Below are 72,089 nucleotides of genomic sequence, written 5' to 3'. Positions count from 1 at the left end.
CACACTGTGAGTTAGTGTGTATTTGGGATCAGTGTGAGAGAATCATTTGATAAAATCATGTATTTGTTGACAGATAACTGTTTTAAAATCTGTCATGTTGTGAAGTTTTAGTAGCATTAGAATCCAGTCTTTGCTTATGCGTTGATTAAATTAGTCAGGCATTGACATTAAAGTGTAGTCGTGAAATATGTAGATTGTATGCAGTATCTTTACCACTTCTACTGTAGTGAATGAGTTTTGGTAAACTCCTAGGGATAGTGTTGTTTGTCTAGAATCACACTGTGAGTCTGTGTGCATTTGGGAACCACTGTGAGAGAAGTGTTTGATAAGATTGTGTATTTGCTGACAGATAAGTGTTGTAAAACATGTCATGTTGTCAAGTTTTAGTAGTATTAGAAGACAGTTATGGCTTATGTTTTCATTATATGAGTCAGGCATCAACAGTAAATTGCAGTTGTGAAATATGTAGATTGTGTGCAGTTTTCTTACCACTTGCATTGTAGTGAATGCGTTTTGGTAAACTCATAGGGATAGTGGTGCTTGTCTAGAATCACACTGTGAGTTAGTGTGTATTTGGGATCACTGTGAGAGAAGCATTTGGTAACACCATGTATTTGCTGACAGATAACTGTTTTAAAACCTGTCATGTTGTGAAGTTTTAGTAGCATTAGAATCCAGTCTTTGCTTATATGTTGATTAAATGAGTCATGCCTTGACACTGATGTGCTGTACTTAAATATGTAGATTGTGTGCAGTACCATTAACTCTTCCAGAGTAGTGAATGAGTTTTGGTAAACTCATAGGGATAATGCTGCTTGTCTAGAATCACACTGTGAGTCTGTGTGCATGTGGGAACCACTGTGAGAGAATCATTTGGTAACATCATGTATTTGTTGACAGATAACTGTTTTAAAATCTGTCATGTTGTGAAGTTTTAGTAGCATTAGAATCCAGTCTTTGCTTATATGTTGATTAAATGAGTCATGCCTTGACACTGATGTGCTGTACTTAAATATGTAGATTGTGTGCAGTCCCCTTACCCCTCCCACAGTAGTGAATGAGTTTTGGTAAAGTCCTAGGATAGTGTTGATTGTCTAAAATGACACTGTGAGTCTGTGTGCATTTGGGTAAGGATTGTGAGAGAAGCATTTGGTAACATCGTTTATTTACTGACAGATAACTGTTTTAAAACCTGTCATGTTGTCAAGTTTTAGTAGCATTAGAAGCCAGTCTTTGTTTATGCGTTGATTAAATTAGTCAGGCATTGACATTAAAGTGTAGTCGTGAAATATGTAGATTGTGTGCAGTTCCTTTACCACTTCCACTGTAGTGAATGAGTTTTGGTAAACTCCTAGGGATAGTGTTGTTTGTCTAGAATCACACTGTGAGTCTGTGTGCATTTGGGAACCACTGTGAGAGAAGTGTTTGGTAACATCGTGTATTTGCTGACAGATAAGTGTTGTAAAACATGTTATGTTATCAAGCTTTAGTAGCATTAGAAGACAGTTATGGCTTATGCGTTCATTATATGAGTCAGGCATTGACAGTAAATTGCAGTTGTGAAATATGTAGATTGTGTGCAGTTCCCTTACCACTTGTACTACAGTGAATGAGTTTTGGTAAACTCATAAGGATAGTGGTGCTTGTCTAGAATCACACTGTGAGTTAGTGTGTATTTGGGATCACTGTGAGAGAAGCATTTGGTAACATCATGTATTTGCTGACAGATAACTGTTTTAAAACCTGTCATGTTGTGAAGTTTTAGTAGGATTAGAATCCAGTCTTTGCTTATGCGTTGATTAAATGAGTCATGGTTTGACACTGATGTGGTGTACTTAAATATGTAGATTGTGTGCAGTACCATTAACTCTTCTAGAGTAGTGAATGAGTTTTGGTAAACTCCTAGGATAGTGTTGCTTGTCTAAAATCACACTGTGAGTCTGTGTGCATTTGGGTAAGGATTGTGAGAGAAGCATTTGGTAACATCGTGTATTTGCTGACATATACCTGTTTTAAAACCGGTCATGTTGTGAAGTTTTAGTAGCATTAGAAGCCAGTCTTTGCTTATGCTTTGATTATATGAGTCAGGCTTTGACATAAAAGTGCAGTCCTGAAATATGAAGATTGTGTTCAGTTCACTTACCACTTCCACAGTAGTGAATGATTTTTGGTAAACGTCTAGGTATAGTGGTTGTTGTGTAGAATCACACTGTGAGTCTGTGTGCATTTGAGAACCACTGTGAGAGAGGCATTTGGTAACATCGTGTATTTGCTGACAGATAACTAATTTAAAACCTCTCATGTTGTCAAGTTTTAGTAGCATTAGAAGCTAGTCTTTGCTTATGCATTGATAAAATGAGTCAGGGTTTGACACTAAGGTGCAGTACCATGTACTATTCTGTTCACTGTGGCAGAACTGAAAATTTAAAAGTTTTACCTAAGCACTGTCCTAGAAGTAGTCTGATTATTTAGTCAGTTTCTAATTACCAATTAGACTGCTTCAAATGTCTATGCAGTATGCATGTACTGTTCTAACATACTATACACTTGTCTTTTACACCTTCAATTCCCTAGTCAGTATCCATACACTTCCAGGATATATCCTGTCACTTCCTTTGCAGTCCTCTAGAGACCCATTCAACAGCATGTACTAATCCATTCACTGTGCCAAAACCCAAACACTTATACATTCACCAAGACACTCTCTTTCCAGTACTCTAATGATTCAGTCACTGCCTAAGTATTCATGCACAGAGCCAGGTCTTTGCCTATGGACGTCTTCAAACCCCTATCCACTATGCCTGCAGTCCTCTAAGCACCTACACACTTGTCTTTCACTCCTTCAATTCCCCAGTCAGTATCCGTTCACTTCCAGCAAACACCCTGTCACTCCATTTGCACTCCTCTAGTGACCCATTCAGCATAATGTACTAATCCATTCACTGCGCCAAACCCTAATAAATTCACCCAGGCACTCTCCTTGCAGTACTCTAATCATTCAGTCAGTACCCAAGTACTCATCCAGTGACCCAGGCCTTAGTATATGGACTGCTTCAAACCCTTATCCACTATGCATGCAGTCCTCTAACCATCTACACAATTGTCTTTCTCACCATCAATTCCCTAGTCAGTATCCATACACTTTCCGGAAATACCCTGTCACTCCCTTTGCAGTCCTCTAGTGACCCATTCAGCACCATGTACTAATCCATTCACTGTGCTAAAACCCAAACACTTATAAATTCACCAAGATACTATCTTTGCAGTACTCTAATCATTCAGTCAGTGCCTAAGTATTCATACACTGAGCCAGGCCTTAGCACATGGACTGCTTCAAACTCCTATGCACTATGCATGCAGTCTTCTAACCACCTAGATACTTGTCTTTCACACTTTCAATTTCCTAGTCAGTATCCATACAGTCCAGCACTTGTGACTGCCTTTGCACTCCTCTAGTGACTCATTCAGTACCAAGTACTAATCCATTCCCTGTGCGAAAAGCCTAGCACTAATAAATTCACCTAGGCACTCTCCTTGCTGTACTCTAATCATTCAGTCAGTACCCAAGTAGTCATGCAGTGAGCCAGGCCTTAGCACATGGACTGCTTTAAATGCCTATGCAGTATTGATGCAGTCCTCTTATCACCTACACAGTTGTGTTTCACACCTTCAATTCCCTAGTTAGTATTCATACTCTTCTAGCAAACACCCTGTGACTCACCTAGTGTGTCTCCTTATGGTACTGTAATCATTTAGTCAGTTAGCATGTAGTCTTTTAGGGCCATATGTAGGTAGCATCACATTTACTGATTCATAAATACCGAATTTTACCGATTCGGTATTTATGAATCGGTAAATGTGATGTAGGTAATAATTCGGTAAATTTTACCGAATCGGAAAAATTCGGTAATTATGAATCGGTATTTACCGATTCGGTAATGAGGCATACCTTCCCATTGATTCCTATGGGCCTGGAGGCCCATAGGAATCAATGGGAAGGTATGCCTCATTACCGATTCGGTAAATACCGATTCGGTAATGGGGGGAGCATATTCAAGGGTGGCAGGGTGTCACATTGACACCCTGTTGCACCCCTGAATCTTGCATGTGTGCACAAGTGGCGCACATACATGCCCTAAGGGCATGTATGTCTGCCACATGGCACTCTTAAATCTGCAAAATATTACTTTTTGCAAGCTATTCGTTATATATCACCAACCTGTATTTGGCGGTAAATAACGAATTCTTAATACTAATTTTTCACTCTTCAGAGTGCTCCCTACATATAATTTCAGGATTCAGTATTTACCGAATCGGTATTTTACCGATTCAGTAATTTACCGAATCCTGAAATATGCCTCCTACATCTCAAATAGCTAAATATCGGTCGGTAACGGGATATTTACCGAATTTCGGCCGTTACCGACCGGTATTTAGCTACCTACATGAGGCCCTTAGTGAGGTAGGCTTTAGGGCATGAACTGCTTCAAAGTAGTATGCACTATGCATGTAGTGTTTTAACGATCGTCACACTTGTGGTTCAGGGCTATAGTTTCTTAGTCAGTTTTTATATAAAATGTGTTTGTACAGTAATGGAATAGTATACATTTGAAAGTTATTAATATACATCTATTTGTGATTCTTTTTTACAGATACAGAACAGGAGTGTCTCTCATCTGTTTGCACTCTTCTCGTGCAAGATTGTTTGGATGAAGGGTCCTTAGGTGGTTCATCATACTTGCTGTGCCGCACAAGTATTTTTTGTTAGGATCCCCTCGTAACAGAACTCTTTGGCAAATCTTGCGAATGAAGAAGGTTGCATTGGTCTTTGTTTGCCCCTTGGAAAAAGTTAAAAATTTCTTCAATACTGAAGAAAAACGTTGTGGGCGTGGTGCCTTCTGCAAAATAATTCCTCAGATTCGGTAAATATTTTAAAGCGGCAACATTTACAGTTTTAGTAAGTTAAACTTATAAAATTTTTTTAGCTGCATACATTTTATATATCTGTGATTTGTTTCTTGTGGTATTTTGTTAAGAATACCATGTTGATTTTTTTTAACAATCTTTCTGATTTTCCAGGTCTGTCGCCGACATCCGTGGTTCCCACAGGAGTGTTCCACCTTGTTGTTTTGTAATATTGTTTTTACATTTTGTTTATTAGTTTATTGTTTATATTTATGTTAATTAAAAAATAAAGTTTGAAAATAGTTTATCGTTTATATATTTATTATTATAAAAACTAAAGTTTGAAAAAAAAATTTATAATGTTTTTGGTTGTTCTCTTAACTGCTGTGTCACTCTTTCTTGTTCTTATTACTGTTATTTGATGGAGTCCACCATGGTGTTAAATTTTGGGGCACTTATCGCTGGAATACTAGTGATATCTGCAGTTTGCACCAACTTCTGAATAGTGTGTTAGATTTATCTCAACTTTACTTCTGTTAAAGTGCTGATAATGAAATAGAGAGTAGCCGTTCCTGTGCAAAAAGACATGAGGTGCACCTTTGCGATTTATTCTAAATACTAAAATCCTGTATTGTATTGCACTGAGGTATTGGCTGCACTTACAGTGGTGTACACACGAAATCTATTAAGAAATCTCATTGTATTTATATTGATTGGGAATAGTGCGTCAGGTGCTGGATCTTGACGAGATACACTGCTTAGTTCGTATATTGTTCTGCACACGAAAAAAATCACATCACAACTTTCACAACAATTGCAATGCGAAACAAATTCCGGCGATAAGACACATTAGCACCAGGGATTTTACACCTGCTTTCTGCTGGTGTTAAGCCAGACAACTACCTGCACCATGAAAGGGAACACAGCCAAGAGCCACACCAGAACACCCACAGGTGCCATAGAGTCAATGAGCATGATACAGGGATACCCATGAGGGCCAGAAGACTCATCGCAACAACTCCAGGACCGCCAATGCCCCCCAAACCCATATCTTAGTAAGTGTGTCCCTGTGGTCATTGTCTTAGCATGATAGGCACGAGCCCTGCAACATCATAGTATGCTGTCACCTCAGCGTTGGCAGTGAGCCAGGATGTGTAGCTACGTACGCATCCTCCTGCATGCACAACTGGTGTGTGCTGGTCTGGGGTTCACAGGTCAGTGCAGGGGTGTGCCTATCCGGCAAGGGGAACAGGGTGTCTCGGACATGTCCATGTACAGGAAGTACGGTAAGTGTGTCTCTGTGTTCTGCTGTGGCCTGTTGCAAGAGCCGCAGCAGTCGATGTTGTAAAGTGGCATGCACCACCTCCAAACGGCACTTTGATGTTGTAGTTGCAATGTAGCAGGACATGCGCAGCCGTTTGGCAACATAACACACAGTGAACTCGACCATGTGCCACATGCTGGGCATCTCATCCATGATGACCACGGTTGCAGACATCCCACAACACCAACGACTGGCCTTTGTACACATCTTGTATGAATGCAGCGTGGTTTTCACTTCTATGCTCGTTCAGTGGTGTGATGTTGGCGGGTTGTGTGACTTGTCCTTCTTGTTGGTGTGTTTCATTTTGGTAATTGTTAGTCTATATGTGTGTTGTACTTAAATGTGCATGTGTGCCATTCTGCCCATCTCCCCCCCTCTCCCCACTCCCTGCTTCTTCCTCTTTCTAGTGCTGTTGTGTCTATAATTTTGTTGCTGCACACATAAATACATGTAAGGAATAAATTAGAATAGTTCCTTGATTCTTTTAGGTTTCAAAACTTCTCTATTGGTTTCTTATTAATTTTCCATATGAACCGTTTTTTAAATATTCAACAACACATAGAAGTCAGAAGTGCAACGTATTCTATCAACACACTTTCTAGAACATTCTACAACACGTGCAGGTTAAAAGTAAAACTTAACGATATTTTTTTGTAACATTTTCTGGAAAATTTAACGACACGTGCAGGTTAAAAGTTGACGATTGTTTTAAGTTCGAACAGTGCCTTCCAAATACTAGTAGCAGGTGTGGTTGATCTGAGCAAATTTTATCCTTTTTGATATGTACTCCACATTGAAACTGCTTTTTCTTAACCAATCACAAAGATGCTTTTCCACAAAACTAATGTGCACCCTACTTTTAAAAAAGAATGCTTTTCATGATATCTTTAGAGATAAGTTATAGATAGGAATTAGCATTTAAAAAACCTTTGAAATTCACTGAAAAAACCATAGGTTTCAGGGGCGTTATAGTTAGGAATTGGCATTTAAAAAACCTTAGAAATTCACTGAAAACACCATAGGTTTCAGGGGTGTTATAGTTAGCTGGACATTTCCCTCGTACAAAACCCTAGAAATTCCCCTGTTATAGTTAGTTCAGCTAACTATAACTCGCGCCCCCGCAATGCACTGCTGATGATGTCACATATTACATCACTCATGACATGGTCAGTGACATCACTGATGACATCACTGATAACATCTCAAATGACATCACTGATGACGTCATCCATGTGATAAATTACCGCATCTTCTCACACCCTAATATAACCTTTGATACACCGACTCAAAATTTCAGAGTTCCATTCTCCAAACCATAGATACTCCAATACCAATAACTACATACCCACTTATTAACCCTTAGGTCTACATACACCTCCACTCATTCACCTGTACAGTCACTCATACTTACAGTCACTCCATACAAGACTATTATATGCATTTATACACCTATATAGACACTCACACACCACCAATCATTCATAGAGGTACTCTCACACCTAGTCAGTCATGCAAATAATCACACTCCCATTTACTCACCTATGCAGTTATACACACTCAAGTTCACTTACTCATAAAAATAGTACCACATTCTTATGCTCTTATACAATCATTAATACAAGCACACACTCATCCATACAGTCACTCTCACAATCACACACTCTCACATATACCCACTTATATACTCTTACACGCATCTATACTGCCTTTCACATATGTAGTTAGTCACAAATGTACCACTGAGATATACATTCAATCCCTAACACACCCATACATACACTCACTCAACCATACAGTTCATCACAGATGCACTCTTAAAACCATGCACCCACTGAATCACCCACTCACACATCTAGTCACAGAGTCACACACACCCTACCCACACAAACACTCAGGCACCCATACAGATACTCAGACAACCAATCAATAACCCATATAGACACTCATATAGCTATTCACAAAACCATGCAGCCCCTTATACACCAACACACAGACACATACAGACATTCACACAGTTTAGTCACTAGTCTGCAGTAAGATACATTTAATGACTCACTTATAGAGTCAGTTACGCACCTAGAAAATCATCCATTCACACACTTGTACACCCACTTATTCTTCAACAGACCTTTCCCTATATATATTAAACATATTAAAACTGTTCAGAAACACATACTACGGGTTTTGTACGAGGGAAATGTCCAGCTAACTATAACACCCCTGAAACCTATGTTTTTTTCAGTGAATATATATATATATATATATATATTCACTGAAAAAACCATAGGTTTCAGGGACGTTATAGTTATTTGGACATTTCACTTGTACAAAACCATAGAAATTCCCCTGTTATAGTTAGTTCAGCTAACTATAACTCGCGGGCCCGCAATTCACTGCTGATGACGTCACATATTACATCACTCATGACATGGTCAGTGACATCACTCATGACATCACTGATGACATCTCAAATGACATCACTGATAACATCACTGATGACATCATCCTTGTGATAGAGTGGCAGACCTCCTCTCACCATAATATAACCTTTGATACACACACTCAAAAATACAAACTAACATTTTCAAAACAATGGACATACCAATACCAGTTACAATACACCTATTCAGTAATTCCAAGATCTACACCCACATCCACTCATTCACCAACAGTCCCTATACAGTCATTCATACATGTACTCACTCATCATATATACTCATACACCTATACATCCTGTTACACACCACCACTTATCCATAGAGTTACTCACACACATAGTCACACACGCAAACAAAGTATCAAACATCCATTTACTTGCATATACAGTTATACACACACTACCACACTTACTTCTACAAAAACTTACACATACTTACTCTCTTAAACAATCACTTATAGAAACACCTACTTATTTGTACAGGAACTCTTCCAATCTCTCACTCTCACATATACTCACTTATATACACCAATCCTCACATATACTAGTTTAAAACATATGTAGTTACTCATAAAGACACTATTGAGACAGTCATTCACTCACTAACACACCCATACACACACTCATCCACCTATACAGTCCTGCACCCATGCTGTCTTCAACACATACAAACAGTGAGTCACTCATTCATGCATCTATGCACTAAGTAATATGCCCACCGAACCATACAGATACTCAGACATTCATACTGATACTCAAAAAACAACTAATAACCCATATAGACAATCATGTAGCTACTCACCAACCCATGCAGCCACTTATACACAAACTGAGAGACTGATACAGATATTTACATATTTAAACATTACTCACTAACCCATGTATTCACTAAGATACACTTAATCAGTCAGTTATACAATCAATTTTACAAAAACAAATCATCCATTTAGACACTTATATACCCATTTATTCTTCCATCGACCTTGAGATATACATATATAAATCATATTTAATCTTAAGAAAAACACACATTCACTGGATGATGTCATCAGTGATGTAATTTGAGATGTCATCAGTGATGTCATCAGTGATGTCACTGACCAAGTCATGAGTGATGTAATATGTGACATCATCAGCAGTGCATTGCGGGAGCGCGAGTTATAGTTAGCTGAACTAACTATAACGGGGGAATTTCTATGGTTTTGTACGAGTGAAATGTCCAACTAACTATAACGCTCCTGAAACTATGTTTTTTTTCTGTGAACTTCTAAGGTTTTTTAAATGCTAATTTCTAACTATAACGTGCCTGAAACCTATGGTTTTTTCAGTGAATATATATATATTTATTATACTATGTATACATGTGAAAATGTCTCGGTCCGCCTGTTTGCCTCGGTGGCACAGAAAAAATGGGTGGAACTGATGTCAGCACGCCAACGAGGTCCTGTTATGGCTCCGATGACGTAATACGGTGTCGCGAGCGGAACCGTGCTATTATGACGTCCTCGTTGACGTGGGAGACCAAGGAAAGAATTTCCGTGGAATGCTGGTGCAGGGATATTCACCTAAGTGTTCAGGCTAGTCCTTTGGGAGCAACTGTTTATGTTGCCAATCCAGAAACCGAAACCAGTGATCTGATGGCAGAGGCCCTGCAGATGGCACACGAGATGGGGTGCCCAGTCGTGTGCACCAACGGGGCAGCAAAGTGACAAGCACCACAATCCACAAAAAAGGTAACGAGGGCACTGAATAACTCAGAATCTTCTCTTTGTATCTGGCAGGAACAACAAAGTTAAAATGCCCTAGTACCAAAATGTAGAATTAGTACTACAACGGTCTTCAAGAGCACCTGCGATGCCGCTTCTGCGTCCCATACCCTGGAGGTGGCACATGGGTCACGCGGTACGGTCATACTGCGGTGGGACGCACACTTGTTGACCTCTCCTGGCACTGCTCACCACTTCAGGGAGGATGCTTTCCATTAGCTATGTTTTCTGATGACATGTCACGCCAGCCCCGTCCAACAACAGAACTCCTTTAGCTCCAAACAGACTCTTCCACTTTCTCACCGGAAGCGAAAACAGGCCACGCAGACACTTTCACAATACAACAGCTGGGAATGTACTTTTCGGTAAAAAAAACACATTCATTCCTCCTAATTAATCAAATAAACGTCTCACTGAAGAACAGGGGCCTGATTCGATCGGTAAACAGCCGTTACAATGACTATTTTACTTCGCGATACCATTACAACGCATGCTTTGTACATCGCAAAGTCATTACTACACATGTTTTTTAGAATGCATGGTCATTTACCATGCATGCCTTTACAACAAATTTTGTTGGAAAGGTATGTATGGTAAATGACCATGCGTTCTAAAAAACATGTAGACGATCCACGTTGTTGGAAGGAAACAGAGGCTGTTCTGTTTCCTCACGACGTGCACCGCCCCTCAGAGACGACGTGAAGCAGGAACCATGAGGAGAGAGGAACCACGAGGAGTGAGAGGTAAGGGGGGATTGGGCATGGGGTGTTTTTTTGTTCTAGGGTTTAAGGTCATGCAGTGGTATTTGGACAGTGTAGAGGTCGTGCTGGGGGTAGTGTTTTAGAGTTTAGGGTAGTGCAGTGGTGTTTGGGTAGTGTAGGGGGTCATGCTGGGGTAGTGTTTTAGGGTTTAGGGTAGTGCAGTAGTGTAGGGGGTCATGCTGGGGGTAGTGTTTTAGGGTTTAGGGTAGTGCAGTGGCGTATGGGTAGTGTAGGGGGTCATGCTGGGGTAGTGCTTTAGGGTTTAGGGTAGTGCAGTGGTGTTTGAGTAGTGTAGGGGGTCATGCTGGTGGTAGTGTTTTAGGGTTTAGGGTAGTGCAGTAGTGTTTGTGTAGTGTAGGGGGTCGTGCTGGGGGTAGTGTTTTATGGTTTAGGGTAGTGCAGTGGTGTTTGGGTTGTGTAGGGGTCATGCTGGGGGTAGATTTAGGGTTTAGGGTAGTGCAGTGGTGTTTGGGTAGTGTAGGGAGTCGTGCTGGGAGTAGTGTTTTAGGGTTTAGGGTAGTGCAGGGGTGTTTGTGTAGTGTAGGGGGTTGTGCTGGGGGTAGTGTTTTAGGGTTTATGCTAGTGCAGTGGTGTTTGGGTATTGTAGGGGGTAGTGCTGAGGTAGTGTTTTAGGGTTTAGGGTAGTGCAGTGGTGTTTGTGTAGTGTAGGGGGTAGTGTTTTAGGGTTTAGGGTAGTGCAGTGGTATTTGTGTACTATAGGGGGTCGTGCTGGGTTCTAGTGTTTTAGGGTTTAGGTTAGTGCAGTGGTGTTTGTGGAGTGTAGGGGATCATGTTTTAGGGTTTAGGGTCGTGCAGTGGTGTTTGTGTAGTGAAGGGGTCGTGCTGGGGGTAGTGTTTTAGGGTTTAGGGTAGTGCAGTTGTGTTTAGGTAGTGAAGGGGGTCGTGCTGAGGATAGTGTTTTAGGATTTAGGGTAGTACAGTGGTGTTTGTGTAGTGTAGGGGGTCATGCTGGGGTTAGATGTAGTGTTTAGGGTAGTGCAGTGGTGTTTGTGTAGTGTAGGGGGTCGTGCTGGGGTAGTGTTTTAGGGTTTAAGGCAGTGCAGTGGTGTTTGTGTTGTGAAAGGGTCGTGCTGGGGGTAGTGTTTTAGGGTTTAGGGTAGTGCAGTGGTGTTTGTGTAGTGTAGGGGGTTGTGCTGGGGGTAGATTTAGGGTAGTGCAGTAGAGTTTGGGTAGTGTAGGGAGCATTCTGGTGGTAGTGTTTTAGGGTTTAGGGTAGTGCAGTTATGTTTGGGTAGTGTAGGGTGTCGTGCTGGTGGTGGTGTTCTAGGGTTTAGGGTAGTGCAGTGGTGTTTGGGTAGTGGAGGGGGTAGTGTTTTAGGGTTTAGGGTAGTGCACCCAACCAGCCACAATATCCGTGGACAAAGGGGATCCTGACTCTTTTGAACGCTCCGCCAATTGAATAATTTGGGTCAAGGGCCCTACCACGTCCAAGACCTATCAATTTCTTTCTTGGGATCCCTCATATACTTGGAGAAAAAGGTACATAGTTTCTCATCAATTTCAGGGCCTGGGACACTCTCCCCTAATCCTATTCCTGACCTCCCTTTCAAGGGGTTGATGGATTTTCCCCACCACATACTCTGCCACTTTGGTGTCAGGGGTCCACTCCGCCGACCTAGGATGGTAAATTTGGGTAGGCTCGAACATGTCCGAGTGGACCCCGTCCCCAACCCGGGACTAAGAAGAGTGGGACTCTGGATGCCAGGGACGCCCCGAGTCCTTATCCTCATCGGAGGAGAAATTGTCTTCTGCTACACCCTCTCCCTCTCAGAAAAACCCGTCGTCGCGCTCTACAATAGTGGTGACAGCGTCACAATTTTCTCTGGACTCCTCCTCCTCCTGGCAGGGTGCATGTTTTAGTGTTCGCGCATTCTTGAGGAAGGTCTCTGTAAGTTTATCAAATCCTTCCAAGTGCCCCGCGTTATGCTTAACGGTCCTTTTATTCCCCATCTGGGAGCTACTGGGACCCGCCACCACCAGATTTGGCTCACTGAACACCCCAGGGATGCTTTTCGCCAGCTTATCAACCTGATCCATAAGAGGAGCCAGCGCCCTAGAAATAGCCAGAGAGAGGTCCACTGCTGGAGGGAGAAGTTGGGGGGCCACTCCTCCTCTACTTCCTGGTAGGAGGAGTAAAAATGGTCTTCTGGAGAAGACATGATAGCAGAGGGTGTGAGCACAGAACAAATGTCCTTGTAATCCTTAAGGCAGCCCCCTCGCCAGTGCTCCAACAGCTGGGCTTTCCCCGAAGCTGTTATAAGAATAGACTGAGGCGCAATACTAATTACCACCACCAGGCGGCGCTGGTCACTAACGTGGCCATGTGGGGAAATCACCGTGTAGCGGTGTCAAAATTAGGCGAGGGTTGGACGGGAATCAAGCGGACACTAAAGGAGTGACTGGATTCCCAAACGCGCATAAAGACCAGCGGGAGCACTTGACGGAGCTGCCTCGCTCGGACCAGGCGCTCCTGGCAGGATCTCACTGCGTGCAGAGCGCACAGCGGGAGAAACTGCGAGGGGGAGAGCACTCTCAGGAAAGAGCCTGCTGTGCAGGGAATATGAAACAATACCAAGGCAATAATGCTAATAACGTGCACAAGAAACAGCTATACAAACAGCAACAACGTCAGATTAAGCCAAGAATGTAAGGAATGCAGTTAACTGACAAGCAGTGAAGAAAGAGGAAGCAGAAGGAATGTCACGATATTATATACGATGGACTGTGATATGATTGGACTATAGTTGCCTTGGAGACTACCCCCCTAATGGTTCATGGGTTGTGGGGGCTTTTGTTTAATGATTGTTGTGTTATGTTTTCTTTGAACTGATATGCAAATAGAGTAAGGAAAGATATGCATAATCCTCGCCTCCATCCTGCCATAGAATTTATTAAACTTAATTCGATCTGATTTAGAAACATAGATCATAAAAGTGTACATAAAAACAGTAAATCCTATTTCCTAATACAATACAGTGAGAATTAATTAAAACCAGTAGGTAAAAATGGGTGTTACAAAGCCTGGTTACAAAGCAACTTCAGGTTAACAGAATCGTAAAGTTCAATGTTTCGCAAGATCAATCTCATGTACTTTGTGCAAAATACGCAATAAGGGGTCCAAGTAAGATGTAACGCTCCAATACCTGACCAGTCTGCACTGTATAAAACTGCAGAAAAAATAAAAAGTGTTTTGCACACTTATGTCATTGGGCTGTATGTGGGCTACATCTGGGTGATATTTGTGTACATTTGTGCTCTTTTTTCTCTGGTGGCCTTCTTGGGAGACCTATTTGTTATGAAGTTTCCTAATTTCCTCATTTACTGCAGCCTCCTCAGTAGGAAATGCTTTCAGTTTTTTACTTTGATTCCATCAAGAAGGCATTCATATGTGTCACACATTTGCCATATATTCAGAATGTTAGCACTCTAGTTGTTCATTAAATCACTGTAGTAAAGCTACTGCTCACCAGGGAGTTAACTGGAAGTCTACTGCTGGTATTGAAAGGGATTGTTTCAGTCTGAATCTCAGAATTTTCTAATGAAATAGAAGAGGATTTGAGATCTCACTTAAGGCATGCCCTAAAGTTTCTTTCTGCAGCACTAACCATAATTTCTATGGCAAAATGAACCCCCTCATTTTGTTTCTTTTTAAATTAAATGTTTTAAGGGTTACCAGTCTATTCCGATTAAGATTGCTTCAGGTGTGCCATAATTTTGTCATAAGTAAGACTGTTAGCTCTCTAGTTGTTCTTTAGAACACTCTGGGCAGCTGGAGTAGAACACAAAGGCATCAACTGACAGGCTGCTCCTGTTGAAATATAACAGGAAGATATTTGAGATCTCACTTAAAACATGTCCTAATTTTTCTTTCTACAGCACTAACCATAATTTCTATGGCAAAATAAACCCCCTCATTTTGTTCCTTTTTAAATAAATGTTTTAAGTGTTACCAGTTTATTCCAATCAAGATGGCTTCAGGTGTGCTGTAATTTTGTCATAAGTAAGACTGTTAGCTCTCTAGTTGTTCTTTAGAACACTCTGGGAAGCTGCAGTAGAACACAAAGGCATTAACTGACAGGCTGCTCCTGTTGAAATACACCAGGAAGATATTTGAGATCTCACTTAAAACATGTCCTAATTTTTCTTTCTACAGCACTAACCATAATTTCTATGACAAAATGAACCCCCTCATTTTGTTCCTTTTTAAATTAAATGTTTTAAGTGTTACCAGATTATTCCAATCAAGATGGCTTCAGATGTGCCATACTTTTGTCATAAGTAAGGCTGTTAGTGCTCTAGTTGTTCTTTAGAACACTCTAGGAAGCTGCAGTAGAACACAAAGGAATCAACTGACAGTCTCTGCCCTTGTTGGATGTACATGATGTACTGAGAATGACAGACTTCATTCTCACATGACTGAGAAAGATAATGGGAATTTACCGAAAATATGCTCTCATTTTAGCTTCAGTTTTCTCTCAAAAATGATTCATGATATCCCAGCAGAAGGTTTTTCACAGGGTAAAGTCACCTTAGAACACACCACAATTCCTGAAATTAGTATGGTACCATCAACAAATGAATTCTAATGTAACTAAAGTCTGTTATCACCCTTTATAGTTCTCCTTTTGGTAACCCTCAAAATCTTCTATTCACTACAATGCATTTCAATGGGGTACTATCATGTATATTGGTCCCAAGATGGCTGCCAGCAATCCCAGGATGAATTGCTGACAGCCAATCAGATGTCACGATGAGATGTGTCGCTGTGCTCTGCCCATATATTGAAACGTTTTCTTTTTCTAATTTCTCATGAACTACTGAATGGATTTATACCATTTAACAGAAAGGGATCTTTCGCCAAATTTGGTATAATTCCGTTCAACAGTTCAGCCTGTAGCCGTGTCTAAAGTTTCCGATGGGAATTAACATGGAGAAAACACGTTTTGGGACCCCCTTTTTTCTTGGCCCTGCTTGCTGAATCACCCCGAAACTTTTAAGATAGGAGCTGACCGGAGTGCCCCATGAGTTTTGAAAATTTCGCGAAGATTCATCAACCGACGGCAACGTTATTGGGAAAAGAATGTTACGATTTTCCAATGGATAATAGGTCCTAACTATAACTACCTCCTGGCGACTGCCAGTAGGTAATATATATATATATATATATATATTTATGTATATATATATATATATATAAATGTATCTCTCTCTATATATATATATATATATTCACTTAAAAAACCATAGGTTTCACACATGTTATAGTTAGCTGGGCATTTTCCTCATGAAAAACCAATGAAATTCCCCCGTTATAGTTAGTGCAGGCAACTATAACTCACGCGACCGTAATCCGCTGCTGATGACGTCAGATATTACATATTTACACATTTATATACCCATGTCTTCTTCCTTTTTTTTTAGCTATACATATATATTTTTTTTTTTCAGAAAGACACATATGTCATCAGTGATGGAATATCTGACGTCATCAGCAGCGGATTACGGTCGCGTGAGTTATAGTTGCCTGCACTAACTATAACGGGGGAATTTCATTGTTTTTTCATGAGGAAAATGTCCAGCTAACTATAACATGTGTGAAACCTATGGTTTTTTAAGTGAATTTGCAAGGTTTTTTAAATGCTAATTCCTAACTATAACGTGTGTGAAACCTATGGTTTTTTCAGTGAATTTGTACGTTTTTTTAAATGCTAAGTTACTTTACGCCGTTCGTGCCGTGCGCGCACGGTGCGCTTTGCGCACGGTGCGCGCACGGTGCGCACGCGGTGCGCTTTGCGCACCACGCGCCCACTTCACGCAGTTTGTTCCGTGCGCGCACGGTGAGCTCGCCCACTTTACGCAGTTAGTGCCGTGCACGCACGGTGCACTTTGCACACCGTGCACGCACGGTGGGCGCGCAGTGCGCTACGCGCACCGCGCGCCCACGTTATGCTTAATGGGCCATGTACGCACGGTGCGCTTCGCGCACCGTCCGCACAAGGAGGACACATGATAGGCTATGTTGTTAAGGGTTTTGGCAAAAATTGTTGGTCTGAAATGTGCCATGCACGCCCACTGCCCTGCGGGAAGCGTGCGCACACGGGGGGATTGACAGTGTGATTTTTTTTTTAAGGATTGATACCGTGCGCGCACGCTGCGCGAACCTCGTGGAATTTTTTTCATTGCTATAGTGCGCGCACGCTTCGCGCACTCGGCGATTTACCGAACAAAAATTAAATTTTTTTACTTGCCCTTGGGGGACCTCCGGGACCCCTTGACCCCTGCTAGGGGGTCAGGAATTGTCCAGCGTGCCCCCTTTACATGTTTTTCTCCTTTGTGTTTCACCCCCCTCTCAGTGCGAGAGACAAAATGGCGGCCGACACTTCCTGGTTTCGACCGATTCGAATGTTTACTAAGATGTAACAACCAATCAGAAGTGCGCTCGCGGACGGCCGAGTGCGCGCACCCTGCGCGCACGCTGCGCGCACCCTGCGCGCACGCTGCGCGCGTATAGATATATATATTGATTTAAATGCTATTTTCTCAGAAAATAATGAACAGATTTACACCAAACCTGCAAAAGGCACCAAACGGACCTTATGGCTACCTCTCTGCCAAATTTCACGTAAATTCTGTTCAGCCGTTCGGGCTGTAGCTGCGACTAAAGTCCCTATGGAAAAATCCATGGGGAAAACGTGTTTTGGGACCCCCCTTTTTCTCGGCCCCCGCTTGACGAATCACCCCGAGACTTTCAGGGTAGGAGCGGAGCGGAGCGCCCCATTAGTTTTGAAAATTTCGCGAAGATTCGTCAATCGGCGCCAAAGTTATTCAAAATAGAATTTTGAGATTTCCTATGGAAACTCGGTCCTAACTATAACTATCTACTGGCGACCGCCAGTAGATAATATATATATATATATATATATATATATATATATATATATATATATAGATATATATTACCTATGGCAGTCGCCAGTAGGTAGTTATAGTTAGGACCTCGTTTCTATTCAAAAAGTTTTTTTTCTTTTCCCAATAACTTTGGCGTCGTTTGATGAATCTTCGTGAAATTTTACAAACTAGTGGGGCCCTCCGGTCAGCTCCTGTCTTAAAAGTTCCAGGGTGATTCGTAACGCAGGGGCTGAGAAAAAAAGAGATTTCCCCATGTAATTTTCCATAGGAAACTTTAGACAAAGCTACAGCTCGAACTGCTGAATGGAATTACACCAAATTTGGCAAAAAGGTAGGTCTTGGTTCAGAAAGAGCTCTTTTTGTTACATGGTGTAAATTCGTTCAGTAGTTACTGAGAAATTTAAAATTTTAAAAATGTTTCGAAATCTGAGCACCAAGGAGGGTTTGCGGAACCTCGCGGGCACAAGCTTCACTCTGATTGGGTGCCAACACTCCAATCCAGGAAGTGTTGGCAGCCATCTTGTGAATCAGTAGAACTGAGTCACAAGAAAACAGTGAAAAAGAGGGTAAAAAAGAAGAAAAAGGGCCAGGGTAGAAACACCCTGACCCCCTAGGCCTGCTCAGGGGGTCCCACAAGGACCCCCAGGTCCAAAAAAAGCATTTTTTAAAAATAATTTCAGCTGAATTTGCATAGGGGTCGCAAATCCCACTGTAATTTTAAAAAAAATGAAGCGCGACCTCCGGTGCCTCATTTTAATGAGGACCCCGGGTGGGCCAGGTCCCGGGGGCAATGTGTATTTAATGTGTGGGGGCCCCCACAGCCTCGGGGACTGCCACCACCACGGGGCTATAGTACTTATATGCGGGGAGGCACGCCCCCCCGCAGCCCCGGGGACCGCCAACTCCCCGGGGCTTTGAAACCTGCTCTCGCTTCAAGGAAGCAAAGCAGAATTGCTTTTGAGCAAGGGGAGCTGCATGTCAGCAGCTCCCCTTGCTCAAAATCAATGCCAGCTCCCACAGGAGGCAGGGAGCCGGCGGGACCGTGGGGGCATTGGGGCTCACCCCACGGTCCCTAACGGAAAGGACTGACCCTGGGGGATGGAGTCCTCTGGGTGAGAAGTGGCCCGGGAGAGGGGCCGTGCGGCCCCCCTCCATCATTAAAATATATACATTTTTTTAAATAGAGGCCTCAGGTGGGGGACCCTACTTAAAAAATTATTATAAAATTAAAAATTAAATATGTGACCATGCCCTGGGGATGGGGACCCCGGGCCGAAATTGGCCTCGGGAGGGGGAGCTGCATGGCCCCCTTCCTGTGTTTTTTTACTGTAAAAAAACAGGTCAGGCCCTGGGGGATGGGGCCCCCAGGGCCTCAAATATTCTAAAAAAATTAATTTAAAAAATGCTGGCATCGCACCGGAGCCCCCGCCCCCTCCCTGCAGCATGCAGCAAATGCGCCCCCTGGTGCGTTGTGAGTTGGGAAATTAATTCCCCTTAAATACTGAGGGTCCCTGGGGGGGTAACTAGCCCACCAGGTACCTCCAGTATACGCCACAGAGCTGCGTTGCAGAAGTGTTCCGAGGCCACGCCCCTTTGTACACCTCTTTGCAACGCAGTTCTGTGGGGCTTACTGGAGGTACCTGGTGGGCTAGTTGGCCCCCAGGGACCCTCAGGACTCAAGGGGAATTAATCCCCCAATTTACAAAGTGCCAGGGGGCGCGTTTGCTCAGTAGTGCAGGGAGTGGAAGGGGCCTAACAAAACAAGTGTGCAAATGTGCCCCTTCACACATTGTAAATTGGGGGATTAATTTCCCTTAAATCATGAGGGTCCCTGGGGGCCAACTAGCCAACCAGGTACCTCCAGTCTGCACCACAGTGCTGCGTTGCAGAGAGGTGTTCCGAGGCCATGCCCCTTTTTACACCTCTCTGCAACGCAGGTCTCTGGCACTTACTGAAGGTACCTGGTGGGCTAGTTGACCCCCAGGGACCCTCAGGACTCAAGGGGAATTAACCCCCCAATTTACAACACGCCAGGGGCGCGTTTGCCCAGTGGTACAGGGAATGGGCGGGGCCTGTATAACAAGTTAGCAATATTGCTGTGTGGGACTTACTGGAGGTAATAAAAGGGGTAGTTGGCCCCCAAGGTTGACATCGGGGGCTAACTACCCCTCCTGTTACCTTCAGTAAATTCCACACAGTGGGATTGCTAAAAGGTGTTTGGAGGCCACACTCACCTTTCTCCACCACTCTGAAAACGAGACTGCTATGTTATAGTTAGGAATTAGCATTTAAAAAACCTTTGAAATTAAATGCAAAAACCATAGGTTTCAGGGACGTTATAGTTAGAAATTACCAGAAAAAAACCCCATAGAAATTCACTGAAAAAACCATAGGTTTTAGGCACGTTATAGTTGGAAATTAGCATAAAAAAAGTGAAAAGTCCAACTAACTATAACATTCCTTAAACCTATGGTTTTTTCAGTGAATTTCTAAGGTTTTTTTTAATGCTAATTTCTAACTATAACTTGCCTGAAACCTATGGTTTTTTCAGTGAATATCTCTATCTATCTATCTCTCTATCTATCTATCTATCTATCTATCTATCTATCTATCTATCTATCTATCTATCTATCTATCTATCTATCTATCTATCTATCTATCTATCTATCTATCTATCTATCTATCTATCTATCTATCTATCTATCTATCTATCTATCTATCTATCTATCTATCTATCTATCTATCTATATTCACTGAAAAAAAACACAGCTTTCAGGGACCTTATAGTTAGTTGGACATTTCACTCAAACAAAACCAGAGAATCTCCCCCTTTATAGTTAGTTCAGCCAACATAACTCACGCCCCCGCAATGCACTGCTGATGGTGTCACATATGACATCATTCATGACATGGTCATTGACATCACTGATGACATCTCAAATGATATCACTGATGACATCACTGATGACATCATCCAGTGAGTGTGTTTTTCTTTAAAGTTTAAATATGTATTATATATATGCCAAGGTGTATTGAAGAATGAGTGGGTGTTTAAGTGTCTGAATGGAGGATTTAGTAGGTGCATGACTGACTGTTCAAGTGAGTGATTAAACGTGTCTTACTAAATGCATGGGTTAGTGACTAAACTGCGTGAATGTCTATATCAGTCTGTCTGTTGTTGTATACGCTGCTGCATGGGTTGGTCAGTAGCTATATGAGTGTCCATATGGGTTATTGATTGGTTGCCTGAGTATTTTTATGGGTGCCTGGGTGTATCTGTGGTTGGGTGGGAGGTATGTGAGTTTGTGCATAGATGTTTGAGTGGTTGATTCACTGTGTGTATGGGTTCAAGAATGCACGTGGAAACAGCTGTATGGGTGGGTAAGTATGTGTATGGGTGTGTTGGTGAGTGAATGGATGTCTCAATGGTGCATGTCCAAGTAACTACATATATAAAAGGCAGTGTATGTGAAAGTTGAAGTATATAAATGATTATACGTGAGAGTCAGTGATTGGGAGAGTGGCTGTATGGATGAGTGTGTACTTGTATCAGTGATTGTAGAAGAGAATAAGTATGCATTTGTTTCTGTTTGAATAAGTGATGTGGTGTGTGTATAACTGTATAGGTCAGTAAATGGAAGTGTGATTGATTCTTTGCATGACGGACTAGGTGTGAGAGTAACTCTGGATGAGTGGTGTTGTGTGAGTGTCTGTATAGGTTTATGAGCGAATATGATAGTGTTCTATTGATGAGTGACTGCATGTATGAGAGATTGTATGGGTGAATGAGAGGATATGTTTGGAGACCTAGGAATCAGTGAGTGTATATGTAGTAACTGGTATTGGTGTCTCGATGGTTTCAAAAATGGTAGTCTGTATTTTACAGTGGGTGTATCAAAGGTTATATTAGAGTGTGAGGAGGTGGATCAGATTTTCACGTGGATGATGTCATCAGCGATGTCATCAGTGATGTCATCAGTGATGTAACTGACCATGTCATGAATGATGTATTATGTGACCTCATATAATGTTCATTAAAGCTATGGTTTTTTCAGTAATTTTGAAAAAAATAATAGTGATATTTTGTAACTTTAATATCCCAAAAATAGTTTTTGCATTTTTTTGTTTGTTATTAAAATAATACAATGTCTTCTGTTTTCTTAAATATTATTTTTGGGAGAAAAAGTGGAGTCGCGCACCCATCGTGTACCTATTTCGCTGGGTGTGCGGATTCAAACCGCCATATTGGTAAAGTCGTGAAGGATGTGCGTTTCAGCCAGCCCACTCTGCTTACGCTTACAGGGAGGGAACTACAACACTACATGTCTCAGGTCTTCCGTGTAGTGATCTGTTGATCACAGGTCTAGTTGTCAGCATGCCACAGCCACTCCCTCACGGCTGCTTTACACCCACACCACACCAATGCAGCACAGGCATCACAGGACATATGACCCTGCCAATAAAAAGGGCCGGGCGCACGTGCTTGACAACATTTCCACTCTCTATCTGGGTGTATCCCTGTGCTTATTATGTTGGTGGCAGCCGAGGCACTTTGACCAAAACGGGCCTTCCGCAACATCGCGATGAGTTGAGGTGCACAGAGATGGTGGCAGCCGAAGCACTTTGCTGGACACTGGCCTCCTGCCACATGATGATGACTTGAGGTGCACAGAGTTGGTGGCAGCCAAGGCATTTTGGCCGACATGGGCCTCCCGCCACGTGGCGATGACTTGAGCTGCACTGAGTTAGTGCCACCAGAGCTGAGCGGGTTTGCAGCCTGCGATGATACGTGGCCTCGATACGCTATCCTGGCAATCAAGACCAGATTTGAATTGTGAGCTCGGCTGGACCGCGTGTACGCCAAAGGCTGCTGGCTGTACAGACATGACTCCTCGGCACGGTGCAGCAAGATGCACTGGGGGCCTGTGCTGTGGAATCCAGCGACGGCTGAGGAGGTTGCTCCGGCACGTGGTGGGCCCTCTTGGAGACACCCTGGTGGCGGAAGGTGAGCATTGAGGTCTGAGTGCGTAGGGTCGGGCAGTCATCACTGGGCGGCGGACTGGTCTGGGGACCAGGGCTGGGATGCTTGCGAAATATGTAAGAATCATGCACACTGCCTGAGAAGTTTGTGACGACATTAGTGTACAGGCCCTGGTGGTCCAGTTTTACCTGCACATTGTTAGAATGCATGTGGTTTCTATTGCGGTGATTGGGTGCAGTGTCGGCAGGGGGCACAAATAGTACATGTGTGCAGTCAGTTGCTTCAACACGTGCAGGAAGGCTGCTATGGCATGGTTCCCTTGCTTAGTCTCCAGTTGTTTCTGCGCAGTTTAGGTGACGTGAACATGCATGTGTATCAAGCTGAAACGAACCCTGATGCTTACAGGTGTGATAAATCCTGCATAATGAGACCGTAACAGAAGTTTGTGTGGTTGTAATGTTCCTTTTCGTTCCAACAAAGGTTACGACCACACAACCTTCTGTTACGGTCTTTTTGTGCAGGATTAATCATACCTGTAAGTATTCGAGTTTGTCTAAGTGCAATACATTGTACCATATTACGTTTGTGACCATACTAACGTTTGACCATTATCTTCAATTATGCAAAAGGTTTCTGAATACGGACTTTGGGGATTCCCAGGACGATCTACAGTTATTTCAATCCACAAGTTGATGTTCCCCGTTGGCAATGTCACTCGTTGTTTGATGTTTTTGTGTTGTTAATTTATGTTATTCTAATAAAGTACTGTTTTTCTACTACAGTTGACTACTAGACTTCATGACCTGGCACACCACCATTTCAGTGACTACAATCTTGGATCTGGAGCACAGAGGCGTCAAGCAACGGCTGGGGTTGATTGTGCAGGAATACTACAAATTGGGACGAGTGGGTGGTGCAGGGGCCCTAAGTTGGTTTTGTAGACATGCGTCCAAGACGTGTGAGGAAGTTTAACAGGGCTGGCTGTGAGACCCCTCTGACTCTCACAGTTGTTAGTTGGAAGACACCAGAGGCCAGCAGGTGCCGCACAGCCAGCAGCTTTGTCTGCGTAACGATGTTAATTGTCTGCTGTATTGGTACAGTCAGCCTGTGGGCACTCTGGCAGTGTGAACCAACTTGAGAATGGGGCGATAATTCTTTCGCCCCTTTTGCTGCGCTAAACTGCCGATAACTCGGCGATGAGTCCCAACTGTTGGGTTATTGGGTTATAGGGTAACTCTAAAAAGAGCCCTGGTGTTTATTAGGACTTTGTTGTAGCTACATGCGAATCACAAGAAAAAAGATGAAAAAACAAGAAAAATGGTCAGGGTACACACACCCTGACTCCCTAGGCCTGCTCAGGGGATCCCACAAAAAACCCGAGGGCCAAAAAAATATTACTATATTTTTTTTTTAAGCGGCTGGGTGCACGAAATCGGACGAAAACATTAAAAAAAACTATGGGGTGTATTCTCAAGAACTTATTGTTGAGTTATCAGCATTTTACCGCAGCAAAAGAATCATCCCATTCTCAACCTGGTGAAAACTGCCGATATCACCAGGTTTCCAGCGATAGCCACCAATGAGAGCGACAACTAACGCTAATGATATGCAGAATAAGCGTTTCCGTACAAAAGAAAACCATGAAACACCACTTCCCGATATTTTCAACAACCAGCAAAATCTGCGATGCCATCCAAAAACAGGCAATAAGCCGCGTTAGCAGTAGGAATTTAACACCTGCCTTTTACTGGTGTAGAGCAGGACGACTACCTACAGTATGAAAGGGAGCCCAGCCCAGAACCACATCTGAATGCCAACACATGTCATAGAGCTACTGACCATAAAGCTCCCTGTTAGAGTCGGGGATCTCTGGTTGGTGCAAGGTTGCCCTTGTGTCAAGCAGGAACCCTCTCCTCCACGTCAGGGCGCAGGATAACCCCTCGCGAATGACCCTTGCTCACCCTCTAGGTGCGTGGCGTGAGCAGCCAAGGCGATTCCTCAGGCGTTGTTGGTTAAGCACTTACAATCATACACACAGTAAATACATCAATCCCCCCAGAAACGGACACCAGGCTTGGATATATATAAAAATACGCTTCTTTATGTAAAAATACGGTATATATATCTCAACAGACTTATCACAAGACCAATAACGTTTTCGCTAGGCCACCAGGTTATACAGCAGGCAAATGTTCTTGGTTCGTTGTTTCAAATGGATACTTTGTAGTCTCTTTACTTGTAGTTCCAGTACTCACAGGGATCGACTCCTGGGAACGGGGAAATAAGGCGTTGCGGGCCCCGAGCCCGATACTGGAACTTCTTTCGTGATGTGGAGAGTCGGCACAGGTCGGTGCGACTCTCAGCTTGGGAAGTGTTCTTGGGTCCTCAATCAGCAGGTGTGGGCAAGTAGGCAGGCGCGGCCCGCGACCCTTTAGCACGGCGGTGCCGGAGGGTCTCCACAGCGGGGGCGGCGCGGCCTGAGATGTCCGAGGATAGCGAAGCGGGGCCACAGGGCACAGTCAGTGCAGCTGGGTGACCCGGCGTAGATCACAGTCGTCGGACGGCTTCCGGCAGGAGGGGTGATAGCGCGGTCAGCGCGCTCCAGTAGCAGGCGGTGACAGGGATGCAGGCGGCCTGGCCCGGGGACAGAGAGCGGCTCGGGACGGAGCGGGGCTCTCACGGGTTGGAGGCAGGCGAGCTTCTGAGTGTCACGGCCCTAGGAGGGGCGATGAGGGGCGCAGTCTCTTTTTCAGCGGGATGCACACACGGCTCGAATTGGAGGACGAGCAAGAAGCACAGAGAACCCACTGTTCCTGGGGTTCAGTTCAGGGGGCAAGCTCAGATCAAGCCCTTGGAGAATGTTCAAGCACAAAGTAGCAAAGTCTTTTCAGTAAGTCTCTTCCTCTCCTCTCTCAGCAAGGCAAGCAGCAGGCCAGCTCCTCCGGCGTCTTCTTCTCCTTCTAGTCGGGCAGAGGTCCTTTGTGGTAAACAGGATTCTGATTTCTTAGGAGCCAGGCTCCTACTTTTATACCATGATTCTTTTGTTCTTTAGCGCCAGGGGGCCTAGGCCTGGCTCAGTCCAGTTCTGGAGCACTTTGTTATGGTGACTCTGCTCTTTCCTTTCAGCAGCAGGGCAGAGACATCAGCCGCCCCACAGGGGGTGGCGCCGGCTTTGTGGTGGCAGAGCACAGGTCTATTCAAGAGTCAAGGTGTACTCCTCCCACCCATCCAGGTGTAATCTCTCTACCCACCACCTGGCAGCCAACCTGTCTCTGGGGATTCCCCAACCCTGCTCCTTACTGTTGCTGGGCAGAACACACACACATACAGCAGAGGCGGACTGAGATGGTCAGGTCAGTAAATACTAACTTTCTAAAAGTAGTATTTACAAACCCATAATACTAAAATAAACTTGACTACAAGAAGTATTTTATTATTCTGAGTTCAGGCATACCAAACTTGACACTCTACCATGCTCTCTGAGTCCACTGGGGTCACAGCGTTGGCGTGACTCCGGCAGCCCATTCTGGCCTATGGAGAGCAGGTAGCCTTCAATAGTGAAAAACGACAAGGCTGTAATTCACTACTAAGACATGCCACACACATCAGGGCATGTCCTACCTTATGCCTACAATGCACCCTGCCCTCGGGCCTACCAGAGGGGTGGCTAATATGTAGGTAAGGGAAGGTTTAGGGACTGGCAAGTGGGGGCACTTGCGCAGTCAGCGCGACGGTCCCGGACCGCGCACAGGGTCTGCGGTGGCAGACCCTAGACACACTTTACAAGGCCGCTTCCGTGGGTGGCGCAACCAGCGCTGCAAGCCCACCAGCAGCATTGGCATTCACAAGCCCTGGCACCCCTGGTGCACTTTACTGGGGACTGACAGTGAATCCAATAAACCAATCATGGACATCCATTACAGGTACACTTTATCTAGGGAGCACTTGCACTGCGGCACGGATTAGCCGTGGCGCAGTGCCCTGAGCGGACAACACCAGCAAAACAATCGAGGCACACCATCAAAAAGTGGAAGGGAAGCTCACGCCAAGGTGCCAGGTCTAACACGTGTCCCCTCCAGCTGAAATGTGGGGAGAACTACCCTTGCCCAGGGGGTTCCTCGTCACTAAGGCGGAAATACCTGGACAGACCGTCAGCGTTGGCGTGATCTGTACCAGGACGGTGTTCCACCGTAAAGTCCATACCCTGTAGGGAGATGGACCACCTCAACAGCTTCGGGTTTTCACCCCTCATTTGCATCAACCATCTGAGGGGCCTGTGGTCCGTCTGAACCCGGAAGTGAGACCCAAACAAGTAGGGTCTTAGCTTCTTCAGCGCCCAGACCACAGTAAATGCTTCTCGCTCAATTGCACTCCACCTACTTTCCCGTGGAAGTAACCTCCTACTGATGAAGGCTACGGGTTGGTCCCAGCCCTCCTCAGTCATCTGTGAGAGAACAGCCCCTACACCATGCTCTGAAGCGTCTGTCTGGACTAGGAATTCCTTGGAGAAGTCGGGGGCCAAGAGCACGGGCGCCGTGCACATGGCAGTCTTCAGGGTGTCGAAAGCTTTCTGACAGGTGTCAGTCCAAATCACGTTCCTGGGCTGCTTCTTCGAAGTCAGCTCTGTCAAGGGGGCAACGATCGTTCCATAGCCCTTGACAAACCTCCTGTAGTACCCAGTGAGCCCCAGGAAGGCCCTCACTGCGGTCTGCGTCTTGGGGGGTTCCCAAGCCAGGATGGTTTCGATTTTGGGTTGCAAGGGTGCCACCTTGCCACTCCCCACTTGGTGTCCCAAGTACACCACGGAACCCTGCCCGATCTGGCACTTGCTTGCCTTGATCGTGAGGCCTGCTCGGCGCAGCGCCATCAACACTTCCCAGAGGTGGCGCAGGTGTTCAGGCCAGGTGGCACTGAACACTGCGATGTCATCCAGGTAGGCGGCACTGAACGCATCCAGCCCAACCAGTACCTGGTTGACCAACCTCTGAAAGGTGGCAGGGGCATTCTTCATCCCAAATGGCATGACTCGGAACTGGAAGTGCCCATCTGGTGTAGAGAATGCTGACCTCTCTTTGGCCCCATCGGTCAAGGCGATCTGCCAGTACCCAGACGTTAAATCAAACGTGCTGAGGAACCGGGCAGCCCCAAGCCGATCAATGAGCTCATCAGCTCTGGGGATGGGGTGCGCGTCAGTCTTCGTGACTGAATTGAGTCCTCTGTAGTCCACACAGAACCGGAGTTCAGGTGTGGCTCCCGGCGCAGCAGCCTTTGGGACCAAGACCACGGGGCTGGACCAAGGACTGCTGGAGGACTCAACCACCCCTAGCGCAAGCATTTTGGAGACCTCCTCCTTGATGCAAGCTCTGACCCTGTCAGTTACCCTGTAAGCCTTGTGCTTCACAGGTAAGCTGTCTCCTGTGTCCACATCATGGACGCACCAATCTGTGACACCAGGAACCAGGGAGAACCTATCGGGAAACTGCCCCAGCAAGTGGCGGCAATCTTCCTGTTGTTCGGGCGTCAGGGTGGGGGAGAGGTTAACTCCATCCACTGACCCATCTTTCTCCGAGGCCACTAAGAGGTCAGGAAGAGGCTCGGTCTCCTCTTCCATTCCATCATCAGTGGCCAGCAGCATGCCCACTTCGGTCCTCTCTAAGTGGGGCTTAAGGCGGTTAACATGTAGGACCCTCAAAGGGTTCCTGGGAGACCGCATGTCCACCAAGTAGGTGATAGGACTTTTGCGCTCCACAACCTCAAATGGACCTGTCCACTTATCCTGAAGTGCACACGGCTCCACTGGGGCCAAGACCCACACCTTTTGTCCAGGTTGAAGCTCTACCAGAGTGGCATTCCGGTCGTACCACCGCTTCATCTCCTCCTGGCTGGCTTCCAGATTTGCCTCAGCAAGTTGCCTGAAACGCCGAGTCTGGTTTCGGAAGGCCAGCATGTAACTATATACATTCTGGGGAGGTTTCCTGGGAGATTGCTCCCAGCCTTCCTTTACCAAACTCAGAGGTCCTCTTACCGGGTGACCATACAGAAGCTCAAAGGGGCTGAATCCTAGAGACTTCTGTGGCACCTCTCGGTAAGCGAAGAGCAGGCATGGCAAGAGGACGTCCCACTTACGCCTCATTGGACCGTCCAGGCCCATGATCATGCCTTTGAGGGTTCGGTTGAATCTCTCAACCAACCCATTTCCTTGGGGATGGTAAGGAGTGGTGAACTTGTACGTTACCCCACACTCCTTCCACAGGGATTTCATATATGTGGATATGAAATTGGTCCCCCTGTCGCTCACCACCTCTAGAGGGAATCCCACTCGGGAGAAAATTCCCATCAGTGCCCGTCCCACCACGGGGGCCGTCACTGTCCTCAGAGGGATGGCTTCAGGGTACCGGGTGGCATGGTCCACCAAGACCAGGATGAACCTGTTGCCCAGGGCTGTCTTGGGGTCCAGAGGCCCCACAATGTCAATACCCACTCGTTGGAATGGCGTACCGACCACAGGGAAAGGTTGCAGAGGAGCCTTATGCTTCCCTCCGCTCTTACCACTTGCCTGGCAAGTCTGACAGGTTCTGCAGTAGGAATCGGAATTCTTGTGCATTTGGGGCCAGTAAAAGTGGGTGACAAGCCTGTCATAGGTCTTGTCCATCCCCAAATGTCCTGCTAAAGGCACATCGTGAGCCAGCCCCAGTAGGAAGGTTCTGAACTTCTGGGGTACCACCAGCACACGGGCTGACCCAGGTTCAGCAGCCTTAGGCTCGGAATACAGGAGGTCACTCTCCCAGTACACGTAGTGTGTTTTGGCCTGAACACCATTGGCCTGGTCTGCAGCCTGTTGCCGCATACCCACGAGAGAAGGGCATTCTTTCTGCTCCCTGCAGAATTCCTCCCTGGAGGGACCTCCTTCTTGCTGCCAATGGGTCAGCTCAGGCAGATCTCCCAGCTCGGCAATCTGTTCCCCGGTAGGCTCCAGAGTATCCCCCTCAGGGTCTACTTCCTCCTGGGCCGTGGGAACTTCGGGGGCCGGTTTCCCGCGCCTCCTGCGCCTTCTCCCTAAGGCCGGTTCCTGGACCTCTCCCTCAGGCTCCAGGACCCTCTCAACACCCCTACTGGCTGCCATGGACCGGGTGGTCACGCACGCCCAGTCGGGTAGACCCACCATCCTCAGATGCGTGGTCTTCTCCACCTTTTCCCAAGGGGAACTCTCCAGGTCGTTCCCTAGCAGACAGTCTACAGGCATGTCAGTTCTCACAGCGACTTGTAGAGTACCAGAGACCTCCCCCCACTCAAAGGGAACTTGAGCCATTGGACAACGACTCTCTACGTTGTCAGCATTGACAACCCTACAGTAGGCATTGGGTACAATTTGCTCTTGAGACACCAGGTGTTGCCTCACCGAGGTCACGCTGGCTCCTGTATCTCTAAGAGCCTCAACCTTCTTTCCATTGATGGTCACCACTTGCCCATATTTCTTAGTGTTAGAGGGCAGGTAGGTTACAGGGACCATCTCACTGTCTCCTAGCGAGACTAGGGTCATCTGCCCGGGACCCCCACCCTCCTGGACTGCTACTTCCTCCCCAAAGTTAACACTAGCTACTTGCCGGGGTGGAGCACCAGTGGGTGCGGTCTTACCAAACAGGCGACACTTAGGATCAGAGGCAATGTGACCCGGATCACCACACTTATAACAATTGAAGGGCCCCTTTGGAACAGGTCTACCTGTCGGGGCCCCGTTCTGCGGCGGGGGTGGGGGAGGCTGAGAACCCTTCTGCTGGTTCCCTTGGGAATTACTTTGGGGGCCTTTTTGGAACCCCTTCTGTTTACCCTTGTCCCCCCCACTCTTCTGCTGGGGACCCTGCCCACCTTTGGCGGAGTCTCCCACTTGACCCTTGTGGACCCTGGTGCTGAGCCAGCGGTCCGCCTCCTCAGCAAGCTTCCTCGGGTTGGACAGCTTGCTATCTATCAGGTGCTGGCGTAGCTCAGGAAAACATTCACTGGACAAGTGCTCCCATGCAATTAAATCAAGCAGCCCTTGATAATCATTCACTTTGCTACCCTTCACCCAACCATCCAGCGCTCTGCAGAAAAAGGTCACATATTCCACATACGTACTCTCAGGGATCTTCTTCGTCTCCCTGAACCGCTGTCTATATAGCTCCGGAGTTAACCCATACCTGGTCATTAAAGCTTCCTTCATATGGGGGTATGAGGTTTGGAGATCTAAGGGTAAATCTAACAGGGTGTCACGCCCTTCCGCAAGGAACCTTCCCCACAACCCCGCTCCCCAGTCTTTCTCAGGGACCCGGTGTGAGGACATGGCCACTTCGTAGGCCCTAAACCACTGCCCTATGTCATCCTTTCTGAAATACTCCTTTACTACATCTTTGGGGATGTACACCTTGGACTCTACCTGCGCTGGTGGAGTGCTGCCACCAGAAGGAGCGGTGTCCAAACTTTTCGCCTTCAGCTCCAACTCCTTCAATCTGATATCATGATCCATTTGGCGTTGTTGTGCCTCCAGGGCCAACTTCTGCTTTTCCATTTCCATCTGTCCTGCCAACTTTGCCATCTCCATTGCATGCGCCCTGTCTGCTGCCCTGTCTGCCAGCTCCTCTGGCGACCGGACTCTGCTGGGCTCCTCAAGGTTGTCGGGTGGAACGATGTCCCCCGCATTCCGTAGGTCTCGTGACTCCTTCCAGGCTCTCAACGCCTTGGTGTACTGGGGCTTCCTCTTGCATCCAGCATGGGGGACTCTGAATTGTACACTGTAGCCTTTCAATTGCTCCATCGTGTAGCCTTCCAGTCTCTCCCAATCCACCTCATCGATTCCAGAAATCACAGAGAGTGCTCTCCCAGCGGAGTGTGAGCCAGGCATGGTTGCAGTAATGGCAGATGTCTCAACAAAGTTAAACCTGTGGCTGCGTTATTTGGTCTGCTCTCACTATCTGGTGATTAATAATTCACTGTATGCAAATTACAAGTGCAAATCCGAAATCCCACCGCTGCCACCAATGTTAGAGTCGGGGATCTCTGGTTGGCGCAAGGTTGCCCTTGTGTCAAGCAGGAACCCTCTCCTCCACGTCAGGGCGCAGGATAACCCCTCGCGAATGACCCTTGCTCACCCTCTAGGTGCGTGGCGTGAGCAGCCAAGGCGATTCCTCAGGCGTTGTTGGTTAAGCACTTACAATCATACACACAGTAAATACATCAATCCCCCCAGAAACGGACACCAGGCTTGGATATATATAAAAATACGCTTCTTTATGTAAAAATACGGTATATATATCTCAACAGACTTATCACAAGACCAATAACGTTTTCGCTAGGCCACCAGGTTATACAGCAGGCAAATGTTCTTGGTTCGTTGTTTCAAATGGATACTTTGTAGTCTCTTTACTTGTAGTTCCAGTACTCACAGGGATCGACTCCTGGGAACGGGGAAATAAGGCGTTGCGGGCCCCGAGCCCGATACTGGAACTTCTTTCGTGATGTGGAGAGTCGGCACAGGTCGGTGCGACTCTCAGCTTGGGAAGTGTTCTTGGGTCCTCAATCAGCAGGTGTGGGCAAGTAGGCAGGCGCGGCCCGCGACCCTTTAGCACGGCGGTGCCGGAGGGTCTCCACAGCGGGGGCGGCGCGGCCTGAGATGTCCGAGGATAGCGAAGCGGGGCCACAGGGCACAGTCAGTGCAGCTGGGTGACCCGGCGTAGATCACAGTCGTCGGACGGCTTCCGGCAGGAGGGGTGATAGCGCGGTCAGCGCGCTCCAGTAGCAGGCGGTGACAGGGATGCAGGCGGCCTGGCCCGGGGACAGAGAGCGGCTCGGGACGGAGCGGGGCTCTCACGGGTTGGAGGCAGGCGAGCTTCTGAGTGTCACGGCCCTAGGAGGGGCGATGAGGGGCGCAGTCTCTTTTCCAGCGGGATGCACACACGGCTCGAATTGGAGGACGAGCAAGAAGCACAGAGAACCCACTGTTCCTGGGGTTCAGTTCAGGGGGCAAGCTCAGATCAAGCCCTTGGAGAATGTTCAAGCACAAAGTAGCAAAGTCTTTTCAGTAAGTCTCTTCCTCTCCTCTCTCAGCAAGGCAAGCAGCAGGCCAGCTCCTCCGGCGTCTTCTTCTCCTTCTAGTCGGGCAGAGGTCCTTTGTGGTAAACAGGATTCTGATTTCTTAGGAGCCAGGCTCCTACTTTTATACCATGATTCTTTTGTTCTTTAGCGCCAGGGGGCCTAGGCCTGGCTCAGTCCAGTTCTGGAGCACTTTGTTATGGTGACTCTGCTCTTTCCTTTCAGCAGCAGGGCAGAGACATCAGCCGCCCCACAGGGGGTGGCGCCGGCTTTGTGGTGGCAGAGCACAGGTCTATTCAAGAGTCAAGGTGTACTCCTCCCACCCATCCAGGTGTAATCTCTCTACCCACCACCTGGCAGCCAACCTGTCTCTGGGGATTCCCCAACCTGCTCCTTACTGTTGCTGGGCAGAACACACACACATACAGCAGAGGCGGACTGAGATGGTCAGGTCAGTAAATACTAACTTTCTAAAAGTAGTATTTACAAACCCAGGATACTAAAATAAACTTGACTACAAGAAGTATTTTATTATTCTGAGTTCAGGCATACCAAACTTGACACTCTACCATGCTCTCTGAGTCCACTGGGGTCACAGCGTTGGCGTGACTCCGGCAGCCCATTCTGGCCTATGGAGAGCAGGTAGCCTTCAATAGTGAAAAACGACAAGGCTGTAATTCACTACTAAGACATGCCACACACATCAGGGCATGTCCTACCTTATGCCTACAATGCACCCTGCCCTCGGGCCTACCAGAGGGGTGGCTAATATGTAGGTAAGGGAAGGTTTAGGGACTGGCAAGTGGGGGCACTTGCGCAGTCAGCGCGACGGTCCCGGACCGCGCACAGGGTCTGCGGTGGCAGACCCTAGACACACTTTACAAGGCCGCTTCCGTGGGTGGCGCAACCAGCGCTGCAAGCCCACCAGCAGCATTGGCATTCACAAGCCCTGGCACCCCTGGTGCACTTTACTGGGGACTGACAGTGAATCCAATAAACCAATCATGGACATCCATTACAGGTACACTTTATCTAGGGAGCACTTGCACTGCGGCACGGATTAGCCGTGGCGCAGTGCCCTGAGCGGACAACACCAGCAAAACAATCGAGGCACACCATCAAAAAGTGGAAGGGAAGCTCACGCCAAGGTGCCAGGTCTAACACTCCCACACCCAAGAAGGCCACAACCCCCACCACCACCGCCTCCAGGACCTTCCCCTCGGAACAGCATCCCCCCTCATACTACCACCGAAGTAGCGCAGAACAGAACAGCAGACCTTTCCAAAACGGCATGGCTCCTAAGCCGAACAATAGCTGAATATTGGGAGATGTGGGAACCAAGGATGTGTGAAGGAGGCAAGTCACCCATCAATAACAATGCACACAATGCCAAGTGTAGCGGTAATATGCTGGACAGACCTTACTATGCAGAACACTGACCTCTCCATGTGTACATATACTGCTGGGTCATGTAGCTGCGTCTTCCCCCCCTGTAAGCGGAACCAGAAGCGGAGTGGGCTGGTCCAACGTATGCCACTCCAGCGTGAAGTGTGAATAAATTGGCCAGGGCTCTGGGTGTGGTTCACTTCTGGGAAGGCCAACGTGTCTGCCAGAGCGGCAGCCCTCAACCTGCCATGAACCGCCACCGTGACCGCTGGCCTCCTCGACACAGGCCCCCAGCGAACCCAGCATCACAGCACCGCAGAGTTATGTCTGTACAGACTACTGCCTTTGATGTACACTTTAGACAGCAGGGCTCACAATTCAGATTGAGTTGCGATCATCGCCACGTAGCCTTATTAAGACAGAATTAATTAGGCAAAAGACATTGCTACCAGTGCGGCCCACCCGGACCGCGCATCATCGCTGGCTGCGCACATGCTGAGTGCTTCAGGTACCACTAACTCTGTGCAGCTCAAGTGAACGGCATATGGCTGTTGGCCCTTGCTGAGCGCTACCTCCGGCCTACACTTTAGTTAGCAGGGCTGACAATTCATATAGAGTCGCGATTGCAGATGACGCAGTCCAGTAGGCAACAGACATTGCATCCAGTGCGGCCCACCCGGACCACGCATCATTGCAGGCTGCGCGCACGCCGAATGCTTCAGGTGCCACTAACTCAGTGCACCATAAGTCATTGCCACGTAGCCTTATTAAGGCAGTATTCATTAGGCAAAAGACATTGCTACCAGGGGGGCCCGCCCTGACCACTCATCGTCGCTGACTGCGCACACGCTGAGTGCTTCAGGTGCCACTATCTCACTGCACCACAAGTCATCGCCATGCAGCATTATTAAGGCAGAATTCATTAGGAAAAAGACATTGCTCCCAGTGCGGCCCACCCGGACCATGCATCATTGCTGGCTGGGCACATGCTGTGTGCTTCAGGTGCCACTATCTCACTGCACCACAAGTCATCGCCATGCAGCATTATTAAGGCAGAATTCATTAGGTAAAAATCATTGCAACCAGTGCGGTCCACCCAGACCACACATCATTGCTGGCTGCTCACACGCTGAGTGCTTCAGGTGCCACTATCTCACTGCACCATAAGTCATTGCCACGTAGCCTTATTAAGGCAGAATTCATTAGGCAAAAGACATTGCTACCAGTGGGGCCCGCCCGGACCACGCATCATGGCTGGCTGTGCACACGCTGAGTGCTTCAGGTACCACTAACTCTGTGCAGCTCAAGTGAACGCCACGTGGCTGTTGGCCCTTGCTGACCACTGCCTCCGGCCTACACTGCGGTTAGCAGGGCTGACAATTCAGATAGAGCCGCAATTATAGATGACGCAGTCCAGTAGGCAAAAGACATTGCTCCCAGTGCCGCCCGCCCGGACCACGCATCATCAGTGGCTGCGCACATGCTGAGTGCTTCAGGTACCAATAACTCTGTGTAGCTCAAGTCAACACCACGTGGCTGTGGGCCTTTGCTGACCACTGCCTCTGGCCTACACTGCGCTCAGCAGGGCTCACAATTCAAGATTAGTGCCAATTCAAATTGTGTAAGAAAGTATAATCGGTTAAGAAGACCAAATGCTCCCAACCGGTGCATCTCCAATAGAAATCCCAACACCGCCTGAATCTCACAAGCAGAAGGCGAACAATGATTATCCCCACACCACACCTGAAACTTATTCCACTGCCGTACATAGCCAGAAAAGGGTAGATAGACGCCTAGACTTCTGAAAGGCATCCGCCAAATGATCAGAGATCCCTTTACTCCTTAACCCCCCCCGTTCAATGTCCAAGCTGAAAGAGATAGATGAGCTAGAGGTAAGACCCCTGAAACACCAGAGGAGGAGAAAACAGAGGAATTTTCCAGTGAGGCAGGAGAGACATGTTCTTGTGTATTGTCCGACCCCATGTGTATGACACCATCAGAGAGAGAGAAGAAAATGCTCCAACAAATTCCCGATCTTCGTTGCCACCAGATTGAGAGAGGAGAACCCCGACCCTTCCTGCCTATTGATATAAGCCATAGTCACACGGTTGTCCATCCTCACCAACACATGACTATTTAGTAAATGGGGTAGGAAGAATCACAGGGCTAACCATATAGCAGAGAGTTCCCTCCAATTGGATGACTGATGCCTCTGAACATGTTACCAAAGGCCTTGAGTCAAGACTACCCCCAGATGCGCACCCCATCCCCAAAGATGAGCAGCGTTCATCAGAATGAGAGGTGGAACAGGAGCCAGAGGAAACTCCCTGAGAAGGGACACTGCCTACAGCCACCAATGAAGTTGGTCCTCTCCTGGAATGGAACCAGCTGACATTTTTCTATGTTGAGGAGAGGACCATGAGCACGAAGACAGTTCACAAGCAGATCCAATCCAACCAAGGCCTCCTGCACTGAATTCCCCACCTCAACCAGTAATCTAGATATGGGAAGATAGTCAAACTCTGTTAATGGAGAGCAGCCTCCAAAGTATCATTCATCTTGGTAAGCACCCTTGGGGCAGATTTGATGCTAAAGCGCAATACCTGGAACTGATAATGGATGCCAAAAACACAAAATCTCAGAAATCTCTGATGTTCCAGTGTCACCAGGATATGGAAATAAGCATCCATCAGGTTTATGGTCACGTGGAAAGACAGAGGAGAGATCAAGGGAATATTCTTCTACAATTTCTCCATGTTGAAATGGATGTTCATTATCCATTTGTTCACATTCTTGAGGTCTGAGATCAGGCGGAATCCCCCTGTGACTTTCAGAACCAGAAACATCCGGGAGTAGGTTCCTTGTCCTTTTTGTGCCAGTGGAACATGCGTTATCGCCCCCTTCCGAAGAAGAGTGAGACCAGCAACCCTCAATGCCTTCAATTTGCTTTTGTGACAGGTTCTTGAGTAGCAATGGTCCTGAGTCTGGAGGATTGGAGAGACACTATATTTTGTAACCTGACTCCACCACCTGGAGGACCCAAGAATCTGAGGTAGAGAGTACCCATGCATCCCGGTAATGAGCAAAACGACCTCCCACTGGCCAATCTAGGTCAATTTCTGCATAGCCGGACCTTCTGCTTGAAGAGGCCCAATGGAGACCGACTGTTCCCACAATCCTGTGGTCTGAAGGGCTTCCCTCTCTGACCCTTTTAACTTTGTGTATACTGGCGTCAGGAAGGCTGGCGAAAGGAATTTGATGGTTTGGCGTGTAGATGGAAAGATGAAGCTGATAAAGACTGCCAGAAAGAGGAAGAATGTTTCTTCTCCTTAAACATTCTATGCAATTTTTCATACATCTCTTATCCAAAAAAGGTTTTGCTGCCTCAAATGGCACGCGAAGCCAAACAGCCGCATTTTTATTTTTGCAGAATCAGTATTCCAGTCTCTAAGAAAGACCTTCTGTCTAGCTGCAATAGTAGCTCCCTCAGCAAGAGAAGCGACAGGCACCACAGCGAACAAAATGTCAGATAAGAATTTCGCTTGCTTCTCAAGGCATTCAATAAGGCTGGAACTCTTGTGGCTCTCCTAAATGGCCTTAAACAGTTCTTTAAAGTCCTCAAGTGCATCATCCTCCTGAGGAGACCTTGTCCTTCTAGAGCACTTCTGATGAGGAGAACTGGACTTAGAGGAGGAATCACTACTGGAAGAGGAGGTCAGGTGTCTACTCTACTGAGAGTGTTTTCCCATAACAACAGCAGCACACAAAACACAGGTTTGAAATGCGGTAAACAACTAAGCAGCGACCAGCAAACCACCTTGCCTGCTGCCGGCATGTCCGTTAAATAAAAAGAAAAAATCATAAGCATGCACAAAGCCCTAAACAGGCATACACATACTCAGAGCCTGAACACCACTCCCGTCACGCATGGCCCTCATCACCAACTGGGTATGAAAATAAAAAATGGCACACACCACAGCCGATGGGCATAGGAAAGCTGTAGCACAAGCAGCCCTGAGGGACAACCTTACCAGACTTCCAGGTGAGTGCCAACAACATCCTTGCATCACTGCCACCCTGTCTGAAGCCAACCTGCTAGAGAAAATAAAGTGAAATAGCCTGCCTAACATCCAGTAAATGAAGCAACCTTTCAGCATCAGAAGAAGGATTTGGAAAAAAAGAAGGAATAAAAATCTCCTGCTCCATATGAGAGAGGGATGGCACTTTGGACAGAAAACCAGGATCATGTACTCCATCCTCCAGAATTTGTAAACCAGGAGATTTACTCAGTAAAGCTCCCAATTCCTCCATACGCCTAGCAGAAGTTATGGCAACCAAAAAGACAACCTTCAGAGTCAGCTACTTCAATTCCATGGAAGACATAGGTTCAAAGCGGAAACCCTGGAGAGAAGAAAGATTGGACTTGCAGATCTCAAGGACAAAAAGGGCAAGTAGTAGTTCTGGATAGAGAGAAACACTTGAACAGCCTAAAAATCAAAACCCCATTACTTGGGAATTTGCCACTGGGACTATGAAAAGCTTGAAAAGCAGCCCATTGAGATCACAAAGTAGCCACTGAAAGGGCCTTATTAAAACCCTCCAATAGAAATCCCAACACCGCCTGAATCTCACAAGCAGAAGGCGAACAATGATTATCCCCGCACCACACCTGAAACTTATTCCACTGCCGGAAATAGCCAGAAAAGCGTAGATGGACGCCTAGACTGCTGAAAGGCAGCCGCCAAATGATCAGAGATCCCTTTACTCCTTAACCCCTCCCTTTCAACTTCCAGGCTGAAAGACTCAGATGAACCAGAGGTACGACCCCTGAAACACCAGAGGAGGAGAAAACAGAGGAATTTTCCACTGAGGCAGAAGAGACATGTTCTTGTGTATTGTCCGACCCCATGTGTATGACACCATCAGAGAGAGAGAAGAAAATGCTCCACCAAATTCCCTATCTTCGTTACCACCAGATTGAGAGAGGAGAACCCCCACCCTTCCTGCCTGTTGATATAAGCCATGGTCACACGGTTGTCCATCCTCACCAACACATGACGATTTACTAGATGGGGTAGGAAGAATCACAGGGCTAACCATATAGCAGAGAGTTCCCTCTAATTGGATGACTGATGCCTCTGAACATGTTACCAAAGGCCTTGAGTCAAGACTACCCCCAGATGCGCACCCCATCCCAAAAGATGGGCTGCGTTCATCAGAATGAGAGGTGGAACGGGAGCCAGAGGAAACTCCCTGAGAAGGGGCGCTGCCTACAGCCACCAATGAAGTTGGGAGGAAACCTGAGGAGTGACAGGGAACTGAGTCTCGTACTCCAGAGAGTCACGCTTCCAAAACCTGAGAAGATGTGACAACAGAGGTGTCATATACAACCGTGCCCAAGACATCGGGAACACACATGAAGCCATGTTGCCCTGAATCTGCAGCCAAACCCTTGCCGATGCTGTGTTTTGTGGCACCATCCATGACAAATCCTGCCTCAATCTCAAAGCTCTGTCCTTGGGCCGATAGACCATGCCCTCCTGAGTTTTGAACAAGGCACCAATAAAAGTCCTCTCCTGGAATGGAACCAGCTGGCATTTTTCTATGTTGAGGAGAAGACCATGAGCACAAAGACAGTTCACGAGCAGATCCAACCGAACCAAGGCCCCCTGCACTGAATTCCCCACCTCAACCAGTCATCCAGATATGGGAAGATAGTCAAACTCTCTTACTGGAGAGCAGCCTCCAAAGTATCATTCATCTTGGTAAGCACCCTTGGGGCAGATTTGATGCCAAATACATGGTACTGATAATGGATGTCAAAAACACAAAATCTCAGAAATCTCTGATGTTCCAGTGTCACCAGGATATGGAAATAAGCATCCATCAGGTTTATGGTCACGCGGATAGACAGAGGAGAGATCAAGGGAATATTTTTCTACAATTTCTCCATGTTGAAATGGATGTTCTTTATCCATTTGTTCACATTCTTGAGGTCTGTGATCAGGCGGAATCCCCCTGTGACTTTCAGAACCAGAAACATCCGGGAGTAGGTTCCTTGTCCTTTTTGTGCCAGTGGAACATGCGTTATTGCCCCCTTCCGAAGAAGAGTGAGACCAGCAACCCTCAATGCCTCCAATTTGCTTTTGTGACAGGTTCTTCAGTAGCAATGGTCCTGAGTCTGGAGGAGTGGAGAGAAACTCTATTTTGTAACCTGACTCCACCACCTGGAGGACCCAAGAATCAGAGGTAGAGAATACCCATGCGTCCCGGTAATGAGCAAAACGACTGGGCAATCTAGGTCAATTTCTACATAGTCAGAACTTCTGCTTGAAGAGGCCCAATGGAGACCGACTGTTCCCACAATCCTGTGGTCTGAAGGGCTTCCCTCTCTGACCCTTTTAACCTTGTGTATACTGGCGTCTGGAGGATTGTCGAAAGGAATTTGATGGTTTGGCGTGTAGATGGAAAGATGAAGCTGATAAAGACTGCCAGAAAGAGGAAGAATGTTTCTTCTCCTTAAATATTCTATGCAATTTTTCTTACATCTCTGATCCAAAACGTTTTGCCGCCTCAAATGGCATGCGAAGCCAAAGAGCCGCATTTTTATTTTTGCAGAATCAGTATGCCAGGCTCTAAGAAAGACCTTCCGTCTAGCTGCAATAGTAGCTCCCTCAGCAAGAGAAGCGACAGGCACCACAGCGAACAAAATGTCAGATAAGAATTCCACTTGCTTCTCAAGGCATTCAATAAAGCTTGAACTCTTGTGGCTCTCCTGAATGGCCTTAAACAGTTCTTCAAAGTCCTCAAGTGCATCATCCTCCCGAGGAGACCTTGTCCTTCTAGAGCACTTCTGATGAGGAGAACTGGACCTAGAGGAGGAATCACTACTGGAAGAGGGGGTCAGGTGTCTACTCTACTGAGAGTGGTTTCCCATACCAACAGCAGCACACAAAACACAGGTTTGAAATGTGGTAAACAACTAAGCAGCGACCAGCACACCACCTTGCCTGCTGCCGGCACGTCCGTTAAATAAAAAGAAAAAAATCATAAGCATGCACAAAGCCCTAATCAGGCATACACATACTCTGAGCCTGAACACCACTTCTGTCACGCATGGCCCTCATCACCAACCGGGTATGAAAATAAAAAATGGCACACACCACAGCCGCTGGGCATAGGAAAGCTGTAGCACAAGCAGCCCTGAGGGACAGTCTTACCAGACTTCCAGGTGAGTGCCAACAACATCCTTGCATCACTGCGACCCTGCCTGAAGCGAACCTGCTAGAGAAAAGTCCGGAAGGAGCTACCTCATCTTCTGTGCATTCCCGCTGCTCCCTCGTGGGGTAGAGGCACCACACCATAGGCCAGCAGGGAGCGGTCCTCCTCTACCAATTGCGGCAGGAAAAAACCTGCATCCTACATCCTCACCTCAGTCCTCGAAACAGGAAAAAAAAACAGGAAGTGGAACTGGATTGGCCATATCTTATACCACCCTAATTGGGTGGGATTAGTGCAAGTCCACACCTACTTCCTCCATGCGGTCCCGTCAATGAGGTGAGTGCCCCTCACGAGTAATTGACTGTGATGAGGGTGTAAGATGTAGGGATATTAAGGTAATTAATTTTAGCAAAGCAGTCCCTGTTGACATTTTATTACATTCTTCATTTCCTAGAACGACTTGCTTTTCTTAGGTCCGTATCTGTAGTTTTATTTTCATACAAAATATCACTCTTGTATGGTGCACATTGTGAACTGAGTAACCTCCAGGTGTCTATGTGAGTTCAGATTGTGGGTGGGTGTTTATGATAGGCCACAACCGAGTCCTGCAGCTGAAAGCAGTATGAGTTTCTCACAGTTCCTGCCAGTGTTCCATGAAGGGGTTTGGACTACATTCACATGCAATCCTTGACATCTCTGCAAACCACACAGAATGGTGGTCACATGTAAATTGCACATGTACAGATGGAAGCTGGGTCACAGCAAGATTTATATGCCCATCTTTCTGGGTATACTGAGGTTAGGGGTAGTAGGCCTGTTTTCTTCTGCGCATCTTTTTGAAATCCTCCATCTGCAAATCTCGCACCATTGCTTTCCTCTTCAGTACCAGCATTTCATTCTGGTCATTATGTATACCCTTTGATTAGTGCAGGATATGATGGGGCCCCAACCAGTTACAGAAGCAAATATTGATTGGGATCCAGGCCAGCACCAACAAAATATTATGAATGTGTCCCAGTGTAATTTGCTCACACTAGTACTTACTCAGCAGCACCCACAACCTGTTTGCTTTCCTCTCAGAGCAGCAACCAGTAGAGTATGGGGTCGGTTCTTATTGTCACTTCCAGCTGGGACTAACATAAAGGCCACTTAAGAGGACATCAGCCTTCCTTTAAATAGCATCTCATCCTGGCTGGGAGCTATCTGGAGCCTAAAATCTAGCCGCCAATGCAATGAAGGGAAAAAAAGCACTCATCTTGTTATTACATCACAAGCGCTTAACAGAAACTATGATTTGGAGGTTGTTGACTTTGTTCGTCCCCAGTATGTGAGCGATATGCATGTGCTGTAAGAATGTCAGATGTATCTATTTCTATGAGTAATGACACTAGAAATAATTTTAAAAGTACTTTTTATTTAATTTCTTTTGTAGCGCTACTCATCCCTGGGTGAGGGTAGTGCTGTATATCTCACACACATGTTTTACAATAAATCAAAGAAGTGTGCAAATCAATGTACAAGGAAACATAAGACAATGAGGGTTACAAGGAGGAGAAGTCACAAATCATCCATACTGGAACGTTATATGTTTGGAGTGTTTAGTCTGGAGAAATACAAAGTCCGAATTGAAGATATAAAGCAGTAGTTGGGCTTGTCTATGCTAAATATATATTATCACTATCCAAAAGGAACTATTTTTATTTTAATTAGGGCCAGTGGAATTGTGGTTTTGAGCGGTTGTGGCGTTTTTTTGCATAATTATGATTTTGTCGCATTTGCCACATATGAAAAATTATTTCTAACTCAAACGGTGTAAAAGTTAAAAAGAATGTAACAACACGTGTTGCTGTGCAGTGGAATGCCCTTTGCAAAGGTTTACCGGTCATTTTTCAGTTTTGTATTGCTAAATTTGGGTGTTGAAGCAGTATTGATGAGGAGCAACCTATGCCCAGACAGTGTCACCAAGTGTAAAAATAAGAAAGTAATATTGCAAAATGGGAAGTAATAATATTACAAAATGTACTACAGTAATGCCACTTAATTTGCCTTTTTTGCTACAAAATATATCTACCCTACTGCATAATTTGGACCTCCCCTGCCGCATTATTCCAGTGGCCCTGAGTTTAATACATTTTAATACAGTGCTTGCAATGGGCAGGTAGAGTAAGATACTCAGTACTATGTAGGTATTGTAATTGTGAGATGTATCCTAAAGCTGCTACTATTGATGTATAAAGTTTGCATTTGATCTTGTTGTGCTTTTATGGTACTGAAGCGTAGCAAATAAAGTTTTTTGAACTGTACTGAACTGAACTGAACTGAGTACCTTCTCATTTTTTATTTGAAAGAGAGATCATCTTCAATAGTGCGGCTGGTGCAATACTTTAAATGAGAGGGTACCAGCATTTCTAAGCAACAATACTCTGGGATAGTGAGTTCCCTCACTCCAGAATTTGGATTTAAAGCAGTTACTGCCTTTGCCTGCAGGTGCACTGTATTTTTGAAAACGTGCCGCGAGTAGACTAATGCTGACAATGAACAGCAGCACGGAAACCCTGCCTGTCGAATCCTAGTGCAGTCAGCCTTCACCCACTGCTCCAGATATGTTGCTAGTGCTTTACCACTTTGATCTCCAGTGCTGATTGCAGCCTTAATCACTGTTCATGTCAGGCAGGCCGTGAAGCAGGACCAGCCAGATGTAAGAGGAGAGGAGACTCTTGAATGCTTGGTCACTGAGTTGCTGCCAAGCTTGTATCTCCATTCCCTTCTAGAGAACCCACCCTCCACTCACTGAAGGACTTGGATGCACACTGAGCGTGGCCAGGCATCAGCAATATTTAACAGGGCCATTGTTAGAAGCATGTTGACTCACTGAGTTAGATTGATGGTCCTGCATCCATACACCAAAGTAGTTACATTAATGCAATTTTGTTATCGCGTCTTAATATAACTATGTAGTGAAGTATTATGGAATTAAGAGTAAGAGAGTTGGATACTTCAACTGATAGGTTTATTAGCCACAGCTGCTGCAGTCCCAGAGTAACTGTCTCACATGGAATCTCTCCACTCCAACCTCATCAGTACATTCCACATTCCAATGACATAACACCATGTCATTGGAATGTATGCTAGATCACCACAATATCTCCCTTCTTTACAATAAATAAACAGAAACACATTACATAGAATAACATAGCATAAAAAACATCAATACATATATAAACATCTGATAATTAATACAAAAGAACATTAATCACGATATCTTAAAGGTTTCATTACATTCCGCCTGCTACTTCTGCGCTCTAGTTCAGGATAAGATGAACCCTTGGATTCAGACCCAACAATGTCAGTAGAGATGGATGAAGGAACATGAGAATGTAAAAACGGTTTGGGTGAAATACAAGAATCATGTGAAAGAGCATCTTGACAATCTACCTTCACCACCCGTCCCCTGTTCCACCATTCATTTCTGCTAGTTTTCACTGCATTCTTAGTCACAACCTCAATTCTGACAGCAGGTTTAAATTTAGACATTCCCTTTGGAACATGATTAGGGTCCTTGATGCGAACCCAATCTCCTACACATAGTTTACTTTCAACAGGTCTAACTCTGTGGGTAGTGTCGTAATGATTTTTCATTTTACTTTGAAAAACTTCAACTTTTGGTCTTACAATTTTATCCATACTTAACAAATGATCACTTTTGTGTTGACACTCTCTCAACCAAGCAGGGCACAACTTTGAGGCAGGTGGACGTCCTCGCAACAATTCAAATGGTGTGATACCTGTTACAGCATTTGGACAACATCTATGTGACCACAGCATTTCTTCAACAGAGTTGCAAACATCAAACTTGTTTTGAATTGCCCATTGTATACACTCAACTAATGTGCGATTCATTTTTTCTACCAGACCATTGGCTTGTGGGTGGTATAAAGCAACACATTTGTGTCTGATAGCATTGTTACTAAGGAAACTTTTCATTTCCTTAGAAACAAATTGGACGCCGTTGTCCGATACAATTTCTTTGGGAAAACCTTCCCTTAAAAACAGACCTTTCAAGAACTTGACAACGCTAACAGTATTAGGTTCCTCTACAAATTTCACTTCCCACCACTTGCTGTAGTAATCTACCACTACAATAGCAAATCTTAATTTCCGTGGAAGCGGACCAAAAGGACCTATAAAATCTATGGCAATCTTTGACCAAACTGTGTTAGGTAATTCAACAGGTTGTAATGGAACTGCTTTTGTCTTAAGACCTTTGTCACTAGAAGCACAGATAACACATCCCCGCACACTTGCTACAATGGCAGAGTCCATTCCGGGCCACCAATAGCTGTCTCTAATTTTCCTTTTGGTTATAGTTTGACCCAGATGACCCTCATGACCATAAGAAATAATCCTTTCCCTTAATGATACTGGTGGAATGAACTTATCACCTCGTACAAGCATCCCCTTTTCTTCAATGGATAGTTCATCTGCCACTTTGAAATAAGGTTGTACATTTTGAGGCAGATTTTTTTCTTTAGGCCACCCACTCATGACATACTCCCTGACACTATCCAGTTCCATATCTTTTGAAGATTCATCTAACCATTCACGTTCATTAAAAGTGGTGTCATGACAAATATCGATACATGCAATTAAACATTCTTCATCGTTTTCCTCACAATTCTCTTGATAATCAGTGAAACTTAAGGGTGAGCGAGATAAATAATCTGCCCTTATGTTTTTACCGCCTGGAATGTATTCAATTGAAAAATTATACTGTAAAAGTTTTGAGCTCAACCTTGCTATTCTAGGGGTGTGATCTTTGATAACTGTCCCACTTAGAATGCTAACCAAAGGTTTGTGGTCAGTTTTGAGTACAAATTTCCTTCCCCAAATAAAACATTTAAATCTTTCCACAGCCCAACAACAACTCAATAGTTCTTTTTCAATGACAGAGAAAATTTTTTCATTCGACCTCAATGATCTTGATGCAAACCCAATTGTTACTTCAGTTTTCCCTTTCATCTGAGCAATGGTAGCACCCAGACCGTCATTGCTGGCATCCACAGTAATAATACATTCTTGTGAAGGTTCAAAAGGTGCAAGGACTCCGGCAGAAAAGATTTCTTTTTTCAACCCTTCAAACTCCACTTGACATTTCTCTTCCCAAGAGAATTTTATGTCTTTCTTTAACAATTCCCTCAAATTTACAGTTTTCGCTGAAAAATTCTGAATAAATTTTGAGTAAAATTCACAAAGTCCTAAAAAGGAGGCCACATTCTCTTTAGACTTGGGCGTCGGCGCTTTAGTGATAGCATCTACTAAACCAGGCCTAGGTTCCACCCCTTTTTCCGAAATTACATGACCTAGATATTCAATTTTAGTCTTTGAAAATTCACATTTTCCCCGATTGGCCACAATACCAAATTTTTTTAATCTCTCTAATACATCACTCATACGTTTGTCATGACTAATCTGATCTTTCCCCGCTATTAAAATGTCATCCTGGAAAGTCACTACCCCATCAATACCTTTCAGTACATTCTCCAACACACGTTGAAAAACAGCCGCAGCCGATGCAAGACCGAAAGGCATTCTCTTAAATTGGTAGGAACCCATAGGGGAAACAAAAGCTGTTAAATGGCGTGATGATTCCTCAAGTACCACTTGATGATACGCAGATGCTAGGTCGATTTTTGAAAATAACCTAGCACCTGAAAATGTACTTATGATATCATCAATCCTGGGCAAAGGGTGTGAATCAACCCAAATTACTTTGTTGAGACACCTTAAGTCGACACACACTCTCAATTGCCCATTTTTTTTCCTTGCGATGACCAATGGACTTAACCATAAGGATGATTCTATTGGTTCTATTACACCATCATCACACATTTTTTTTAGAATGTTATCCAAGTCTTCACGTACACTGAATGGTACATTTCTCAATTTGTGTTTCACAGGGGTAACACCCTCTTTGACCTTAATCTTGTGTTTGAAACCATTGATTTTGCCTAACCTGTCACCAAACACAGTAGGAAACTTCTGAACCCATTTGATATTATTCTCGCCTCTTGCAACAACCTCTCTATTTTCCTCACCATCAGTCACTAATGAAACTTGTACATCTCTCCCAGGTCTAAGCGTCATCCCAAAAAGACCCTGGTGATACCATCCCAGAATATTTAAACCTTTCTTGGCCACATATACTTTTCCAAAAATGCTACGATCCTTGAATTTTAGTTGACATTCAAAATATCCTGACAATTCAATTTTTCTTCCATCATACGTGACTGGGTTCCTATCTGGAGGAAACAACATGCGTTTACCCCATATTTCATCATACAACTCATCAGTAATCATCGTCATTCTAGCACCAGAATCAATGAGAAGTCTAAGATCTTTGCCATCTACCTCAATGTGTTCATACGGATCTACACAATCTGTCTCCTCATCTTGTACTACAACAATCATGTCTCTGACTCCTCTTGTGCAATTTTGTTCTTCATCTGAACTATCAGATACATCTCCATCTTGCATTGCATTAATTCTGTCTCTAGGCGTCTGACAAACCTTTGCAAAATGTCCAATTTTGTTACACATTTTGCACTTCACATTTTTTGCCGGACATGGTCTACTGTTAGGTCCATGTCTATTGTTACCACATCTAAAACAAATACTCTTTTGTTGAAAAAAATTATTCTTTGACTCTTTTTTCTTTGTAAATTTTTTAAAATTACTATTTTGTTTAGAAACTGTACTTTCATTCATATTTTGTTTTGCAATTATGCTTTCTTTAACCACAGACACTCCACTAGTTTCTTTGCGAGTGAGTTCCCTAAGTGCTTTCCGTGACACCTCAATCCCCTTTACTATGTCAATAGTTTCAATCAGATTTGGGTTTCTCATAGTAAGGAGTTTCTCTTGTACCTTTTTATCCCAACAACGCACTACAATTTGATCCCGTATGAGCTGGTCTGTAAAGTTTTCAAATTCCCATTCAGCAGCCAACATACGTAATACTGCTACATATGTATCTATAGACTCATCCTGCAACTGCTCTCTTGTGAAGAACTTATGTCTATTAACGATTAAACTGGGTTGAACGTCAAACTGTTTTTCTAATTTCTTTACAGCTAATTCAAATTCATCTAAATCTTCATGACCCGGAGGAGCGACATAAAGTGGAAGATGTTCATAAATAGATTGACCCTCGAATCCCAAATTGTGTTCCAAAAGAAACCTCTTACGTTCTGGTCGATATCTATTACCACCTATAGCTCCTAAATACTTTGTAAATGCCCTATACCAATTTCTCCACGGTACAGGTGGATCTCCTGGAGTTTGAAGGAAAGGAGGTGGAGCACCAACATTTTGCATATTTGCCATTGCGTTATTTTTTCCCAATATCACTATCCAATTTGTGAATAAGATATAAATTTTTCCTAAATTACTAAATTAAAACAATTAAAATATTTCTTAAAATGAGAATAAAAATTTTCCCATTTCAAAATACAAGAATTAAATAAATAAATAAATAAATAATGTTAAAAACCCCAACGTGTGCACATCACGGACGTGCACTTTCTTCTCAAAATGTTCCTTAGTTATTTATGCACATTAGTACATTTTTGTTGTGTTGTTCCCGACGTATCCTTAAATCTTTGTTGGAAAAAAAAAAAACAACAAAAAAAATGTGAAAAGAATAATTAAAAATTGTTCTTGTTATTCTTTTCTTTGATGTCGAATTTTTTGTGAATATAATATACCCAGTATATGTCTTTGAGTCTTAAAGAAAGCAACTTCCTTTTTGCTTCCCTATAAAAAACAGTCAACATTCTAGTTGTTGTGAAATTTATGTTGGTCCTTCTTCTGTGTTCGTCCTTCTTCTGTGTTCACTTCCCTCTTTTTTTTTTTTTTTTTTATTTGCTTTGAATCGGTAGAACAGAATGGACACACTTTGTTATGCCCAGGTTGAAGATAGAAAAACGTGAGTAATTCTTCCCTTTTATTGTTTTTAAAACACAATTCTTTTCATGTTGTACACGGGCGCACTGGATACAACTTTAATTAGGCTTCCGTGCTAGCCTTAACGCGCCTGAACGAACTCTTATCCTTTAGTTCCGAGACTTTCAGACTGAACCTTTCATTAGCACCCAAAAACTGTTTATTTTTCGTATCCCTTCACGCTTCAGTAGTTTTTGACACAGGGCTTGATTTATTTCAGCTTAACAGAAACCACTTAGGATTTCCCTTCACGCTTCGGTGAATCTAGATAATGGGCTGGACATTAGTGCACGGTTATACTGAAAGAAACGAAGCCAATCTCGTGCTTGTACAACAATGATGTCAATCACGCGCTTCTCTCGCTACTTTGACAGTGAGGCAGCCTCGCGCCTGGAAATGCACAGACGATGTTTACTTTCAAACCTCCGTTTAATGACTGCTTCGTGTTTCTTACATTTGACGAATTACACGTTTCTGCTAAACTTCTCGTTACACAAACATAACTTATGTTCCAATAGATATTGCGCGATGGTGTTTAAATTGTTTCACCTTGCTCGAGCGCTGTCTTGGAAATTACGCAGATACTCAAAAATGTCACTTTCATTTACCGATGAGAAATAGAAATAATTACTCTTCAATGACACTTTTTAAATGCAGAGAGTTAATTTGCTTGGTATATTTCAAAAATAGCTTTAAGTTTTATAAATAGCTTTAAGTCTTTGAGTAAAAAAAATGTATAATTTCTTGGTAAACTACGCTCTTGCGCTTAGTTGAAGTTGACAATCTCGCGCTTACTTGTCAAATATTATTTCAAATATACAAGCCTGACTTTTCTTTAGGGTGCGATGTCTTCTTCTCTGGGCTGACTTCTTTTTCTTAATTTCTTCTTCTTTAAATGGATGTTGCTTGATGCGTGGATCCTTTGCTGTGGCTAAAACGTCGCCAAATTGTAGTGAAGTATTATGGAATTAAGAGTAAGAGAGTTGGATACTTCAACTGATAGGTTTATTAGCCACAGCTGCTGCAGTCCCAGAGTAACTGTCTCACATGGAATCTCTCCACTCCAACCTCATCAGTACATTCCACATTCCAATGACATAACACCATGTCATTGGAATGTATGCTAGATCACCACAAACTACTTGTATCATTACTGTGTGAGCATGTGACAGACTGTTGCTTCAGTGTTGGAGGTGGGTGCTGGCCTGAGGGAGTGGGCCAGGTTTAGTCACAGGTAGATATAATGTGTAAAGAAACCAAGTGAGCTCATGGCACTGTGCCTACCTTCAGTGTGTAACCACAGATGGGGGGCAGCCTCATTTTGGAAAACTACGCACACAGGCCCCAACCCAGCCTGAAAATAAGTTACCCACCACGTGTTTTTTCCACAAAAAATGGGAACAATGTTACCCATTTGTACTGAAAATAGCCTGGCTGTCAGCAGAGCAGCAAGTCGGTGCATGTGTGCAGCTTCTCTTCCATGCATTAATGACTCTGGCTAGAGCTTGGCTTCTGAAGTCGGCAAGGTGGTAGAGCACCTGGTGGGGACTCAGCAGTAGTGAAATACAACAGGTAAGGGAGCCAATCCTTGAAAAGCTCCATTTCAAAGAGATTTGTGCCTGGTTTTGATTGGTTACATTCTGTTTTCATACTGAGGTTCGAGGGCTTGCACTTTGTTCAATAGTATGGAGGGCTAAGAGGAAGCAAAAGGAAGCACACAGCATCTCCCTCTTCTTCCTCAGGGGAGGAACATGATGAGCATTTAAGGCAGACAATACATCAGCACTCCTTGAGGTCCCAAGACTTGCTGACAGCCAGTCAGAGAGAAACGTATTGAGAAAACAGTTTTAAAGGCCTTGGCATCAGAAAAATCCTGCTAACAAGGACTTTGGGTCAGCATGAGACTCTTCTGATGAAGGAACTAGCACAACAAAAGCTGGAACATATATTTCTAAGGATGATTTAGCCAAGATATTGAATAACATCTGGTAATCTAGACTTTGAACCATCTCCTCAACCAGAGGAACAAGAGACACTGCTTCCTCAGTATTCAACACTTCTCTTTCCGGCTTTAGCATTGCATACTATAACATAAAGGAACAGTCAGCAGTTCTCAGATTCCTGCACACATTCTATGCCTTATTGGAAACAGATGAGGCAATTTCTTCCTCAGTTAAGGTCAATTCAGTCTTGGCGCCCCTTATTGGAAGGTCTGCTATCAAACCTGATGATTGCTCCCCGACAGACACAGTGGATGAGGATGTGGATAGTGCACTTAACTCCTTAAGTGCCCATGACTAGATGGTCTCGTCATGGAGCGCGGTGGCGCTGTGCCCATGACGAGACTATCTCGTCATGAACCCCGCCCGCTAATGCAACACCCGGCACAGGGCGGGGAAAGGGCGGGGCACTGAAGGGGTTAAAAAGTCTTTTATGGCCAATATTTTGGTCCTGAAAGCAGCAACTTATGCAGCTTATGCATCGCAGTTTCTCGTATGTGAGTTTGGCGCCCCTTATTGGAAGGTCTGCTATCAAACCTGATGATTGCTCCCCGACAGACACAGTGGATGAGGATGTGGATAGTGCACTTAAAAAGTCTTTTATGGCCAATATTTTGGTCCTGAAAGCAGCAACTTATGCAGCTTATGCATCGCAGTTTCTCGTATGTGAGTTTTGATCTGAAGCTGCCCAACAGGAAGCTGATTGTTCTGACATTTTGTTGCAGGTAGGACAAGAGAAATTTCTACTGGACGTTTCTACAGATGTAAATTGAGTAACCTCATTGGCTTCTGGTGCGTTACTCATGGCAGGATGAAATTTATGGATAAGGGAGAGGGGGAAACGGACTTTACAGAAAAGGCTGCATTTTGGAAATTGCCTTTCAAAGGCAAGAAGTTATTTGGCAGTCCACTGGATAATATGATTACCACCTTTCCCAAGGACCGTAGTACCATATTTTTTATTAAGCCTGCCCTGTTTAATAACAATGAGGCCCCTAATACCAGCATATTGTGCCAGATGTTGCCTATGCCATGTCTTCTCCTTCTCTGCATATCATTCTTTTTAATCGGGGCTCTGCTCCCAAAACTTGTTGACGAAGGCCACTCAAAACACGTGACATGCCTGAATTTCCATATGTCTAAATATGACAATTGTGAAACTCATGACTACAGATTGATGACATCATCCAACGAGTGTGTTAGTTTGTTTTATAGTTTACATAGTGGCAGGTAACTACCATATAACTTTTCTACATAATTTTGTATAGGCTCTGTCCAGCTAACAGGAGTTGGTATTTAAAAAACGCATGTTCTTCTAATGCACCAAAGGTGTGTAGAGGTATTGGACACGTTATAAATCTTTGCATTGAAGAGTAACTCTGTGTGCTGGTGGCAGTTGATGACTTGTGTTCATTATGTTCCACACAAGTGTTTTTTTTTAGGTACTACAGAAAAAGTTTCCAGCAGGGCACACATTCTACATACTATATACTAAGTATTGTAAGCAGCCTTGAGTTATAAGACAGGATCATTTCAGCATGACTTTCTACTTAACATAGAAGACTGTGTGCAACATGGACTTGTTTTCCTTCAGACGATGGACTATCTGTATAGGTTTCATCACAGATGAAGGCTGTAGGCAGCATGATCTTCAAACCTTGGTTATTTTAAGTGAATAGTTTATTTTTGGACAGGTTTTGCATAGAGTGTACACTGACCTTAGTAGATACTTTTGAATAATCTTTGGTATATTTCTCATGGGAGTTTCACTGTCTGCAAACAAATTGGTATGGAGTAAACTCTCTTCATAGAGTAAACAGTGTTAAAAGTACCCACGTTTCTACTTACATCCACTTCTCTTCACGTTGTGAGTTCAGTGACTGTCAGGGATGTGATACAGGTAAATACTGTCTGTAGTAGGGCAATTGTTATGTAACAAGGCTTCAGTATTTGGAGGAAGTTGGTGTTCCGTGAACAGTTCTACACAGATTGAACACCATGTGAAGGATAAGTTACACATTCATCTGTGGTTCATAGTCAGCATGAACTTGGCTAACCATGAAGTGTATGGGAAAGGGTCAATCTTGCACATAACACAAGGTTGCTTTATCTATGGGGGTTGTATGTACGATAGAAGTAATAATGCTTCATATTATTCAGAGCTATTTTGCATTTTACTTACATAGCTCTAATGGTGTACCCATTTATAGAACAATGTGTACAAAAGAAGCTTGGATGATGCCTTCAGTGATGTCATCAATTATGTAATTTGAGATGTCATTAATGATGTCATGATTGATGTAATATTTGAGGTCATAAGCAGTGCATGGCGGCAGTACAAGTGCTGACTATAACTGGCGGATTTCTGGGTTTTTTATCGTTCAAAACGTTAATGTTGTCACTGACAAATTCACCTAACTATGATGTTACTTTAACCTTTGGTTTTTCCAGTGAATTTCTAAGGTCCTTTTTTTAAAAACAAAACCAGATCTTTTTATCATACCTAACTTTAACGTTACTTTGACCACTGGTTTTTTTTCAGTGACTTTCTATGTTTTTTTTATTTTTACATAGAGTGATATTTTAATACTATACTAAAGTTCCCCCCAAGCACGGCCTTTGGCAGTGCATAGTGGGGGTTGGTCACAGGGCCTTATGTTTATTAAAGAGGAGGGGGGCCACATGGCCCCCCCGAGCCCAATTATGCCCATTAGGCCCTGGAGACACCTTGGGCATTAAGTTTTTGAAAGGGGAAGTGCCCAACTGTCCTGCATGGCCTTATGATTTTTAAAAGGGGAGAGGGGCCAAGTGGGCCCCCTCAAGTGCCTTCTTAGGCCTTTGGGACTCTATCTCCCAGGACCATTACCAAAATGTAAGGAAAGGAGAATGTGAAACCCTCCTCCCTGATCCTTGTTAGGCCATGGGGAACACCTCCTCCAAGGCCATTGCTATAAATTAAGGGAAGAGTGCAGCGTGGCCCCCCTCCCCGAGCTGCTATTGGCCCCGGGACCCCATCCACATGAGCCTGCATTTGTTAAAGGTGAGTGCCCTGGTGCTCACCTAAGGCACCCACCATATACTTGGGGGCCATAGGGGGAACCCCAAGGACCCTGCTGGTTCCACACATGCAGCAAGAGCTGACATTGCTCCTGTCTGGAGGGAGCAGTTATTAATGCTGCTTCCTCTGTGTTGGAGCAATATTTTGATCTGTTTTCCTTCCTGCATCACTGCTTGCAGTGAAACAGATCAAAAGGTTGATTACAGAGAGCAGGAGCATTTTTGCTATCTCCTACTTGCTGGGAGCCGACTTGGAGCTTGCTCCCACTTGGTGGGAGATAAAAATAACATACTCTGCCAAGCAGTAGCAAACACACGTTTCCCTGTCCGTGCCAGTGCAGGCAGGGAAGCCATGAAACAACATTTACAGCATATCATTTACTACGTAATACCTTTTACATGTATCCTTTACCACGCAATGCCTTTACCACTCATTGACATTAAATATTTGGGTGGGAAGGTAATTCTTTTAGGTACTGCGGGTAAGTAGAGTTAGTATTTTTTAAGTTATAATGTTTTTCAAGTTAGTGATATCTTGTAGTACAATACTACTAAAACTAGCAAGGAAGCCCAAAAAAAATCTAGAGTGCATATGTAAAGTTTCAGAATTACTACATGAACAACTGAAAGACCCATTTATGGTCGGATGCTAATGGAAACGTATAAACCAATTCATAATGAATTGTATACATCTTAATCTACCTACGTTTTCTTTACATGCTCTGTGATTCACAGTATAATAGTGGCCCAACAAGCCATCTTTCTTAGGTACTCCGGTGCAACAAAATGGAAAAGTGACCAAGCAGTGAGCTACACAAATTACTATATGGAGGATATGATTGTTGCCTATTGGAAAAAGTAATAATAATAATTTTCATAGCAACAATAATTTCCATGCATTCACTCTTGGCTTCATATGTAGCACAAACCTATTAAAAGCAGCAAGTAAGCACAAAAAATAAACTAGACTGCATATATAACATTTCCGAATTACTGCATGAACAACCAAATGACACAATAATGGTCACATGATTATGTAAACTAATAAACAAAATACATAACAAATACACCAGATAAAAAGAAAGAACTCACATTCTATCTAATTGCCACTCTGTAGTGATAGTTAGTATTCCCAAAGATAGGAATTCCTCAGAAATTAGCTCTGTAATAACGTTCCACAGATTTGTTGAAGCACCACTAAACTTTCCAGACCTATATGATTTTCTATATTTTGAGATGAGGTGCATTTTTGGAGTTAATTGTTAAGGGGGGGGGGGCAAAGATCAAAGGGGGTCCCAAGTCATGCTAGTCTCAAGTTCTAAGACTATTGTATTTGATATAGTGTGAAAAGAGCTAAGTGTATTTATATGAACGTTGGCAAGATTACACATTATGGTGCAGAGATGATGCTTTTTGGGTACTGCAGTTAAGCAGAGCAAGTACGTTTTCAGTTATAAGGTATTTAAACTTAGTGATATATTTCAACGCACTTCTTTCGCTGAATTTCACAAAATTTGGTGAAATTACTGCAGTAGATGTTCGTAAACTTATTAAAAAATGTTTAAGAAAGAATACATTTCCCTACCTATTACCTACCTATTACCACTTTAATAAATTGGTAATAGATCAGGACCTACTACTTACCTATATATAAGACCCTAACACTGAACACAGCCAAAGTGTAGTACAGCAATATGGCTGCCTCCATTCAAGGAAGAGGATGTGGTTCACCTGCCAGAGCTGCCGACTCAGGCAAATCACATAGGGCCTAATTATGAGTAAGGCGGGCCTGGGATAGCTGTACCTGTGGATGGCAGCTGACTGCCGTCATCGCGCCGGGCCTCCCACCCAATTACGATGATGGTAGTGGGAACATCACAAGACCGCCACCACGGAATCAAGGATCCCGCTGTAGCAGCAGTGGGAAAAGCAGGCAGGAATTTGCAGCGGTGCAGATGCCAACACAGCCAAGCATATTACGACCTGCCTTTCTGAAGGACGAGGCCCTCTAGGGCCATGCGGGTTACTTACAACCACATGCTATGCCTCCCCCAAAATGAAGAGTCGGTCAGACAGTAGAGAATACAAACTTACATTTATTCAGCATATACTCTGCAGAAGAGTCCAATCAGACCTGCACCCTAAGATGTCTGCCGAGGGACTAACTCCCCAGCATTTGGTAATACTAGATAAACCTTTCTGGGAGCCTTCAACCACGCCCCCAATGGAAATGTACTGGCTCGGGCACGAACAAAGGAGGCACAGGAAGATGAGCTAACACCTGGCAGATGGGCACACACTATTAGTGGTTCAAGGCCACTGCGCCGAGTCTCAGCATCTACTAACATGGGAGCAGAGTTACACATTGAGGCTGGAATGCAAGAGAAGAATAACATTTCATTAGTGAGTCAAGTTGCAACCTTGGGCAGAGAAAATAATAATGGAGTTCAGAATTCTGCTGAGGTAAGCGCTACTGAATAATGAGGCCTAGTACAAACACTTCTCAGGCAGTTTAATAAGGATTACATATTACAAAAGGGAGTCACACTGGCTAATGAAAGCTTACATGCTGTGGGGATAACTCTGTGGGTTGCATAACGTAAATACAAATGGCGTCTATTTAGCCACATATTGCTAACCCAATATAGCATAAACAAGTGCATTGCAGATGCCAACACAGCCAAGCATATTACGACCTGCCTTTCTGAAGGACGAGGCCCTCTAGGGCCATGCGGGTTACTTACAACCACATGCTATGCCTCCCCCAAAATGAAGAGTCGGTCAGACAGTAGAGAATACAAACTTACATTTATTCAGCATATACTCTGCAGAAGAGTCCAATCAGACCTGCACCCTAAGATGTCTGCCGAGGGACTAACTCCCCAGCATTTGGTAATACTAGATAAACCTTTCTGGGAGCCTTCAACCACGCCCCCAATGGAAATGTACTGGCTCGGGCACGAACAAAGGAGGCACAGGAAGATGAGCTAACACCTGGCAGATGGGCACACACTATTAGTGGTTCAAGGCCACTGCGCCGAGTCTCAGCATCTCCTAACATGGGAGCAGAGTTACACATTGAGGCTGGAATGCAAGAGAAGAATAACATTTCATTAGTGAGTCAAGTTGCAACCTTGGGCAGAGAAAATAATAATGGAGTTCAGAATTCTGCTGAGGTAAGCGCTACTGAATAATGAGGCCTAGTACAAACACTTCTCAGGCAGTTTAATAAGGATTACATATTACAAAAGGGAGTCACACTGGCTAATGAAAGCTTACATGCTGTGGGGATAACTCCGTGGGTTGCATAACGTAAATACAAATGGCGTCTATTTAGCCACATATTGCTAACCCAATATAGCATAAACAAGTGCATTGCAGGGAGGGGAATTTCAAACCTAACAGACCCTTCTTTTAGCATATGTGGCTAAAAGCTTTATTGCTATCCGGCAGGGTTTTTACAATTCTAAGTGGGAAGGGAGGAATTGCATATTCATTCATCTTTCAAAGCAAAAACAGTGCAAAATGCGAGCATTAAAGAACATTCATCTAATATTCAAAGATGCCGTCATCTATGAGCATGATGGACTGAATTTCTTGCATTATCATGGGAGAGATCTTGTTATCCTGTTCGGGCATGGTAATGTTAGGGTTGAGTTTACTCACACAATAGGTGCAGCAGGCTGGGAGACAATTGTTGCATAAGCAACAGGTAGAAATGACCCCTGCGATGGCTATTAGGACAAGAAATATCTTCCAGCCCCACGATGCCAACAGACCCGAGAGCCAACCTGTGAGAGACCATGAACCGTTGTCCCGATGGATGTCTGAAGCAAGTTTGTGTAATTTCTGTATTGCAGAATATACCGTTGGGGCACAATTTGGTATGTAAACACAACAACTGCTGCCGATGAGGCGGCAGGCTGCACCCCTATCAGCTAAAATGACTCCCTCAACTACTCTGGAAAGGTGACAAATGTCACGGCTATTGAATATGGGACCCCAGAACGGCACAATACTCTTCATTATATCAGTGAATTGCTGTAGGGAGGTATCTGTCTGATCAATATCGCCTGTATTGACAACCCTCTTAGCTCGGTGCACATGGAGACCCATAAGCTGTAATTCATGATCTTTGTGGTAATTGGACAGGGCAATGTAAACAGGGGGTAAGAGGAAGGAGAGATAACACCGGCCAGACCACCCCGTAGGAAGCTAAGTGTAAGCTTGTTCCCCACAGATGAAATATATGTTTGGAGGTGTCAGCAAGGGTGGACTACTAGTAGTGTTCAATCGATATGTGTAATTACAATGGCTCTGTCCTACTGAAACATTCCCTCACCCTTGAACGCAGAAAATGGCTGTTGCATTTAACACGGGGACAGGCATAGCTTTATCTTCAGTGATATTGTTCTCCTGGAAACATTTAAAATATTCAGTGGCATTAAATCCTTGGAAGTCTAGCACTTCATTTTGCAACCAAGTGACATTTTCATGAATTGTAAATACATTCATACAAGCATCAAGGTGTAGAGTACCCTCCTTTCCATCTGCATCAGGTGTATATCCCTGGTGTACCACTATATAATCCAAAACTGCCTCATAATCAGCCTGTACCATCTTCATCGCATCAGCATAGTAATGCATGTACACCATAGAGCAGTTGAAACCAGGCTTCACAGCTACCTAAATATGACAAGGGCAACAATACCAGTAGATCATTTTTATGCATATCTGAGGAGAGTAGCCCACACACCCAACACTTTGTGACATTAGTAGTGCTGTGTACTTGATGAAGCATCTGGATGAATGCATTCTGGGCGTAAGTTTGCCTATGTCTCTCTTTATGCGGGCCAGTGCAACAAACGAATGCTCAGCTGAAGCCGGGGTAGTCCCTATCAAAGTATGCACAGGGTGTTGTTCCTTTAAGTACCAGACTACCCCATATAGTGTTATCGTTATTGTACAGAAACTGCCCTATTGGAGGTCTCTGAAACTATTAAAGCTCAAATGGATAAACGGGGTAGCGCTGTCTTATTATTACTTGATCCTTCAGCGGCCTTTGACACCGTGCCCCATGATCGGCTTCTGGATAGGTTATCAGAGTGTGGTATCCGAGGCACGGTGTACAATTGGTTTGCTTCCTTCCTTTCGGAGCAGTCGCAGGAAATCTGGTTTCTGTCATTTTCAGCTACTATTACCCCAATGCAAGTGGGGGTCCCGCAAGGCTCCATTTTGAGCCCCACCCTTTTTAATATATACATGGCCCCTCTTGCTCATTTGTCCGAGCGGCATGGAGCAAAGATTATTTCCTATGCTGACGATACGCAACTCCTGTTCATGTGTGATAAAGGAGCGAGTTTTCGCGGTTGGGAGATAATGGAATGTTTATACGGAGGTCTTTGCTTGGCAGCGACTGAACCAGCTGAAGTGTAACTCAGAAAAATCCGAAATCATTTTTTCCGGCTGCACCCCTAATGTGGACTTGAATACATGGTGGCCTAGGGACATGTCCCCTCCTTCGGCCTCAGTCAGCATGGTTAAAAATCTAGGAGTCAAGCTTGACTCGAGTCTTGCGATGAAGGCTGAAATTCAAGCGGTCGTCGGTTCCTGTTTTGGCTTGATAAGAATGTTAAAGAATTTTCTTCCTCTTCTCCCGATGGAATCCCGTAAGATCGTTGTGCAAGCCTTAATTACATGTAGGTTGGACTGCGTGAACATCTTGTATCTGGGGCTGCCTGAGTATTTGCTCAATAGGCTGCAGATTGTGCAGAACGCTGCAGCCAGAGCTAGTCTCATGGTAAACACCAGAACACGTATGTCATCTAATCTGAAGGCTCTACACTGGCTCCCGGTGAGAAAGAGGGTTCAGTTTAAGGCCTTAGTGCTTGCTTATCGGGCTTTCCATGATACGGGTGCAGTATACCTGAGGAATAGGATCCAATGTTACAAGCCTCAACGGGTCCTTAGATCCTCCAAGCAATCACTTATGGTGATTCCTAAGATCTTGAAATCTCGGATTGGAGAAAGGTCATTCCATGTTCAGGAGGCTTGTTTGTGGAATGAATTAATCATACATCTTAGACAGGCTCAGGACCTGCTGTTTTTTAGAAAACAACTTAAAACGTGGCTGTTCCAACAGTAACTACTGGTGCAGTGATTCTTCAGGAGGTTTCAGCTTCGAGATTAGCGCCGGGACACTCCTTGTGAGTATCCGTGCGCTTTATAATTTTTTAATTTAATTTCATTTAATTTCATCGTTACCAGGAGAATGAATACCACCACAACTACCCTACTCCCAGTGAACCAACTAGACCACCCAGGACCATTTTGCTGCATTTGAGGGGCCACTAGAGGCTGTTCCTTCCTAATGACTGCACAACAAAAGGGGTACATAGAAAATGTTTCAGAAATTGGAGCCACAAAAATACAACCGACCAGAGCGGTACTCTTCACCCAGTGTCCGTCAGAGCCTCACTGGCAGGCTCCTATTGTTCATCAACGACACTCCCACGGAGGAGCTGCACAATCGCAATCCTTGATGAAAAACAATCACGGCCTTTACTGAGAAACAAATCCTCTTCTTTCAGGATAGGGCACCCTCCCTCCTGGGCAAATACCCTCAACGATCCTGTCCGGTGTCCAGGGCAGTGCACCAGTGTAGTTCACTCTAATCTAAGGCAGGTGCCTGGAACATAGCACCTCCACCCTAACCTCAAGTCCGTCCCTAACTCCTGGACTGTCCTACTGGTGCACTGTCCTTCCGTCGGGGCCGCAGATTGTACCTTACACGCCCAGGCACTTTCTCATCAACAAAAAGAGGCAAGAATGCATGCTCAGTTGGGCATCGAGACTCAGATGTTTGTACACCAGAAGTGGGAGCATCCGGGCGGCCCTTAACTCAGGGGGGATTGCCTCGAATAAGGCCTCGTCACTTTCCTCATCCGTCTGTGCCCCCCTTAACCAGGTGTCAGAGAAAGGAATGAAGTGGGGCACTATCTCCCCTTTCTGACCGGCGATACCTTCACTCACCCAGGTGTCATACGGAGGTGGTAGTGGGACCTTTTTCACGTGGGAAGCGTGCACCCAGTTCTTCCGGCCTTCTAGCTTGACGGCTCTACGGGTAGCAAGCAACACTTGGGCAGGTCCCTTCCACCTCGGCTCCAAGCTGTTCTGTCGCTGAAAGTTCTTTATTATCAGCCAGCATCCAGGCTGTAGCTGGTGCCCGGGCCCCTTTGGTACTGGCTGTAGCGTGGCTTGGATCTGTTGGTGAACAGAACGGAGATCTTTAGACAACTCATACAAGCAATCGATCAGCTGGGGGTACTCTATCTCGGAGAAGCGCTTTGGTCTTGGGACACCCCATACATTGGCAGGGTACCCAAAGACCACCTCATTGGGTGATAATCATGTTCTACAATGTGCAGTCACTCTTGTAGACAATAACGCCAAAGGTAACGCATCTGGTCATCGCAACCCTGTACTTTCTTGGATTTTCGTTAGCTTAAATTTGAGAGTACCATTGTACTTTTCCACTAGGCATGCTTGATGGGGGTGGTTCGCTGCAAGAAACTTCTGTTTAATTTGTAAGCCCTTGCACAACAAATGAATGACTCTTGCGTTAAAGTGACTTCCATTGAAACTCCAGATCACGTGTGGCAATCCATAGAGTGGGAAGTACTCCTTTAAGAGTGCCTTCGCTGTCGCCATGGCCGTATTCTCTTTAGTGGGGTTAGCCTCAATCCATTTACTGAATGCACAAACTACCACTAGAACATATTCAGGTAATTCAAGAAGTTACCTGTAGGTGTAGGGGTGCCCTTCCCAGGATTATGTTTCAGATAGATAATACAGTGTTTTACTAAATGTGTGGCTACCTTAGAGATATTGTCATTCTGCCATACTGAATCCAGTAGCTTACATATCCCCTTGGCACTAATGTGAGCCGGGCCTTGAGCCATAGTAACAACAGGGAGAACATAGGCATTAGGCTGCAGCCATCTCTGTTCCCCTGGCAAGTCAGTCCAACACCCATCCTCGTCCTCCCATATTGCCAGTTCATCTACAGTCGCCTCTCTCTGAATCTCCCTAACATTTTCCAATATGTCCTCAAACATTCCATTGTCTGGAACCCATCCAGCGGGACCTGCCTCAAACATTTTGTTCATTTTTGATCTAGCTGTCTCCTTGGCTGTCTGGTCTGCAAACGCATTTCCCCTCACAACACCATCTATGATAGCTTTGTGGGCACTGCATTTTATTATAGCCAGCTTATCAGGAAGTGTCAATGCTGATAACAATCTAAGTATTAGTGGACCATGCTGTATTCTCTGCCCATGAGAGGTCAGAAACCCTCTCTCTGCCCAGAGGCGCCCAAAATTATGGGCCACCCCGAACGCATACTGACTGTCAGTGTAAACATTAACAGTTAATACCTCACTCAACTCACAGGCCCTAAGGAGGGCAATTAACTGCAGAATAGCAGAGAAGTAAGTGCAGGGTCTCTGCTTACCACCGAAACTCTTTGTTAGAACCGAAAGTGCACAACCATCCATTTCATTTACATAGAGCACAAAAAGCTTCTGGTAGTCAGGAGTACCAAGCACAGGAGCAGAGCAAAGCGCAAACTTTAATTGCTCAAAAGCTTTCTGGCATGCAGGTGTCCAAGGCAGAGGCTCATGCACGTCTTTGGTGGTTAGGTAAAGAAGGGGTTTTGTGAGCAAGGAGTAATTAGGTATCCAATGCCGACAATACAAAGTTATCCCAATAAACGCGCGTATCTCGCGTTGTGTCTTAGGAACAGGCATATTAGTAATAGCAGCTATGCGTTCAGGTGTTAGTCTGCGACCCTCCTTCGACAGTAGGTGACCTAAGTCGGTGACCTCCTGTTGACAATATTGAAATTTTGATTGGGGCACCTTGTGTACATGGTGTGACAAATGCAACAGTGTTTTAACCGTGGCTTCTTTACAACCTTTTTCAGTGTCTGAAGCCACAAGGAGATCATCAACGTATTGCAGCAACACATTACCAAGGGGAAGCTCTAAGGAATCCAATTGTGTTTTCAAAGCTTGGCTATAAATACTGGGGCTTTCTTTATAGCCTTGTGGAGCATGACAGAACCTAAAGCTCCTACCGGCTATTGCAAATCCAAACAGATATCTGCTATCTGGATGGATTGGAATGCTAAAGAAGGCATTCTTCAAATCTATCACATAAAAGAATTTGGCTGATGGCAGAATCATTGTTAGGATGGTGGTAATGTCAGGGACCACAGGATACTGGGGAACCACTAGTTTATTGACCTCTCTAAGGTCAATGACAAAACGATAAACATCATGGTGGGCATCAGGAGAATCCAAGGTTGCCTTTTTAAGGATAGGAAGAATAGGGATATTACACACTTTCGCTACTGTCTCCTCAACCACACCAGACTTAATCAACTCCTGTATTATTTGCAATAAGGCCCTTTCTCCTGCCTGGGATATCTTGTACTGGGGAATTTGTGGCAATGTAGCATTATCCTTGATCTGTATAGAGACTGGTGGGATCTGGAGCAACCCCACATCTGTGTCTCCTGTAGTCCATACTGCGCGTGACACATCTTGGAACTCAGTGGGAAGGGGGGCATCTTTTGCGAAGCATTGTTTGGTATGGGCCACTTGTGGACCAACAGTCATGTAAACACTGTCTGGAGAACGAAAAATTGTCGCATGCAACCATTTTAATAGATCCAGTCCCAGTAAGTCTCTCCACAAATTGATGTCTGCAAAAATGGCGAGTCACCCGTAAAGGGACCAATAGTCAAAGCAAGAAGCTGCGAAATGGGGCTAACAACTGGCACGCCTGAGAAACCCACCAAAACATTATTTCGGCCCGACAGAGCTGCCCCCAGGACCAGTGAATGGGAAACAGAGCTATTCATAGCCCCTGTATCAACTAAACATTTCTCAGTGGCACCTTGTAAATCTGCAGTAACGTAAGGTCCACGTTGATCTACAGGCACCGGAACTGGTCCCTTGCCCTGCCCCTGGCTGTCCTAGCTGTGAGACAACCCTGTCACGTCGTCCATATCATAGCCGTCATGGTAGTACTGTCATCCTTGAGGGTTGTCAAAATAGTTCCTGCTCTGGCTGTTGTACGATGTGTCCCCTGACTGCATCCCCCTCGACCTCCTCCTCCGCGTCTGCGTCCTCCAAAACCCTGACCTCTCGGGCCCCATCTTTCTGCAACAACTGTGGGCACTCGTTCCGCCAATGTCCCTCCTTCCTACAGTACGCACATTGATTGCGTCCCACGGGCGCACTTGAAGCACCACCCCTGTTAGATGGAGGTGGCCGTGGGCCCGATCCCGAGCCTCGTCCTCTTCCACCTCCCCTCGCAACTTGCTGCATCAACAACCTCGTCTTCAAGACTTTCGACTTCTTCTCTACCTTTTCCTTGTCCTCGTTCTCTCTATGCTCATAGTACTGTGCCATACTTAATATGTCCAATGGAGAGGAGGTCGACCAAGTACTTTCCGGGGCCTGCAACATAGTTGCAACCTCTGGAAGCAAGTTTGTGACAAATCTGTTCACGAACAAACGAACACCACCCTTCTGTGATAAATCTTGACCACTAAAATCTAGAAACACCCCTTCGAATCTGGTAAAGACACCACACTCGCATCCTTTTTCTGACAACACGCAGTCAACTTATCCCAGTCCACTCGCTTCGGTGGGATAAGGGAGTGCATGTAGGTGATAATACGCCCCGGCAAAGCCAATAGCTCTGCCTTCGGCTTCTCACCGGGCTTGCGCTCCTCATCCTATGCTCTGATCTCGTCCCATGTGCCACCCAACTCCAATGCATGGTCCTGTGTATGGACCTGTCTCCATATATCTACTGGCACCAGTAAACCGAAAAATAACTCTATGTCAGCTAATTTCATCACTGTGGAGGAGGCCGCCTCTGTCAATTCCTTATAATATGCCATGAAGATTTTTTGGGGGTGCGGCAACTGGCTCTTTAGGGAAAGGACCTCACTCCTTTTGCAAAGAGTGTAGATCCATTGTTCTTGAAACCGAGCGTCGAGTCGAGGTTCGATTACAGTGTCCGTGGAGTCGCGCAATTCTGGTATTTCAGGATTGGAGATGGGGTGGACTTACCTCATGGGGTGCTGTGTCCCTAGCGTCAGAAACCTTTGGAGTAACCTACCTCGGTAACCCACCATTGCTGAAAACCTCATTCTGGACCATATCTGCAGCATATACTCTGTCTCATATGTAATAGATAATCTGTGGTGCAGCACCCTGGAAGCACTGCTCATACAACTCTATCAGCATGGTTGACATGTGCTTAAGGGCATGCTGCTGTATAAAGGGCTCATAATCTTTTATCACACTCCACGCACCCTCCACACTATAGATCGAGTGCCGGGCCCATTGAGCCACCTGAATCACCACCATCTGTTTCTCCTCAGTACCCACGGCAGAGCGCACTAACACTTTCTCCATGCGGTCTTGTGCTGCTGCACAGTTCGCTCCATGTGTCCCACATTTAGGCGTTTCGATATTCAACAGTGTTTGGGGTGTCACACTCACAGGGGAAAGAGCAGATGCATAAACAGGTACCATCATATAGGTAGACAGAGTTGTAGGGGTGAAAGGGGGCGTAGCAGTGGAGACGGAACCAAGAGAGAGGGTAGGGGAGGTAACCGCACCTGCCCCTGTGACTGGCGAGAGTAAAGGAGAAGCAAGTGGGGCCGGGGCTGTGGCAACAGTACTAGAAACAGCAACACCAGAGAGAGCGGCACTAGAGACCGAAGACTGGGGTATCGGGACTGTAGGGTATATCCGTTCAGGGGCATAGGGTTGTGGGGGCGAGAATCCAAGAGCTCTTCAACATGCTCATCACCCTCCTCCCTAGCAACATAATATTTGTTGGTCTCTAGTCGAAACTTCATATCTACACACTCTATGCTTTTCTCCATCTTTTCTCTCTCATGGGCTACTGCTTTCTGCATAATAGTTTGCGTCTGCCTTTTTTGAGCCTCTTTTTCTGCTCTCATATGCCTCTGCTTTGCTTCCTTCTGCCACACTCTTAAAGAATCAAACATGGACTGCCTGCTCCTTGTAGCGAACAATTTGTCTTGCGGGCAATTCAATTTCTGTTCATCAAATGAGCAGGTAAGTGGCCATTGCAGCTCAGCATTGTCCCTCATATATTTTGTCCATCCACAATGTGCTAAACATAATAGGGCCAATACCATGCTTAACATATATATCAAAATTTGGGGTACCCTCCGGTGGTGCGGGCTGGCTCTCTTCCAACCGAGCATCAGTAGAACAAAATCGACATCCAAAACATCCTAACTTACTTAAACAAGGCATCTTAATATAAGACACATGCACTGTTCCTAACGGACAAATATAACACCAACAACTGTAATAAAGGGAAAGATAGAATAACGAAAATTACTTAAGGATCAAAACCAACTGTCCGGAAAGCACAGTCGATACCCACTCAAACAAGCATTTCACCAGCAATCTCATCTGCGTCGCTCCACAGACCTCACAGCACCCAAACACAACAAGTAAACCACAAGTCAGCCAGGAGGCTGCATCACATCCAAAATGACAGTCCAGAGACAGTACCAAGTTCAAGAAGACAGGCTCTAGCCCCAGACTTTTTCGAGTGTATGCCAATTTGCAGCTGGCCTGGCAGATTGTTCGCGAACAGTCTCAGACCTTTTATAAAACACAGGCCAGATTACCAGTTGGTCCGGCTGACTGCTCGAAAACACTCTGTGTCTTTTTTTCAAGGGTCCGCTGACCCACCTAGTTCAAGACAAGACAGTCCTAAGACCGTACCAAGACACAGTCTGTCGACTCATGTCGTTCAAGCAAGGCAGTTTGAAAACTGCAAACAAGACAGTCCGGAGAATGTATCAAGACTCGGCCCATAGGCTCGTGCTGTCCAAGAATGGCGCCATTTTTCCCAAGAACCGAATTGCTCACCTGTTGCACACAGGTTGAGTCAAGTGATTCTCTACTGCCGAATCTTCAGACCAAACGGTCAACTCCAAGGTTTTCACCGGTGACCACTAGCCGAGGAGCGATCTGATCAGAAGGGCGGGGCAGCAGCGAGAACCAAGCTTGGTCTTGTATGTGGGGTCCCGATCCGCCTGACCGACCAGACACCACCCTGACCCTGCTACCCAATTACGGGGGAGGGGATCACCTTGCGAGGTCCCTGTTCGAGCACCAATTGAAGGATGGTGTCCTCTAGGGCCACGCGGGTTACTTAAAACCACCTGGTATGCCTTCCCCAAAATGAAGTCAGTCAGACAGTAGAGAGTACATACTTGCATTTATTCAGCATATACTCTGCAGAGGAGTCCAATCATACCTGTACCCTAAGATGTCTGCTGAGGGACTGACTCCCCAACGTTTGGTAATACTAGATAGACCTTTCTGGGAGCCTTCGACCATGACCCCAATGGAAATGTACCGGCTCGGGCCGGGCATGATCAAAGGAGGCACAGAAAGATGATCTTACACCTGCCAGATGGGCACACGCTATCAGTGGTCCAAGGCCACTGCGCCGAGTCTCAGCGTCTCCTAACGTGGAAGCAGAGTTACACATTGAGGCTAGCATGCAAGAGAAGAATAACATTTCATTAATGAGTCGAGTTGCCACCTTGGGCAGAGAAGATAATAACGGAGTTCAGTACTCTGCCGAGGTAAGCGCTACTGAATAATGAGGCCTAGTACGAACACAGCTCAGGCAGTCTAATAAGGATTACGAAATACAAAATGAAGTCACATTGGCTAACGAAAGCTTACATGCTGTGGGGATAACTCGGTGTGTTGCATAACGTGAATGCAAATGGTGTCTATTTAGCCACATATTGCTAACCTAATATAGCATGAACAAGTGCATTGCGGGGAGGGGAATTTCAAACCTAACATTTCCACCAAGCACTTCATGGCGGGACCCTGCCATGAAATGCATGGTGGAAACACATGTAAAGGGACTCCAAACAGGGCTCCCGGGCAAATCTGCCCATGTGGGTGTGTGCAGGGGGCACATGATGTATCCCCCAATTCCTGCACTGTCGTGGGAACACTGTGTGACATGCAAAACATTGTGCATGTCACACAGTCCACTCCATGTGCACAAGGTGCTGTACTGTGGCGGCATGTCTTGCAGGCTCGTTCTATGGGCCGTGACATGTCGCCACAGTAACACCTTCATCACCGCACTGCCAGCCCTAGATTACTGTTGCAATCCGGGGGCAGGAATGCCAAGGGCATAGTGGTCTTCCTCAGACGACCATGGAGGCGGTGCAGCGGAAGATAACCAAATTCGTATTATTGCCCATATTCTCCCCATACCCAAGGACAGTACCCACATACCCTCACAGGAGATAAGCTGCACTATATAAATCTACAAACGTAACCTAACTGTTCTCTAAAAACATCAATTACCCAATTATATACTGGCTTTTCATCACCATGTACCACAGTAAACTGCAAAGTTATCACAGTATACCACAAAATATAACAAAGGCCTAGCTGTATTATTAGATTGAGGTACCCGTGCATCATTCATGGTGTCTCATGGGCAATGCAATACTTGAGTCGGATTTATAAAGGAATGCATGGCCACCATGTGTGGCCCTGCATTGATTGGTAAACCTGGAGAAATGCAAGGCAGTGCAATTCAGTGTTTTGTGCTACTCTGCACACCATAACCTACGTTGCTGCTAAATTTCACATACATTTGTATGCCACACCACTGTAGCCATTCTACTCTACTCCTCTCCACTGTATGAGGCTACACTCTATGCCACTCCACTCTACAGTATTACCCTGTACACAACGCTCCTGTATGCCACTGAAGTCTATGTCACTCCACTGTACCCCACTCCACTGGATGGTTCACTGACAAAATATCGAAACCAAAATTATCTTGATACAAAATCATTTTGTCAAATATATATATATATATATATATATATATATATATATATATTATCTACTGGCGGTCACCAGTAGATAGTTATAGTTAGGACCGTGTTTCCATAGGAAATCTCAAAATTCTATTTTGAATAACTTTGGCGCCGGTTGACGAATCCTCGTGAAATTTTCAAAACTAATAGGGCGCTCCGCTCAGCTCCTACCCTGAAAGTCTCGGGGGGATTCGTCAAGCGGGGGCTGAGAAAAAAGGGGGGTCCCAAAACGCGTTTTCCCCATGCATTTTCCGATAGGACCTTTAGTCGAAGGTACAGCCCGAACGGCTGAACAGAATTACTTGAAATTTGGCAAAGAGGTAGTCCTCAGGTCAGGGATGTGCCTTTTGCATATATGGAGTCAATCTGTTCAGTAGTTCCTGAGAAAATTGCAGTTAAAGTACATAAATATCTATAGCCGCGCACCGTGCGCGCACCCTAACGTGCGCAAGCGTAATTCTGATTGGTGGTTACATGTCAGTCAACGTTCGAATCGCTCGAAATCAGGAAGTGTCGGCCGCCATTTTGTTTGTTTTGAGTGCGAGAGTGAAAAAGGAAGGTGGCGAACGTGAAAAGGGGGCAGGGTAGGGAGTTTCTGACCCCCTAGCCTTTGTCAGGGGGTCCCTGAAAGACCACGAAGGCAGAAAAAAACATTTTAATTTTTGTAAAAAAAAATCGCGGGGTGCGCGCACGGTGAAAAACCGTAAAATAAATATATAAAAAATATAATAATAAATACATAACTTAGCATTTAAAAAAACGTACATATTCACTGAAAAAACCATAGGTTTCACACGTTATAGTTAGGTGGACATTTCACTCGTAAAAAAACAATGAAATTCCCCCGTTATAGTTAGTTCAGATAACTATAACTCGCGCGACCGCCACTCTATCAAAAGGATGATGTCATCAGTGATGTCATGAGTGATGCCACTGACCATGTCATGAGTGATGTAATATGTGACGTCATGAGCAGTGGATTGCAGGCATGCGAGTTATAGTTATCTGAACTAACTATAACGGGGGAATTTCATTGGTTTTTTACGAGTGAAATGTCCACCTAACTATAACATGTGTGAAACCTATGGTTTTTTAAGTGTGTTGGACCCGGCCTCGTGGCGTGGTCCTTAACCCCCCTAGACTGTGGCCGTTCCCCGCCCCGGCCTTCACGGGCCACCCGTCTGAACTGCTCCAAGGCCCTTCACCTGGAACTGCACGTGGTCGCATGCTCCTCATGGCTCCGCCATCTTGTTGGCATCTACGTCACCCCGTACACCAGCCGGCGCGACCCCGCTCAACCCGGCCTCGACCCCAGCGAAGCCCCGACCTCGAGGCACCACGGACTGGCCAGGGGGTGCCGCAGGAACCATTCATCGCCCCCGGCGGAGGACGGTATCGTTGGGACCCCCAACTGTCCTCCCCTCTCGAGGTGTGATCGCCCTGCAAACTCCCATGGGCCTGGCGCCTCTCCTGCTGGGCGTCTGGCCACCTCCACCCGGCCACTCCGCCCCCTCGGGCGCAAGGGTCCGGACATCAAAGGGCTCCAGACCTATATCTGGGGCGACCCCACCACAGCTCGGCAGTTGTATCCCGGAGTCGAGAGCCCTGCTGATCGAATCGCGGCTGACCCTACGGAGAAGAACTCTTGTCGGAACCATCACGAGCCCTGCTGACTGCGTCGCGGCTCCCTCTTGTGAACCTTTCCTGAACCACCTGGAACATCGGAGCCCTGCAGACGCCGTCGCGGCCCCACCTCGCTGAGACCTTCCTCGGAGCCCTGCTGACGACGTCGCGGCTCGAGCTGAGCAGAAACCATCTTGAGAGCCCTGCTGATTGAATCGCGGCTCTCCACGAACTGTACGCCAGAGCCCTGCTGACGCCGTCGCGGCTCGACCCCTCCGAGATCGGAGGTCCTCCAGCTTGAGGATAAGAACTGGGCCCCAGGTACCCTCGTACCACATTCCTGCCAAAGACTGTCCCGCTACCCCTACCCTTCCAAAGAGACATTGAGACTTTTGGTGGATCCCTCGATCCCTTCGTGTAAATATTGAACTCGTAACCTTTTATTGATGATAAAGAATTGCTTGTCTTGAGACAACCTCCTTGAGTCCGGTGTGGTGGTGTTACTGTGCTAGTACGTGATAGGAGAAGGATCTCTCAGGAGACTTCTCGGCAGCGCTCGGCTACTTCGTGCAGTGCGAGGGCCCCCCTTGGTGGTCTCACCGACTCCTCGGGTCCGCCTTCCAACATTTGGTGGCCA

Source organism: Triturus cristatus, chromosome 2_1 (assembly GCF_964204655.1).
Source record: "Triturus cristatus chromosome 2_1, aTriCri1.1, whole genome shotgun sequence".
Classification (NCBI taxonomy): domain Eukaryota; kingdom Metazoa; phylum Chordata; class Amphibia; order Caudata; family Salamandridae; genus Triturus; species Triturus cristatus.
Note: the sequence above shows the minus strand (reverse complement) of the source record.